This window comes from Nicotiana tabacum, chromosome 24 (genome assembly GCF_000715075.1).
Source record: "Nicotiana tabacum cultivar K326 chromosome 24, ASM71507v2, whole genome shotgun sequence".
Lineage (NCBI taxonomy): Eukaryota > Viridiplantae > Streptophyta > Magnoliopsida > Solanales > Solanaceae > Nicotiana > Nicotiana tabacum.
The window spans coordinates 40,574,534-40,646,227 of NC_134103.1; the positions used below are offsets into that span (position 1 = coordinate 40,574,534).

Below are 71,694 nucleotides of genomic sequence, written 5' to 3' on the forward strand. Positions count from 1 at the left end.
TAAGGCCCCGAAACATTTCACCCAAAACCCGGGGGTTCGGACTTTTTGGGTTGAACAGTGCGTTGGGGAGTTGAAGAAAATTTTTGGAAGTACAGGGCATTTCCGCAAATCTACCGCAGACTGAAGCAGAAATCTGGGCAAATTTTCGGACCATTATGCAGTCCAGTGTGCGGTCGCATAATCATTTCGCAGGCCGCACAACCCATCGCAGATCCAGCATGAAAATTTTCGGAGGGGAGTTCTGCGGCGCATTATGTGACCGCAGAATTGGTCTGCTGACCGCACACTGGTCGCAGAGTGAGGCAGAAGTACCCAGTTCCGGAGGGCCATTATGCGGTCCATTTTGCGGACCGCAGAAGCGTTATGCGGTCGCATATGCAACCGCAGATCTGTGTCGGGCTTCATTTTTCTAATTTTTTTTACCCGACCCTATTTTGATTAAAAGCCCTTGGGGATCGTTTTGAAGGTAAAAACCTGTCATTTTAGAGAGAAGAGGGGGGTATTCTATAGAGAGAGAAGTAAGACCCAAGTGTTTTGTTCATCAACATCTTGTCCAAGCTTTGAAATTCAACAAGAAATCTCACAAGATTTTCATCCAAGAGGTAAGATTCTAACCCTAGTCTTCAATTTCGAGTATAGGTAGAAGATATGTAATCGGGAGTATGATTCTTGGGTGTGGGAGTTGTTCATTATGCATGCATGTACTATCTAGGGTTGTGTGATGACTGTTGAGCTCAATTGGGTAGAATTTGGGTAGTGAAATAGAGGAATCCAACATAGGAGGACCTTGAACTCACAATACCCACCTAGTGTTTGATAAAATGCTCAAATAAGCTGGAACCACGAGCTCCCTCCTAATTTGTGTTCAATTTTGTTATGTCTCTAAATAGATCGAAGTTGCTACGATTTTCAAAACTGTGTAGTGAATTAAGGAAAGCTCAAAGCGAGGTATGAAGGCTAAACTCTTTTTTTGGTATTGGAATTCACGTGTTCTTACAAAACTCCATCGTGTGAAGTTCGAATATATAACGCTATTGATGTGGGGTATTCAAACTAGTAGAATTGATTTTCGATTGGCATAACGAGTCAGAAGCCTCGTGTATTAATGATTCTCTATTTTTGACTTAATTATGTTATACCCCTTTGGGGAAGAAGATCTTGTATGAAATCAATGTGTTTAAACACTTATTTCTCATATGATGAAACCTTATGAACCGACTCTTTCTAAAGCCAAAGATGCCAAATGGTTGATTTGAAAGGGAACTCTTTTGTATCAACTATTATCGTTTTGGGAATCCGAAGTGTGGCATTGTGAATACACCTCCACCCGCATACATTGGGGTGAGGCGACAGTACCGCTTTGTGTAGAATTGTGGTATTGTGAATACACCTCCACCTGCATACATTGGGGTGAGGCGGCAGGGCCGTTTTGTGTAGAGTTTGTGGTATTGTGAATACACCTCCACCCGCATACATTGGGGTGAGGCGGCAGGGCCTCTTTGTGTAAAGGTAGTTCTAGAGGATCCCCGACTTAAAAATTTATAAATGTTATTGAAAGATCTTAATAAATTTTCTATGGCTTTAACGGCTAACTAAGCCTTTTATTGTTACCATGATTCATCATATTCATGTTATATTTCAATGCCCTTGCATAGGTGTTTGATTTTCATACTAGTACTATTCGACATATACTAACATCCCTGTTTTTGGGGGCGTTGCATCTTTAATGGATGCAGGTGGTTCCACAGCGGAGGGCATTGACCAGTGATAGCGGTACACTCTCTTTTCGGTTGGCTTGGTGAACCCTACTTCATTTCGTGGTCGTGCATCTTTTGTTGTATGTGTATTATGTTTTGAGGTATAGCCGGGGCCTTATTGTCGGCACTATCATTGGACTCTTTTGTATCTATTAGAGGCTTCGTAGATATGGTGTGGGTTGTGTATTTGTAATGGAAAGGTCAAGATAGTATTGTCGTATGTGTATTACATATTCCACTTCAACTATGAAAGTGTAAGTATTTTGATACTTTATAAATGAAGTAACAAATAGTGATGGAATTGGTGTCGTTCATGAACTCTCTTGGTGTTGATTAATGAAGTTTACCTTCTCTTTATTTATGGGTGAGTTGGGTAGAAGGAAATCTAGCAGGCTTGCTCGGCCGGGTTATCTCGGTTGAACGCCGATCGCGCTCCCCGAGGTCGAGGCGTGATAGTGACAATGGCCCGCAGTTCATAGGTGCGAAAGTCACTGACATTTTACAAAGCTGGCAGATTAAATGAATCACTTCCGCACCTTATCACCCAGTGGCTAACGGGCAAGCTAAGTTGACAAATAAGGTTATCATCAACAACTTAAAAACGCGATTAGAAGAATCAAAAGGCAAATGGCCAAAAGTGCTTCCAGGTGTGCTATGGGCTTACCGAACAACGTCAAAGACTAGTACGGAGGAAACAGCATTTTTACTTGTGTGTTGAACAGAGGCTCTAATTCCAGTGGAGATAAGTGAACCAAGCACGAGGTACACACATACTACTGAGGCAACAAATGAGGAAGAGCTACGAGTAAATTTAGATTTGATAGAAGAAAGGGGGGAAGCAGCATTAATTCAGATGGCTGCTCAAAAACAGATGATTGAACGATACTACAGCAGGAAGGCCAACCTGAGGTACTTCAAAAATGGGGACTTCGTCCTCAAAAAGATATTTTGGTCAACAAAAGCAGCAATCGCAGGAAAGTTGAGTCCAAATTGGGAAGGCCCGTATAGGGTTAGAGGCATTGCTGGAAAAGGAACGTACGAGTTAGAAACCATGGATGGCAAGGTGTTACTAACACATTAGAATGCAGTCCATTTGAAGAAGTATTACTTCTAAAAGAGTTTAATACCCACGCTCAGGTGTCATGCAAGTTCGATTTTATTTTGTTCATTTGAATTTTACTAAACATTTTATATGATAGGCAAAAAGTTGGCATGTACCAAATGATGATATTAGACTTTAAAGGCACACGAAATACTAAATTATTCTCGGGCTAGATTACAACATTTTTGATGGATAAAGGGTTATGCAGTCATCATCTAAAAGATTATCTCCGAGTCCCGTATGTATTTTCCTTTTCAGGAAAAGGACCAAAAGTAAGGAGTTGATCCAGTGTTGGAGATCTCATGCTTCAATGCTCTTACACTGGGAGGACTATGCATATAGAAGGATACACAAGGAAAGAAGATGTATACCAAGGGCATAGTTCAGCCAGAATCAAAACCTTGAAGAAACCCTTGAAGAATATATTTCAAAGGCGTTAAAACTCGCAAAAAGGATGCAAAATATCATTCCATGAGATTCTAGGTTAAGGCCATAAATTTAGTCATGAGAAGATATACCCTCGAATTTGTAAACCTACTACAAAGAATGCAGTTATGAAAATATTGTACGAATTTACTTATTTGAAAGTTCAAATAATAAAACTTCCTCAAATTTATTCATGTGTTGTATTTACTTCATTTTTTATATTTCTGCACCAATATGAAGATGAAACGTCATCTTTATCAGTATTATTAATATAAAAGATCCCTCTTTTATAAAAATCTATGCATATTGAAGTCACATTCCACTAAAGCGTTTTAAATATAAGTATAAGCTCAAAAAATCAAAGAGCATAAAGCATAATATACAGCAAAAAGATATTTATATCATCATCCCAAAAGCAGGGGCAGAAAAGCTTCCAAAAGTTATCCAAACAATAAGAGGATTCCAACAAAAACCAAAAACAAACAATTCCAACAAAAGAAAAAAAGGGTAAGAACTAGGGAGCATCATCCAGGGGAGAAGAAGGATTAACTTGAGAAGATGAAGGTTGAACATCGGCTTCACCAGGAGTAAGTCCATCACCATCACCCTTGGAACTTTCATCCTCGGGTGTATAGAAGCTTTGACGCTGCTGAGTCTATTCAATTGTTTCCTTGGCCTTTGCAATTTCAGCATCAAGGTCAAAACCCTCCTGGCTAGCTTCAGTTAGAGTCTCAAAGCGAGTGTTCAAGAAAGCTCAACTAACATCAAGTGTCAATTTGTCTTCAAGGGCTTCTTAATCTTTCTCCCATTGCTCGATCTCAGCTTTCAACTCTTCTTTTTCTGATTCTAAAGCTTCATAAGCTGCCTGAATAAGAGAACTCTTAAGGAACTGAACCTTGTCTGTAGAGGCATTGAGGTCTTCTTGAGCCTGGGTAAGCATTTGTACCAGATCACTCGCGTACACCTCTTTTTCATTAAGGAGTTCTTTCAAACTCCTTATCTCTTCAGTTGCCTTGGAGTGTTGTTCTGCAAAGTAGGATTCCAATATGTTCTTGCCTTTCTCAACTTTATTGGAGGAAGCTTTTAAAACCGCTAGTTCAGCGGAGATCATGCTCAGTTGTTGTTCCAAAGCTCCTTTCTCCTCAGCGAGAACGTCTTTCTCCAGTTGAAGGCCTTCAAATTGTTCTTCCAATTATCAGCATCGGTGCGCAAATCAACCACCTATTGATCTATCTAAGAAATCCTTCTCATAAGCTCTTTACCTGTCAAATTAATCTATAAAATGATAAAATAAGGGGAGTTATGACGAGAATGAAGGAAAGAAAAATAAGTGAGTAAAGATATACCTTAAGGGAAGAGTGAATGATGTCATTCATCAAGGTCAAAGAACTGTGACCCTCTAGCTTCTCTCTTTCCATGGGTCCTAGCAATGGTTTTAGCCACACAATAGCTTGACTAGACTTTTTCAATAGATTTCCACCATCAGGGACTTCAATCAAAACACTTTTCATACCCCCCTGCCGCTGGAAGGCTCAACTTCCTCACGAGGGGGCAACAGCGGGGGCAACCATTTAGGTAATTGTATGCAAAGAAACAGGGGGATTAACAGTAGGTGTAACTGACGACATTAGAAGAGAGTCAAGTGACGGCTCTTCAGAAATAGACCCGAATTCCTCTCCACCCTCAAAGCCTTGGGCAAATAATCTTTCAACATGACTTGAGGGAGGGTTATGAAGGTTACCAACATCTTCATCAGAGATATACAAAGAGACATTCTCTGGCTCATCGACAAGACTAAAAGGAATTGAACTTGAAGGAGGAACTTGAGAGATATGGGTTTCATCCTCCGAAACCACGTGCCTTCTGATATGCGATTTCCTCACCAAGGAACCTTCTTCGGTATCCTCTTCATATTCAGACCCACGGGCTTCAGTAGTTTTCCTCATGGAGGAAGATACGCTCAAAATATGTTCTTGTGTAGATCTTACATAAAGCCTCGCAGAGGGAAGAGAAGCGGGGATGATGCCACAAATGGAAAACCCTAATAAAAAGGGGAGGAAAAAAAGTTATATACACTAAACGAAAATAATAAGCAAAGAGGAAGGAAACCACGGGGAAAAAAGGTACCACGAGTCTTCACTTTCCATCCGAATTTCTGTGAAAGAAATTTCCAAGATCTTTTGTCCATGGAAGCATCAGTCAATATTTTTTCTATCCAAACACGAAAGTTGTGAATTTCTTAAAAAACTTCCATGGTTGCTGAAAAATGGAACATACGTTCATGTAAAGAAAATCAAGACATCCAGAAAAGTAAAGAAAAAGAAAGAAACACTTACGTGCAAAGTTCTATTTTTCAGGGAAAGGCATGTTTTCATCACCCACTAATCCACGAGTAGGGGCAGCAACAAATCGAGTATACCAGCCACGGTCGTGGTCATCCTCGGGGCTTACTAAAACCTTTTTACTTCTAGACACGAGAGAAAAGGCACCTTCACAAAATAGTTTTGGAGAATAAAGGTGAAGCAAGTGACGGAAGGTAAAAGGGGCGGAAACCAAATCCGATAAGTAGCGAAGGCAAGCAACTGCCCTCCATACGATAGGACCGATTTGACCAAGGCAAACATTGAAATAGCGACAAAACTCAATAATCAATGGGTCAATGGAAGGTTTAAACCCTAAAGTGAAAGAATAGGTGTAAACAAAAGAAAAGCCAATATGATAAGAGGTGATTCTCTGATTGGCACCAGGAATCAAAATTGGAAAATCTGGTTTCCAATGGCATTCACGTCGAACTAAAGAAAGAAGTCCTGGAGTGATCAAACTTGGGTAATGTTCAGCAGGGTTAAGAGATGCTATAGAAGAAACTTTCTTTTTCATAGCTTCACGGTCTGATACGAAAGAGAACTCTTGAGGGACAATCTCAGAAATTGTAGGCTCACGCATGGGTTCGTTCTGATCCCTCCCCTTAGAAGAAGATCTAGGGTTTAAGGGAGCTTTAGCCCTAGAAGAAGATGGTTTGACAGTACTACTTTGGGGAGTAGAACTACGAGTAGATAATGAACCTAGACTAGAGAGTCTACCACCTCTCCTACTCCTAAAAGGTGCAGTAAAAGGAGCAAGTTCATCAACAATCACTACTTTACGAGTATCTAGTGTTGAAGAAGATATCATTAACAAAGGAAGATACAGAAAAAAGATGAGGAAATATGAAGAAAAGTTAAGGAGATGAATGCAAAGAGAAGAAAGAGATTTTCAAAATCAATCATGAAGAAGTATTTAAAAGGAAAGGCAAAAGTCATCAGGGGTAATCATTATGAACTATCATCATGGAACTGTCACTTCGTGACTAATGCAGCTGCAGAAAAATCCTAAAAAAGTGCTGAAAATCGCAGAACCAATCATGGTGTGACACGAGTCTTGGGCATTAAATGGACGTTACGTATGTCGCATCGGTTCTGAAAAAGGCATTATGATACTCGAGAAATGGCGGCAAGGAATTCCCGCTATAAATACTTACCACTTCCCGAATATTCAGTTGAAAATATTTAGAAAGTGGGAGGATTATTTGTATTGGTGAAAAAAGGCATGACACGTGGACCATCAACAAGGTGACAGGCGGCATTTCCAATTAGACGAGTTAAAGAATTCAAGAAGGCACGGGAGAAACACTCCCAAAATTTCTCTGGGAAAGGAACCGGATCTAACAGCTGGAAAAGAAGAAATAGGAGTGAAATGAATAAAGACCATCAAAGAGGAAAGATGCAAGAACATGTTATAAATAAGGAAGGGAAATTGATATTAATCGTGGTTACAGGAAATTGATAGTCATAAATGCTTCAATTACAATTATATATGATAACGGATAATCAAGGTAATTAACGTCATTAACAAGCCCGAATTAAGTAAGAAAACCGTTATAATTATATATTCCTATATAAGGACCTAATCCTCATTGGTAATGATCATCTGATTTTTATTGAATATATGTGATTATTCTTTACTTTATTCACAAGGTTCTAACCGCAATTCTGGGAGAGATTATTAATCTGCTTAAAATTTTCTTTCCTTGTCCATTATTTCTATTATTTGTCTTACTCCTCAAATTATTGAGAAAGTGAAGTAAATTTTGGTTATCAATAACCCGATTTCTTCTTGATATTGATTTTAATCGAGAAATCTATTTTTGGGTTAAACAAAAATATGAGTTGTGGTATTGTCTATCGTAAAAATAACATAATTTTGTTGACATGTAAAGCTGTTTATCTTCATGTATAACTCTAAATTACCTGAGATGATAGGTGTATTGACGACATGGAGAGACATTTAGATCAATCTATTCTCAAAGTTGCCTCATGGTTTCGAGTCTCATTTGCAGCAATCGTCATTGAGTTTGGCCGATGACATGGGAAGGCTTCCAATATTTCATGCAGCTTGATTGAAATAAATTGATTCAAATCACTTGCATAACCTCTTTGTTATGTATTATTTCTGCATGCGTGTATAGGTTTATCATCTACTTTAAGCTAAGAGAGTTTGCACAGTCCATGCCAAAAAATGAAAAAGCATCTTGATGTTACCTGTTATTATCAATCTCGAGCTATGATATAGAAGACTATATCTCCTCACTGAATCTACATTACCTATCAATTCTATGCAATATTCACTTAAAGTTCCCACTTTCCTTTTCTTCTTTTTTTCTTTTTCCCTTTAGAAGCTGATAGAGTAGTAATGAGGATTCAGTATTTCTCCCTTAGCAGACTTCATCCTCTCATTAATCCAATAAGTTATATACAATTAACTCCAACCATGGAGGTAATCCTGTCTTTATAATTTTTTAAATTATTCATATTTGTTGGAAAAACTGAGAGAAACGTGCAGTAGCCTTAATTTACAAATTTTATTCATGAATTCATCTGTTAGGTGATGCACCTAATAATCATAAAATTTATTGAAATCTAATTATAAAGATGTAGTTGTGTTAGTTCTTGCTTTTCTTCATTATTTTATGTGGTCATTCTAGTTGTCTCCATTTGTTTACTTTCTCCAAGCAGCTTCTCTATATAATCCCTACAATTTTCGTGTTGACTTATTCCGTAGCATTTGTATTAAGAACAATCTCGGAAAAATTATCTCATCTCTGGCTAAGGTATGTTGTAAGATATAAAATGGACTTGAACCAATAAATGGTAGTATAAAGTATGACTATCTCAATCCAATGTGGCAAAGAGTGCTCTTCTTATTTCTTTAAGGCTGTTCTTATTATTTTACCTTTATTTCCTTAAGATTGCAGTCTTGAACCAATGAAACGTAGATAAAATATGAATATCTCGACGGGACTGCTGCAATACAAAATTTCATACTTTAATATGTTGTGATGAAAATGGTAGAGATAACTGAATGAACTATTTTTTGAACATTTTCCTTGATTGTAAATACTTGAGTTGTGGGTATTCTGTTGTATGGTTATGTGGAAAGGATTTATTCCAGCATTGTCATCTGATTCAGTATCCTGTATTTCATCATGGTTACATATTAATACTTAATATCCTTAGCGTAACTGATAAAGTTGTTGCCATGTGACCAGGAGGTCACGAGTTCGAGCCGTGGAAACAACCTCTTACAGAAATATAGGATAAGACTGCGTATGATAGACCCTTATGGCCCGGCCCTTTCCCAAACCCCGCGCAGAGCGGTAGATTAGTGCACTGAGCCGCTCTTTTTTTACATATTAACATGAAAGGCCTGGATGGTATTTTGGACCAATTTATGTTAGAACAGGTTGTGCATTATATGGCTATGATCCATATGTGATTGCTGGCCTAGGTGATGCTGCTCCAGTTGTGGTGGTTCAAGAAAGTCTAAGTTCAAGAACACTTACCTTTTCTCAAGAAAAATAAAGTACAAGTCCAAGAAGAAATGTGCCAAGGGTTTACTCTGCTATCCATTCCAGTTGAATGCCTTCGCACTAGAAAATATATCGCTCCAACAGTAAGTGAACTGAAGTCATTTGGTATAATATTAATGAAAATTTTCTAATTCTAATCTCATGTTTGTTTTTGCAGCTTAACAACTTTGGAAGCATTTGGTTCGTGGCTCTCTTCCTTGCAATCATAGTCACTAGTTTGCTTGAGATGCAATAGAGTAGACTATGCAATGAGGCCTGGTGGCGTAATGAGCAATCTGATACTTTAGTTGTTTAGTTCAAATAATGCAACTTTATCTTTTATGCTGCTTATACATTTATATTATTGATTACTACTTGCTTTAGTTTGTGTAGATTTGAATGAAAAATATTATGTTTTTATGAACTAATCGTAATATATTTTATTTGCATTTGCCAATTCTAGATAGTTTTAGCATTATGGCAGTATAATGCACCTTTCATATGCTGCTACTAAATGGGTTGTAATATGGTCAAATTTTCATGACATTTGCCATGACATAATATCCATTATAACAAAATTTGTGGATCATGACATTTGCCATGACATAATATCCATTATTAGGCCAAGGATTTCGTGCTATAAATAGAGGAGTTTCTCCTCATTTGCAAACACACCAATTCAAGAGCTTTTCATTTTTGTCTTTCTTTCTCCTCTTTTATTTCATTATAGAGTATTTTGTAAGAGAGTGAATGTTGGGAAACACTTGTGTGAACCCTTTCTTTGGAGTGATATTGTGAGGTTATTCTCTTGGGGTATTTGAGACTAATTAGAGTATTTGCTCTAATTTTTTACTCTCTTTTGTACTCTTGTTGGTATAGTGAAATTTCTCCTCTCCGCTTGTGGACGTAGGTCACCTTGACCAAACCACGTTAAATTTGTGTGTACTTTATCTTCTTTAATTGCCGTTATTATCAACTTGCATTGTCTTTGTTATTGTCATTATAATGTTGTTTGGCTAAATTTCGCACTACCCGGTAACCCGATCCTAACAAATTGGTATCAGAGCCAGATCTAACCGGGTTAGTTTAAATAGCCAAAATGACTCTAACAAGGTCTTATGTTGAGAAATTTGACTGAAGTGCAAACTTCGGAATGTGGCAATTAAAGATGGAAGCTATCCTAATTTAGGATGGCTTAGATTTGGCACTGCAAGGAAAGGAGAAGATGCCGGATAAAATGACAAATGAAGAGTTTGCCGTCATAGACAAAAAGGCAAAAACAAGTATTATTTTAAATCTTTCAAATGAGGTTTTGCGTGAAGTTGCAGCAGAAAGCTCAGCCAGGGGCATATGGGAAAAGCTTAAAACCCTATATATGAAAAGAACAGTAGAAAATAGGTTTTACCTAAAGCAAAAATTCTACACTTTTCGTATGGCTAAAGGTACCTCTATACTTACTCATCTTGATACTTTTGATTCTCTAATTATGGATTTAAGTAACATAGATGCTGAAATCAAAGATGAGGATTAAGCTTTGTTATTGCTTGTTTCCTTACTCCAGTCGTTTAAATATATAAGAGATACTATGCTTTATGGAAAGGATAATATCTCTTATAAAGATATCAAATCTATTATGAAATCAAAAGAATAAATAAATAGAGATATTACTGGAAAAACTAGTGGGAACCAAGGGGAAGGCTTATTCATAAGAGGTAGATCCAATAAGAAAGATTCAAGTAGTGAGAAACCTAAATCAAGGTCAAAATCCAGATACAGAAATGTTATGTGCAAATATTGTCATAAGAAAGGTCACATTATTTCTGAATGCTTTAAATTAAAAAACAAAGAAAAGCATACAGAAAAGAAAAATGAGCACAAAAATACTGACACTGCCGAAGCAAGTGTAGCTGCTGATGAGACTGAGGGAACTATTTTTTTAGAAACTAATAATAGTTTCAAATCTAACAATGAGTGGATTTTAGATTCGGGTTGTTCTTATCATATCTGTCCCAATCGGGATTTATTTACCATATATGAATCTATTGGAGGTGAAGTTGTCTTGATGGGCAACAATGCTGCCTGCAAATTTATTGGAAAAGGTACAGTCCGAATCAAAATGCACGACGGTGTGGTGAGAACTCTCACCGATATTAGACATGTTCCTGACTTGAAGAAAAATCTCATCTCTTTGGGCACTCTAGAATCTCTTGGGTGCAAGTACACATGTGAAGGTGGAGTTCTAAAAATTTCTCATGGTGCTCTTGTGATCATAAAAGCACGCAGATCTGGTACGTTGTATACTCTTTTGGGATCTACTATTACAGGTGTTGCTGCAGTTTCAATATCAGATAAATCAGATTCTGACATCACCAAATTGTTGCATATGCGATTGGGGCATATGAGTGAAAAAGGTCTTTCCATCCTTAGCAAAAGAGGTCTCTTATGTGGCCAAAGTACCGAAAATATGGAGTTCTGTGAACATTGTGTGTTCGAAAAACAGAAAAGAGTCAGCTTCAAATCTCCAGCGATTCATAGAACAAAAGGTACTTTGGATTACATTCATTCAGATCTTTGGGGTCCTTCACGTACCCCATCAAAAGGTAGTGCCAGGTATATATTAACTTTCATTGATGATTATTCAAGAAAGGTTTGGGTTTATTTCCTGAAATAATAAAAGTGATGTTTTCTTAAATTTCAAACAATGGAAAGTTTTGATTGAGAAGAAAACATGAAAACAGGTTAAGCAGCTTAGAACAGATAATGGCTTGGAATTTTGTAATGATGAATTCAACGAATTTTGCAAGAATGAAGGAATTGCTCGACATCGTTCTGTGAGAATGACACCTCAACAAAATGGTGTGGCAAAAAGGATGAATAGAACTCTTTTGGAAAGGGCTCATTGCATGATTTCAAATGATGGGTTGACAAACGCCTTTTGGGCAGAAGCTATCTCTACAGCTTGTTATTTTGTCAACCTAGCTCCTTCTGCACCTTTGAACTTTAAGACTCCAGAGAAAGTGTGGTCAGGTACTCCTGCTAATTATTCTGATTTAAAGATATTTGGTTGCCTTGCATACATACATGTAAATGATGAAAAATTAGAGTCAAGGGCTAAAAAGTGTATTTTCTTTGGGTATGCATCTGGGGTGAAAGGATACCAACTATGGTATCTTGATCCCATGGAACCAAAATTTATAATTAGCAGAGATGTAACTTTTGATGAATCCTCTATGTTACATTATAGAAAAGAGTCTTCTAGTTCTTGTGATACAGATAAAGGAAAGTGTATACAGAACCAGGTGGAGATTGAGATTGGCATTCCTTCTGAGCCAAGCTCATCAACTTTGGAGCAAAATACAGTTGAAACTCCTGAAGTTGAGGCAGAAGCTAAAATTCCTGAAGTTGAGACTCCTGAAGTTGAACCAGAAGAAAAGGAGTATTCTATAGCCAAATATAGACCAAGAAGAGAAGGTAAACAACCATTAAGGTTTGGAGATTATGTTGCATTTGCTTTTTCAGTTGCACAGGAAACTGAAGAAATTGGAGAACCATCAAAATATTTAGAAGCAGTTTCTGGTGCTGACTCAGCCAAGTGGCTGATCGCAATGAATGAAGAAACTGAGTCTCTCCACAAGAATAGTACTTGGTCTCTTGTGAAATCGCCATCAGGAAAAAGAATTGTTGGTTGCAAATGGGTCTTCAAGAAAAAGGATGGCATTCCAGGGGTTGAAGATGCGAGGTATAAGGCACAATTAGTTGCAAAGGGCTATAGTCAGATACAAGGAGTTGATTTTAATGATATTTTCTCACGTGTTGTTAAACATAGCTCTATTTGTGTCTTGCTTGCCTTCGTTACCATGTATGATTTGGAATTAGAATAACTTGATGTTAAGACAACTTTCTTACATGGCGAACTTGAGGAACAAATATACATGCATCAACCCGAAGGATTTGAAATTGAAGGAAAAGAAGATCATGTTTACTTGTTGAAGAAACCCTTGTACGGATTAAAGCAGTCTCCAAGACAATGGTATAAAAGGTTTGATTCCTTTATGTTGGGTCATGGTTATTCGAGGAGCATGTATGATAGTTGTGTTTACTTCCGGAAGTTAAATGATGGTTCATTTGTGTACCTATTATTATATGTTGATGACATGCTCATTGCTGCTAAAGATTTAACAGAAATTCACAATTTAAAAAGTCTGCTGAAAAGTAAATTTGAGATGAAAGATTTGGGAGCAGCTAAGAAAATCCTTGGCATAGAGATCAAAAGAGATCGAAAAGCCAACAGGCTATTTCTGACCCAGAAGAAGTACTTGGAGAAAGCCTTGGAGATGTTTGGTATGAAAGATGCTAAACTAGTTAGTACCCCTCTTGCTGCTCATTTTAAGTTATCAGCTGCTCAGTCCCAGCAGTCAGAGGAAGAAGAGAGGTACATGGCACAAGTTCCTTATTCCAATGTAGTTGGCAGTATTATGTATGCAATGGTTTGTACACGTCCAGACATTTCACAAGCAGTGAGCGTGGTAAGCCGGTATATGGCTTGCCCTGGTAAAGCACATTGGCATGCTGTGAAATGGATTCTCAGATACTTGCGAGGTACTTCAAACACATGTTTGGAGTTTGGGAGAAATACTAACACTTTGGTTGGTTTTGTAGACTTAGATTATGCAGGTGATCTTGATAAAAGAAGATCACTGACAGGTTATGTATTTTGCATCGGTGGTTGCGCTATTAGTTGGAAATCTACATTACAACATGTAGTAGCTTTATCTACTACCGAATTAGAATATATGAAAGTGACCGAGGCGATCAAAAAAGCTTTATGGTTGAAGGGTCTATTTGCGGAACTCAGTTTACACCAAGGTGGTATTACCATTTTCTGTGATAGTCAAAGTGTCATTCACTTGACTAAAGATCAAATGTATCATGAGAGAACAAAGCACATTGATATAAAGTATCATTTCATCCGAGAAACCATTGCTGAAAGAAAAGTCTCTGTTCAGAAGATCAACACTAGAGACAATCCTGCTGACATGTTCACAAAACCTCTTCCAGTGTCCAAGTTCAAGCTTTGCCTAAACTTGATTGGCATTTATGAAGAATGATTTTGCCCATTGGGGGTTTTGCGGAGAAGGTGGAGCAAATTTACTATATATAAGCCGAAATTAGGCCAAGGTGGAGATTTGTAATATGGCCAAATTTTCATGATATTTTCTATGACATAATATCCATTATAACAAAATTTGTGGATCGTGACATTCGCCATGACATAATATCCATTATTAGGCCAAGGATTTCTTCCTATAAATAGAGGAGTTTCTCCTCATTTGCAAATACACCAATTCAAGAGCTTTTCACTCTTGTCTTTCTTTCTCCTCCTTTATTTTATTATAGAGTATTTTGTAAGAGAGTGGGTGTTGGGAAATACTTGTGTGAACCCTTTCTTTGGAGTGATCTTGTGAGGTTATTCTCTTGGGGTATTTGGGATTAATTAGAGTATTTACTCTAATTTTGTACTCTCTTTTGTACTCTTGTTGCTATAGTGAAATTATTTCTCTCCGCTTGTGGACGTAGGTCACCTTGACCGAACCACGTTAAATTTGTGTCTACTTTATCTTCTTTAATTGCCGTTATTATCAACTTGTATTGTCTTTGTTATTGTCATTATAATGTTGTTTGGCTAAATTTCGCACTATCCGATAACCCGATCCTAACATGGGTATTTTTACTGACAATTAAATTAGATTTATCAGCAATAAAAATGGATGTTAAAAGTGAAAATTTGTCCATTTTTGTAACGGATATAGCAGCAATTGTAATTGTGGCTAAATAATTGCCATTAAAGCTTGTGACTTTTAGCGGTAATTTGATTAAATTTATCGGCAATAAAATGGATGCTAAAGGTGCAATTTAAGCAATTTTCGGAATGGATTTAACTGCCATTATAATTGCCACTAAACAATTGTTGAATCAATTGCCACTAAACAATTGTCATATAATTTCCACGGCAAAGACCTTTAGCGGCAATAAAAACTACGGCATTTTGTTGAATCACCGCTGCAGGCTTTAGCGACCCCATGTACACCGGCCAAAAATTAATGGCTGGTAGATGTTTTAGTGGTAATTTCTATTGCCACTAAAGGCTTTCTTTATTGCCGTTAAAGACCATTTTTGTTGTAGTTATATACACATTGTGGCACGAGGTCTTTGTCGTGCGGGTATAGTATATGTTGTGGCACGAGATGTTTATCGTGCGAAGGTGATTGATAATATGGGTACGAAGTGCAATATATGTGCGATTCTAATAAATGACTTGTTGTTAGAATTGAATCTTTGCTGGTATGAAGTTGTTATCACTTGTTTTGACGAGATTACAGTAATTGCAATTTGTATAGTTTCAGTTGTTAGCTATTGGTATATATTGCACAGGTTTTGTTTAGTGAGTGACTTGACTTGAAACTAGTCATTACTCCATGGAGGTTAGTCTTGATACTTACTGGGTATCGACTGTGGTGTACTCATACTATGCTTCTGCACATTCTTTATACAAATCCAGGTTCTTCAGATCGGGCTGACTTTTAGGTGACGTGCGAGCGCTGGTTGGAGACTTCAAGGTATCCTTGTTGTCCCGTTCGCAGGTCGCAGAGCCACCATTTTTACTTTATTCTCTACTATTTATGTATTCCAAATAGTATTGTACCATTTGAGACTTGTTATGTATTCAAGTAAAGTTTATGACTCAGTATTACCGGGTTTTGAGAAATTGCTTATTGTATCCATGTTTGGCAGACTTATTATATTTCTAGTTTTTATCGGGTTTATAGCAATTGTAATCTAATTGGCGTCGTTATGTGATAGGCTTACCTAGTCTTAGGAATTAGGTGTCATCACGATCCCTACGACGGAATTTTGGGTCGTGACATTTTGGCATCCTAAAAGCTTAACCAAGCAGGCTTAGTTCTTAGCTGAAATTATGCTCCAAAAAATTCTCCCAGTTATTATTTTAAATCATTTTTAAAAGCTACAAATTGCATCTTGTTTTTAGGTACCTAATAGGAAATAATATTTACTATTATTCACATACATATATATTTATCACATATTAAAATGTATTTGCATGTTTATTTGAAAAATATATATTTAAATTTTTTATAATATTAACTTTCATGAAATAAAAAATATCTAATTGTGTAGTTATACCTAGGTATGCAATGAAACATAACACTTCAGATTACGTTGTAATTACAAACATATCGTTAGAAGATGGAATCATGTCAATGCTATATTAAAGAATATAATGATTGAAGAGCTATGACTAAGGTGTAATCTTAACTAAATCAAGTCATTGCTATCTTAAAAAATATAATGTTTGAAGAGCTGTCACTTAGGTGTACTCTTAGCTGAATCATATCATCGCTATCTTAAAGAAAATAGCAAGAAGGGTTATGGCTCAACTGCTTCGCTATTTCACCATATTGCCTAAGGAATATTCACAGCAAGAGCTTAAAATTATAGAAAGAATTATAGAGATCAAGGAGTTTTACCAACGGTTCAAAATACAACAGGGATATTGACCCCCAATACTATATTAGAAATTTATTTACCTATATTCTCTATGTTTTGTAATTTTTAATAAGTATTTAGGTTTTTCTTACAAATTGTATACATTGCTCCTTAAAAGGCTCACACCCCATTATTAGTCCTTCAATTAATGGATTCAATTATATTCTTTCCTTTTTTTTCCCTCTCCTCGGCTCTCTCCTTTTCTTTTTACATCAAAATCATCAAAATCCCCTAATCTACGCCCAGAATCTCTATCTTCTCTTTTTCCACCATTGCATACAGGTTTATATTATTAAAAAATCGTCAATTGCATCGTTCTTCTGCTGGGAGACTGGACAACACTGAAAATGAAGAAATATTCACGAATTGTATGATAATTGTATGATAACTGTATCATAATTGTATCAGATACATCAATGTCTAAAACATAATTGTATCATACTTGTATCACAATTGTATTTAACTTGTATATGGTACATTAATACCCAAAATAATATCTGATACAATACTAATAAATTAATATATAATTATTATATATTTGTGATACAAACTGTGAAATTCATCACGAACTCACCACTGCTCGTAATAATATACAATGAATATACAATTATCATATATTTGTAATACAATTTCTTCAACAATTATGATACATATACAATTATAATACAATCGCGATATATTTCTAAAAAAATAAGTATGAAGTAAATAAATGTATTATTTCCAGATATATACGTCTATTTCTAGATATATTTACTTGGGGAGTTTATTGATAGTTTTTATTAGTGTTATTCCTACGAAAGTTGATCCCTGCATTGAGAAGTTAAATTCGACTGCAGATAACCATCCTCTGTTTTTTGATTCAAACCTAGTCTCTGTGCATGATTCTAAAACATTTGAATGCAACAACAGCGTCCTTGACACAGCTGAAGAGAAGCCTAACATGAAAGGAAGTCAGAACGGGATATTAAGTCATTCGAACGGTTTCGAGGAGGAAGATTCTTTAGGTTTTCCAACAAAAGACTTTAAGAATACAAATGTCCATGACAATAGCGAAGACCCTTTGGCATGCGACAGAGAAGATGGGAATGAATTCTGGAAAGTTCCTGAACTTGATGACTCTATATTTTTTGATACCAACAATGAAATTAAGGTTTCAAGTGTGAGGGACGATCAAAATGGAGACATGTCGAAAGTAATCACTGACAAGAGAGGTGGAAATCCTTTTGCCTGTGACTTTCCCTTAAGTAACACAAATGAAATTGATGCTGCAAGTATGACGAATGATCAAAATGGAGGCTTGTCGAATATCATTCATGGCAAGAGGGGTGGAAATCCATTTGAATGTGATACAAAAGATCGAGATCAGCCATGGAATATTCCAGAATATGAGTGCTCCATGATTGTTGATTTCCTTGATCACAAAGAAAATAAAACCATAGACTCTGATTCGCCTTTTACCTCTCACTCAGAGTTGTTTGAGAATAACACAAATTTATATAGCGATAAAGGTGTCACTGATCATGATCTGCCTGAATTGACAGTTTGCTACAGAGAGAGTAACTTTAACATTGTTAAAGATATATGCATAGATGAAGGTGTACCTGCAGTGGATAAAGTTCTAATTGAAAGCTGGAAAGATGATCAACCTAGCACGTCCGTTTCTGTTGGTGCTGATGAAGACCAGCAGAGTAACACAAGGGAAAGTGTCGATGAGGGGTCACTCACTTCATCTGTATCGAAAGATTCATCTGTCGAAGACGCCAAGAATGTCGTTGCGAGTCATGATATAGAACAAGAGCAGGCTACTGGAGTACTCGTTCCAAATGGTTTCAATCCCTCCGCAGAAGATAAAGCCAACAAAAATGCTGATAAGGATTCTTATCTGGAGGATTTGATGATGATTTTTGGTTCAAAATGTACTGCAAATGGAAAAGTTACTAATGCAACAGAAAAGACATCATCTGCTAATAATGTGGTTCGTACGGAGGAATCCAACCTTAATTCCCAAAAAGCTAAATCTGATGGTGATCAATCTGCACTGCAACCTGATCAGGTTTGTTCCTATTAGCTTTACAGGTGTGTTCTTTGGCCACATTCTTTTGGTTGGTAATGTTTAAAGATTTAGTTTATTGAACTGCAGATGCCTTTGGAGCAAGCAACTTTGAAAAGCCAGACTGCAGTCTCTGCGTCTGATGAGATGGACAACAACGGTCCAACTTCCAACTTATTCCACAATAGCAAGAAGGAAACTGGAGCTAGTATTTTCGACTTCAACTCGACCAAGCCAGACTCCACAATAAGCAAGGAAAAAGATGTCGAAAACTTGCCTGAAGATTCTCTCATGTCAAAGGTCATCGTCGTTCACAAGGATGGGAATTCTGATGATCTTTCAGCTGATACAATTATGATCTTCGTCTTTTTCAAGTTTCAATCACAACTCTAAACTAAAAATTTAATATTATTGTATTATAATTGATTAGTATTGTTTCAGGTAAATTTTGGGTATTGATGTATCATATACGGTCAGATACAATAAAGATTTTAGAAAGAAAGAAAGCAAGATTCAAAACGTACCCACGGCTTGATTATAGAGCAATATTTTGAATTTTATCTACACTGTATCAATAAGTTGGAAATGGGGGTAACTGTCGTATAACTGACATGCTAAAATTAAGGAATCTTGAATTTTTTTTTCTTTTTTTATGGTTTTGTATATAACTTGTAAATATAGATATACAAAGTAATTAATAAGGAACCTAAATAAATGTAGTAAATAAGTTTCTATTATAGTATAGCTAGGTAAAAATCCCAATGCTACAATGACACTCGATGTCACAATAACAACTATGTCTCAGTCCTAAACAAATTGAGTTCGGCGATACAAATTCTCATTTCTTCCATTTATCCTCATTTCTCGCCAATTCATGATGACACTCGATGCAACCGTGGAAAAATTGAACTACAACACTTTGGGCATAAAAGAAAGAATTTAAGTTACAACACTTTTGGCATAAAAGAAGGAATTTAAGTATAACTGGAGCTATTGCATGTCCAGGGCGCGATATTATGGTTTTAACAGATTAACTGGAAGTTATCTGTGATGTTCCAATGAAATTTGTTAATCAAAGGACACTAGAAGGGGCCATGGCAAATGCAAATCATAGGAAACTTGGATATGTCATGTTTTCTAGGCATGTACATTCAGTGTGGCGGCAAACGGGCGGGACGGGTCGGATATGGACGGGTTGAAAATGGATAATACAAAATGGATAGATTATCCGATCCGACTCATATTTAATAGAGATAAAAAACGGGCTAACCGATGGATAATATGGATTTCTTGAATATGATCACTTTCGGGGAATTCCTAATCTTCCAAACTTGAGGAACCCCCAATTTAAGACTTTACAAATGTAAAAGTTAAACCCATTAGTTATCCATTTTCTAAGTTGGATAATATGGTTTTTATCCATATTTGACCCGTTTTTAAAAAGTTCATTATCCAACCCATTTTTAATGGATAATATGGGTGGATAAATATTTTCTTTTATCCATTTTGTCACCACTAGTGGTGGCAAATGGACGGGTTGGATCGAATTTGGGCGGGTTAAAAATGGGTTGGACCTCAACCCACCCATATTTCATGCGGGTCAAAAACGGGTTGGGTCTCAAATGGGTGGGTTGAATATGAGTTAACTCATATTATATAAGTGTAATATTTTTTCAAGTGCAATTTATAATTTTTCTTTTGCTCAAATTATTTAGTGACATAATCTTTACTAGGATAATATATACTCTTTTTCATTAAATTTATTTAAATTTGACTATCATATTATAAACTTAAGTTACTTTTCCACAAAATATGACGGTTTTCATTTTAGGAAGAAAATGTGCTTAATGCACTTCAAGCAATAATCACTAATAATAAATGACTCTATGTATTTTCGACCTTGTTCATATATTATCTGCAATCCAATATAAAACTAAACAAATTCAAAATATATATAATAATAATAACAATAGTAATAATAATAAGAAGAGAAAAAATACAAATTCTTAGGATGTTTTGGTAGGAAGGAAAATATTTTCAATAGAAAATGTTTTCTTGAAAAATGAGTGATTTTATCACTTATTTTTTCTCGTTTGGTTGGTGAGTGAAAAAAATTTCAGAAAATATTTTCTAGTATTTGGTTAGAGAGTAAAAAATATTTTTAGGAAAATAATTTTTTAGTGTTGCTTTACTTTTTCACGCAAGACAATGTTGAAATTTGTGCTTCATAATTAAAAAGAAAATACTTTTTTTGGTTGAAAAAGAAAGTACTCATTTTAGTACTTTTTTTGTTGAAATGAAAGAAAATACTTTTTATATTATGAAAAGAAAATACTAATTTTGTTGAAATAAAAAAGAAAGTACGCTATCTACAACATGAAAAGAATGTACTCTTAATAATATTTTTATTTAGGATGGGGAGTAGGGGTGGGGGTATGGTGGGGGGTTTTTGTGGGGGGTGGACGGGGGTTGGGTGGGGATTGGGATGGTAGGGGTGGGTGGGGTAGGGTGGTTTGGGAGGTGGGGTGGGTGGAAACTATACAAATTTGCTTCTATTTCTTAAAAGTTTTTTTGATATTCAAGTATACATCTAGAAAGAACAAGAATGCTAAACATAGTAAACAATACTTACAATGTTTAGAAGGAAAAGAAAGAAAAGAAAATAATACTCACACAGTCAAGTATAGTGAGAAGAAACTTAGGAAGGAAGGGGAGTTGGAATACCTTAATAGGATTTTCAGTTTAAAAAAATGATATCATGTATTTTGAATGAGCAAAAGTTGGAAGATAACCCACTAGGCTAACTCATATTTTACCCATATTTCTATGGGTTAAAGCCCAAATTTTACCCAACTTAAATATCACTCATCCAACCCACTAAAATATGGGCTTATTTTGCCAACACTAGACTCACCACTACACCAGACCATAAAATGGTTCGTTTAAAGTCGGATATTTCCACGTTGTTATTTGACCTATCAATTGACGGTTCCGCTTTAGTGTTTACGGTTGTAAAGCTTATTTTGAATTGTTTGTATGTTATTTGTCCCAAAGGACTGATCATAATGATCCCTTCCGTGACAATAATGATTCCTTCTATTCACCATTCAACAAATTAAAAGCAAAGGTTCTTGATCCATAACGCGATCCAAACTTTTTATAAATAAAGCAACTCAAGTAACTCAACGACTTTTTTACAAGCAAATATTATTGAGCTATCATCTTTCGAGGACCTTGACATATAAAAATGAAATTCCCACCACTATCTATCACAATAAAGGCCAATAAATATTGGTAACATCAATTGTTTATCCAATGCTCGAAGCGAAGCTGCTTTAAACAAAGTTAAAACATGAATATTTGGCCATACAAGCAGTTGGAAGTTGGGAATCTGCCTTGAAAAAATATTTGATACGAAACTAATCATAAGCATTTTATGATACAAGCAAATGAACACCATCACATATAACAGAGTCAATTACAATTAACAACAAAATTGGCCCAGGAATTTTCCTTAAAACCCAGTCTGAAAACGAACAGTTGCGTTCCACGAAGCAGCTCAAAATTTTAGAACTTGTGGGTTACCTGAGGCCTGCTGCTAACGAACTCAATTGGCTGGAAACACCATCTCAGCTTGACCTTTTATATTAGTCGTAACTCGTACTCACCAGCCATCGTAATATATCTCACCCATGGAAGAGCCTGATAGCCACTTTTCTCAATAATCTTCAAGTACCGAACCTAGCATGCATTGAACAATCCATATCGTTACAATGTTAAGAACAAACCATATCAGATTAAAGCACAGATACAAACAAAATTATACTTGCCATGTAAAAGAGACTCTCCAAACACTGAACAAAGGAGATAAGTCATAGAAGGCAAGATATTTTATGGATGACATTTCAATCACTAAACAGCAGAGCCAGATTAGATCTTAAAAAGTTCGACCACTGGAGATTGTTACTTCCAGTTCTCTGGAAGGCATGTGGGGAACGCTAAGTGCTTAATTGGAATCCACATATTAGTCAGTACCGTCGGAGCCATATCTTATAAACTTGTCTCCATTTAAATTATTATTATTTAGGTGGTGAATTGCACTATTACAGCCTATACCTGTACCGGAAAAACATACCACGATTACCCATAGGTAATTAGACTGTAGTATATGAAGTTACTGTACATGAAGAGATTACAGTCAGCTATCTATCGCCCCATCTTCCAGGACAAAACCCTCGTCCTGCCTCTCTTTTCTTATTGCAGTCTGTCAAGCACCACCAGTAGCAACTAGCGAGGAAAATAACTTGAAGTAGTATAACTAAATGGACAGCTTTGTTTTATGTTTTGGCAGTTCTTCTAAATTTCTTCCAATATGCCTCTACAGCAGAACTCAACCATCCGCATCAACACATTGTCCCCTATATGCCTTGACATGTACAATAACCCCTATTTCCGAATACCATTTGAAGTGTCAACCCCTAAAGTAATTGCCAGTTCTAAATCCTAATGTATGTAGAGTTAACAGCTCTATCCGAGAGTAATAGTGGTGGCTCAATATGATAGACTAAGCAAGGTTATCAGCATGGGCCTAGAGATTACAGAGATCAAGGAGAAAAAAGACTTGGAAGTCTACGACTTAAGTACAGCCAATGCTTTTAAGGGCTTTCTGAAACTTAAGTACAACTAATGTCTTTAAGCCCTTACCTGTATGCCAGAAACTGTAAAATAAGGTATTTCAAATTTCACACGTATGGGAGCTTTTCTCTCAGGAGCTGATTCTTCTGCTGTAATACTGGGAAGAGTAAACTCTGCTCTCAACATATATTCCTGAAAAAGAAATGAAAATACGTATAGGAAAGCCCAACGAGAGAACAAAGAGAAAAGTAAAACTATGAGGTTAATATTCAACTATGATCAAGTCTATACTAACCTTACCACCTGGAAAAGATTTTATTTTCCAAATCAATGCATCTTTTTCAGGTGCATAAGTAGATGACCCCATTGATGTTCGGACATTTGGATTTGTAGCATCCGTTGCCACGGGTAACTCAATTTCAACATTAGTTGCAGTACTGAAATTATTGAAGAAACTCATAACTAGACATGGAAAGCTTTGTTATAACATAATGCATGTCATCCATAGTACAGAGTAATGATGCATCTAATCAGTTGAATATTTCACACGTATACTTGATACACATACCTTCGTTCCTTGAACTGGCTCCGAGCTTTAACCACAATTTCCATACGGCTCCTAGAATGTCTTTCCACTTGAGCTTCTACCCATATGAGAGGCTTAACCTGAGAACAAGTACCACCAAGGTTTAAACTATTTTGCTTAAGGACTTCCACAAGTGAACTAAAAGTTTTAGAGATGCAGTAAGCTCGTGATTTACCTGAGTACCGAGTCTGTAGGTCATAAGATCAAAAGCTCCATCTGGAGGTATGAATGATATAGTGCGATCATTTTCAAATCGGGCCAAGCGAACACACCTATATTACAAGCAAAATTAGTAGAATAGAAAGAGAAGGGCAATAAGAGAGATAAAAGGGTATAAAAGGGTTACTATCATGTTGACACTGTTCAAAAATGCTGACTGGAGTAACTGTCGGATCCTCCAAAAGTATTGCATTTTTGAAGGATCCGACACGGGTGTGGCATATTTTAGAGAGTCCGAGCAACATATGTTACTATCAGAAACTGGTCAGGACATTTGATCAAATTCATTTGACTAATTGTATGGGAGGTCCAGGTTTGCTGATTCAAAAACCGTATGCGAACCTCTTCCCAAAAAAAAGGACCTTTTACTACTTAACTACTTAATTCCTTTTCCCGAACCCCCATGCCCCGTTATTTTCGAAAAGCCCGATATACAAGTAAATCAATTACCAATCCATACAATTCCGTTTGACAGGAGAGACCAGTAAATCATAACACCACAAAAAGAAATAACTGAACAATTTCATACTGATGAAACTTGATATCATCTAGATCAATGGCCTTCCCCTTCGTAGTTCGTCCTTGTGCTTCCAGCAACATTCTATCATTAAGACCAAGCTTACACTCAGGCATACCACTGCAAGAAAGAAACAGTAAGGCTTACATTCCAGATAACAGTCGCTCTATATACAGTAGGATAAAACCAACAAGTCAAACTCAACGAGACTGAGGAGCATGACTTTCAAGTAGTGGAACTAAGTGCTTTTTGTATCAACACAGAAAAAATCCCAGACATTCAACTCTACCTTAAAAAGTTCCAGACATTCAAATAGGAGATAAGGTAGTTACACTACAAGCCTACAACTGATGCAGAACAAAGAGCTGACTAGATCACTGGAAACTGAAAGATATCAAGGGAAGAGCAAACAACAACTCACTCCAACAACTAGACCCCACACATTAAATCAAAAGGTTTGGAGAAGGGACTCGCATTCAAATATGATTACAATTGGGACGAATCATAATCAGTTTGGAACATCTTTGAAGGCGATAGAAAATACCCTTAGAGGTTGAAGGCCTTGTATTAGCTTCTAAAAGGTTAAGTAAACAAATTGGAAAAAGGACAAGAGACGGTTGCACAAGTGGTAAGCACCCATCCACCTCCAATCTTGAGGTTGCGGGTTCGAGTCACCAAGGGAGTAAAGTGGGGAGCTCCTGGGGAGGGGTAATAAAAAAAAAGACAAATTGGAAGAGGGAACTAATTTCAACTTTCACTTGAGTACTTGAAAGATTTAACTAGTAAACTAGGAGTATCAAAACTAGCCCTTACATGGTGCAACCCACCAATCAAGAAGTTAAGCGCCGGATTTGTATGCTTATTAGGACATGTCAATTATAGACTCCACACATGGTGCCTGTAACGACCCGACCGGTCGTTTTGCTTTCTAGATCCCTGTTCCCCTAAATAAGACTCCCCGTATATGCTTTTACTGTTTTATGACTTGCGGGTTCCCCTAAATAAGACTCCCCGTATATGCTTTTACTGTTTTATGACTTGCGGGGATGGTTAGTTCGGTATTTGGAAGAGTTCGGGTCGAAATCGAAACACTCGGTTCCTTAGTTTGGCTTTAAAGAGCTAAGTTTGACTTTGGTCAATATTTTTAGTTAACGACCTCGGAACCGGGATTTGACGGTTACAATAGGTTCGTATGGAGATTTTGGACTTGGGAGTATGTTCGAATCGGGTTTTGGATGACCCGGAAGCGTTTTGGCGCTTAATGTTGAAAGTTGGCTTATTGAAGGTTTATAAGTTCTTTAAATTTGGTTTGGAGTAGGTTTTGGTGTTATCGAGGTCAGTTTGTGATTCCGAGCCTGAGAATAGTTCCGTATGGTGATTTAAGACTTGCACGCAAAATTTGGTGCCATTCCGAGTAGTTTAAGTATGAATCGGCGCGTTCGGAGTGAGTTGGAAGAATTTGAAGTTCATAAGTTGATCCTATTGGTTTTGGGTTGCGTTTCCTAGTTTTAATGTTGTTTTCCGCGTTCCGAGGGTGCGAGCGAGTCCGTTTTATGTTTACAAACTTGTTGGTATGTTTGGACGGGGCCTCGGATGCCATTCGGACGATGCACGGAAGTCGTTTGGCTTTGGGTGATCAACTGAAGCATCCAGCTTCTGGTGCAATCGCACCTGCGGAGGGCCAACCGCAGGTGCGAGCTCGCAGAAGCGAGCCAGCGGCCGCAGAAACGGCCCAGCATAGGCAGCCCAGAAATCGCAGATGCGGACGAGGTAGGCGCAGATGCGCGACCGCAGAAGCAGTCAAGGGACCGCAGAAGCGAGAAAGGACGCAGGTGCGGCTCGAGCGCCGCAAGAGCGGGCTCGCAGATGCAGATTTTGGCCAGCCAAGAGAGGACCGCATCTGCGATGAAACTTCCGCAGATGCGGCCCTTGGACCGCAGATGCGAAAGTCCTGGAGGTACTGAGGTCCATTTATTTCGGACTTAGCTCATTTTGGTTCATTTATTTCGGACTTAGCTCATTTTTGTTCATTTATTTCACTTCTTGACACCCCTTGCTTCAATGTGGCTCCGCCACTGGTATCTATTATTTACTTCTTGAATTAAGAATTGAAACATTTGCTTAATATGTTATTTTTATTGAGTTTTTGGTCATTTATCTATGCCTATTTAATTACTTTTATTTATGTGTTAAATTGCGCTTCACATGAAAAAGAAAAGCGCTTCGGTGAAGCGAGGCCTCCTCGCTTTTTTCCGCTTCTCGCTCTCCAAAACACTGGGTTGTTTATAAAGTATCCTCTCTTCTTGTGGAGCGGGCCAAACTTGCATCTATGGTTCGTGCCGCTCGACTCTCGGCAGTATACACATTATTCTGGATCAGGCCGTACGACCTCGGCATCGTGCGTGATAACACTCGAAGTGTAATTATATATTTGATATCTTTTCCTGGCTTTGAGAGGCTAAAATTATATAAGACAGAAATTTATTTGGGACTTACCATGCGTGAAAGAATTATTTACTTTCTGCCAGTGTTATAAATAGCGCTCGCCTCAGCGCTAATAGCGTGAGGCGAGGCGAGGCGAGACAGTGTCGCCACAGAGCCTCTGTTGCGTTGCGTTTCGAAATAGCGCTCGCCTCTGCCTGCGTGGCGAGAGGCGACAGTGTCGCGAGAAGCGAACATAGCGTCGCCTTTTGTTTTTTTTAAAAAAAAAAAGAAAAAAAGCAAAGACTCAACAAAAAGGGTCGTGATTAGGGCTTGACAACATATCTTCTTCATCTTGAACAAAACAACAGAGCTTCTTTGACGTTCTGAACTCGCGAGCCATCGTCTGCCATCGTCTTCTTCTTTCAGAAGCTTGAGGTTCCAGCCATTGAAAGTCCAGGTATGCTTCTTCTCCTTTCTTCTTTCTTCTTTCTTCTTTCTTCTTTCTTCTTCTTTCTATTTTTTTTCCTCTGTTTTTTGTCGAAAAGAACAGAAACAGAGGTCTGTTTTCTGCTATATTTTTCGAGCAAAATACAGAGGTTTCTTCTTCTCTTAACAGAAAGAGAGGTCTGTTTTTGTGCTCTATTTGTTTTGGTTCTGTTTTGGCAAAATAACAAAGGTTGTTTTGAAGCTCTGTTTTTGCAAAATAACAGAGGTGGTTTCGAAGCCCTATTTTTGCAAAATAACAGAGGTTGTTTCTTCTCTTAACAAACTTTCTGTTTCTTTCGGGCCCCGTTTTGTTTGCTTTTTGTTTTTCAATTATTGACTTATAGTCTTATAGAGTAGAATTAATTGCATATTGACTTGATAATTTTTTTTTCAATAAAACAGCGTTGGAATGACGTCATCCGATAGTAATAAACGAAATGATATAGCTTGGAATTATGCTATACAAGGCTCATCAAGATCCGCAATTAAATGTGTGTTTTGTGAAAAAACATATAATAGTGGGATAACTCGTCACAAGCAACATTTGATAGGTGGATTTAAAAATGTAGTACAATGTCCCCTTTGTCCGCCCGAGGTTAGGGAGGAAGTAAAAGCGTTTGTTGATAAGAAAAATGTGACAAGAACTCAAATGAATTTTGAAGCATCGGTGAATCTAATTGATGAAGATGATGAAATGGATGAAGATGGTGAAATGAGACCTCCCCCCCCCCCCAAAAAACTCATAAGATATCTTCAAATAGTTCTAGTGGGTCATCCACGACGGCACGTACAGTGACAAAAGGTCCTCTCAATCTTTATTTCTCGGCAAAACAACAAGAAAAGGGAAAAGGTGAAGAAGGTCTAGGTTTAGAAGCCAAGAAGATTTTGAGAGACCGCGCCGTAAGTGCCTTTGCAGCATGGATGTATGATGCAGGGCTTCCTTTCAACTGTGTTAACTACAAAACTTTTGATAAATTCATTGAAGTTGTAGGACAATATGGCCCAGGAATGAAGCCTCCTAGCTATCATGAAGTTAGAGTAACTCATCTTAAAAAAGAGGTGAAGAAGATAGACCAAATTATTGAGGAGCATAAAGTGGAATGGAACAAGTTTGGATGTTCCATTATGATGGATAAATGGACAGCACGGAATGGAAAAATGATCATAAATGTGTTGGTGAACTCTCCAAGAGGGAGTGTTTTTCTTGAATCTCACGATGCTAGCAACTCTTCTACGGATGGAAGCAAAATGTACAGCTTGTTTAGAAAGACTATTGATAAAATTGGAAAGGAAAATGTTGTACAAATTGTTACAGATAATGCTAGTGAGAATGTTAGTGCGGGTAGGATGATGGAAGCTATGTATCCACACATTTATTGGACTCCATGTGCTGCCCATTGTATCAACTTGATGTTTGGTGACATATTCAAGGAAAACCCATATGCTTCAGGTAACTTTAATATAGCTATTTATACTTATGTCCTATCCTATTAAGTATTAACTATAAAATTGTTATTGTTACTTTTACAGTTTTCACTAAGGCCGTCAGGGTATATTCTTACATCAGTCAGAGGCCGTTGTTGTTGAATTTGATGAGGAAATTCACAAATGAAAGAAATTTGGTGAGACCGGCCAAAACTAGATTTGCAACGGCTTTCTTAACTTTGCATAGTTTTTACTTGCAAAAGAAAAAATTGAGAAAGCTAGTTCTTTCAAATGAATGTAAAAAATAATAGATATGCAAAGGAAGTTGCGGGAAAAGAAACTGCCAAAGTTCTTATTTCTCCATCATTCTGGAATGACGTCGTTCGGACTCTTAAAGTTGGTGGTCCTTTGATTAGGGTACTTCGTATGGTGGATGGGGAGAGAAAACCACCAATGGGCTATCTTTATAAGGCTATGGATAGAGCCAAAGAGACTATTGCAGCGTCATTTGAGGGAGATGCTAGAAAATATGAGAAAGTTTTTGAGATAATTGATATCAGGTGGGAGAATCAACTCCATCGACCTTTGCATGCAGCAGGCCATCTTCTGAACCCGGGATTATTTTACAAGAACACTAGAGATGAAACTTTGGCTTCAGAGGTGTGGATTGGATACCATGCATGTCTTGAGAAGTTGGTCCCTAATTCAGCGACGATAGATCAAATAGGGGAGGAGTTTGGTAGGTACTCACAAGCAGAGGGCCTATTTGGTTTACAAGCGGCCATTAGAGCCAGAGACATAAGGTCGCCAGGTAACTAACTTTAATATAGATATCCTTATAACTTTAAATTAATTTATTTGATTTATACTTATTAACTTTTAAAATATTTTTCTATAGTTGAATGGTGGAAGCAATTTGGACATCAAACTCCAAACTTGCAAAGGTTTGCCATCAAAGTACTAAGCCTAACTTGTAGTGTATCTGGATGCGAGAGAAATTGGAGCGTATTTGAGCATGTAAGAAGTAGATTTATTGTATTAATATATTTTATATTGTATTATTATTAGTATCGATTAATTAATCTAAACAACTTATGCGCAGATTCACTCCAAGAAAAGGAATAGGCTTGAGCTATCGCGTCTCAATGATCTAGTGTATATTAAATACAATAGAACATTGAGGCGACGTTATGAAGCTCGCGATACCATTGATCCAATTTTGTTGGACAACATTGACGAGGCAAATGAATGGTTAACTGGAGCCCCCCAAAATCATGAAGATGAACAAGTGTATGAAGGAGATGATCTTGATTGGGGTACTGTTTCTATGGCGGTTGGAGTTGAGGAGAATATCTATAGTCTTAGAGGGAGTTCTTCAAGTTACAAGGGAAAGGGAGTAGCAAGTTCAAGCCGGTCCCTAATTGATGAAAACTCCGAGGATGAAGAAGATGATAGCCAATATAATGCTAACATTCATGAAGTTGTAGAATTTGAAAATCTTGAAGAAGAATAGACGTTGCTTGTTTTAGACTATTAGACTTTAGTTTATGAATCTACTATGAGTCTATGACTATCTATTGAGTCTTTAATTTTTGAATGATATATTTATTAATATATTATTGTTATTGAGTTTTTAGTTATATGTATATAATATTTTATGTTTTTGTATAAATTGTCGCTTCACATCAAAAAGGCGAGCGCTTCGCTACGCGCCTCTTGCCTCAGTGAAGCGGGCCCTCATCGCTATTTGACGCCGCACGCTATCCAAAACACTGCTTTCTGCTTGTTATTGGGTTATTATTATTATTTACATAATTCATGCTTATTCAGAATTCTGTATTTCTTTACTGTTGGCCCATAGTAAGTGTCGATGCCGACCCCTCGTCACTACTTCTTCGAGGTTAGACTTGATACTTACTGGGTACATGTTTTTATGTACTCACGCTACACTTATGCACTAACCGTGCAGGATCTGAGGCAGGTGCATCTGGCGGTCAAACCGGCGCACATCCCCGATACCCTGAGGCCTAGCGGTGAGCTGCTTCCTGAGCCGTTGTGCAGCACCTAGAGCCTTTCTTTTGTACTTATTTTCTGTCTGTGTTATTTCGACAGTAGTTAGAGTTTTGTATATTCTACTAGTGCTCATACACTTGTGACACCAGGTCTTGGCACACACTCTAGTAGACTTTATGGTTTTGGAGTATTTATATGTCTATAATTGCACTCAGTTGTTTTCGTTTTATTTATTAAACTTCCTACTTCTTAAATCTCTTAATAAATGAAATTTAATTACTTGGAAACCTATTAAAAGGAGTAATCACGTAGTTATTTTCATTGTTGGCTTGCCTAGCGGCGACGTTGGGCGCCATCACGGCCTATAGGAGAATTTGGGTCGTGACAGTGCCCCACAGATATCTTCGGATGGAAAGGAGGCATGATAGCAAGCGCAACACAGGTTGATTGCTGCTATGGGTGTGTCTCTGAATATTCATTAATCATGTATAATTCTATTCCGCCTTGTAAACTTGATCAAGGGTGTCAAATGGGTGGGTTGGGCTACATATTGGCAGGTTAAAATAAGTTGAATTAATAAATGGGTTGGGTTTAACCCGTCAAAATAGGCATGTCAATTTGGGCTAAACAATGGATCACAACCCAACCTGCCAACTCAAAGGCTTTTCTCACTGTTTGTTTGTTCTTCTATAATTTGTTTAAATACCAACTCGAATTAATAAAAGTTTTTTCTTTATTTAGCATGACTACTTCAAAGTTCAAAGAAAATAACATACCAAACTCGAAAAACTCATTTTTCTATGTTTTGATAAGTTTTCTTATGAATCAATTTGGGCTCCATATGCAACCGAAATTGTTCAAAGCTTTTAGATTGGCTAGCTTGGGCTATGCCCAAAATAACCACCACTAAGCAAATGTCCTGCCCAATCCGCCCAAGTCTAGATGGGTTGGATGGGTTATTCTTTCATGATTAAATTTGACATCCCTAACCTTCATCCACACCTCTGTGAGACAGTGACCATTAAAGCAGTGAACTTCTCGAACTAAGTAGAGGGTCCTCAGAATTTCTATTTAGTGCCCATCCCCTAGGCTACTCTAATCTTACATAGTTGTAAGATTAGAACAAAGAAGACCCAATCCCAGGAGGCCATGTTAAAATCCAACATGCACCTAGAAATGAGTATGCAATGAAGCATTAACAAAGCTAACTTTGCCGGGAAGATTTTAGCAATTCTAACTTATAATTGAGCGCTTGCAGATTATGATGGTCAAATTAGCTCGTATAGCAAGCAATTCTATTGGTGACAGACATTTTCTGGGTGAGATGTATAAAGAATTGATGACATTCCGAGAAAAAATATACTTGGCAAGCACTTTATAGCTACATTCAGTGAAAAGAAGAACCAAGGTTGTGTGTTAAACTTTAATCTTTACATTACTAGCACAAAATGAGGTAAAAGTCAAACTGCTTTATCACCTATATACATAATTTTAGCATTTACCACCTAATGAACACTAGGATTCATACATTGACATGTCAGATTACCTGTAGAGGTAGGAACGTGCAATGCATGATTCAAAAATCTAGTGAATTATGTTTCTGATATACTATCTCACGCTAACTAAAGAATGTAATTTCATGCAGTTGGATTTCTTAGAATCTTAACTTAACTAAAGGGATAGGAGGAAAAGTAAAAAACCCAAATAAAGGTAAATATTTATTATTATTTTTCTTATGAGGCATGAGCCAGATAGTAGGTTCAGTAAAAATGGGAAGAATATCCAAACCTCAAGTATGTCCTCATCTTCAGTGCACCAACAACATCTGACCTCACTATTTGCCCGTTGCTGTTTACAAGTATATTAACACTCTCTACGACATCCAAAAACACCTGAAAGAACAGCAAACTTCCATGTAGCCCACTGAAGAAAGGAATTCCTCTTAAATAAACATGTAAACCTACTTCATTTTTCTTATAGCGTATCCCTTCACTGCGCCAGGAGACAGCATTTGTAACTGCCATTGGAGGCCTCTGTGTAACCTCCATCCTATATGCATCAGTTTTGATAAACTCACTGAGAATCTTTGCTTCAGTGTATTGAGGATAACCAAAGTCCATCATTTCGTCAAGTAGCTCATACTGCAAAAGGCAACATCAGCTCAGTCAAAATTAGCCAACATGATGATAATTTCCTATCGAACTTTTGATCTTAAAGACACGTGAAAATTCCCCATACCACAACAACAAAATTATCGCGAAGCGATTCCTCTTCTAACTCTTCAAAGTAATGCTTGAATACCTGCCAAAAAGGTAAAAGAAAAAATGATAACTCTTCCCAAGTTCCAACTAAGAAAACAATTACCCCCTCTGCTTCGTTTTACACTGTATTGTTACTATTATGAGGAGTCAAACAGAAATTTTCTTCCATTTTAAGAATATTTTTAACGATAAAATACTCTGATGTATACCATATTTTATATAGGAGTAGTTCATAATATGTAAATTTTACTTTAAAAATTAAAGGAATTGATGTCCAAATAGAGACCGAAAATTGAATGGGTTGACCCTACTTCAAAGTCCGCCGTTCTTTTGTAACTGAGGGAGTACATGATTTCGGATTAACACAGTTAGAGGACACATCCTCAAATATCTACATTAGAACTTACGTCTACAACACGGTGTAGAAACAGAAGGAGACTAGCCGCATTACAGTTCTGTCTCGATGCAGTCATGAGATACACATTGTTATGCTGTATAAACATGTAGGTCACGCCATTATCATATGCGACAGGATCCTGAGGATCACCCTGCAATGGATCAAATCACATAAACAATCAAATTACACAGCAAACCATAAACTTCTCAAGCTGCAATTATAAGTCAAAAACAATTCAACAATAATAATGAATCAAATATAAGTCCTTGAACCTATGCTTGCACAAAACTGCTTTAGATTTGAAGCTCTAAATTTCAAAGAAGTAAAATCATCAAAAGAAATTCTAACCTCCTTCTCTAATCTATTAAGCTTAATTGCATAATTTCAAAATCAAGCTATCAACTTTCACTCCCCTGAAGTCAAATAAAACTCCAATTTCAGATGAAGCCATTTATAAACGCATCAATTATGAAATCTTGAACAGAAATGTTACCTCTTTTTCAATGAGCTTGGTGAAGAAGCGTTCGGCCTGAACGGATGAGACGTCGCCGCGGTAGTCACGCCAGACGAGAACCCGGCCTTTGATGTCGAGGAGGAACAGCGCAGAGGCCGCCCCTGCCATGTGATTCTACTACTACGGATTGGTTCCGATCAAAATCGACGGATCGGAAAAGCTGTCGGAGATAACCTTTTTCCGGTGGAGATCTACTGGTGTTAAGAGTTAAAACGGTCAATTATTAGCTCCGCACTGATCCATTTTTGTAACATGAAAATTTTCATGTGAAGGATGGGTTTTGAGATTGAAATTGACTTCCGATCAAGTTTGTTGTCATGTGCTACTTGTGCAATCATATTTGGGCCGTATCGGGTAATATTGTCCAACTGATAACAAGTCGGGTGCACAAAATAGTGGTTTTTAGGACCCATATTTAAAGAATAGCCAAAATTTGTGAAATTTTTTAAAAATTTAGGGTGTGTTTGATATGAAGCTAGAAAATGTTTTCATGGAAAATAAGTGGTTTTATCACTTATTTTTCTTATTTGGTTGATGAGTTATTTGGTTGGTGAGTGAAAAATATTTTCTATTGCTTGGTTAGAGAGTACAAAATATGTTTTAGGAAAATATTTTTTTATGCTACTCTCCTCACCCCATTTCTCCAAGTCCCCATATTTTCTTGCCCCCTATGTTTCCTTGCTCCCCCCTCCAAATAACTAACGTTTTCAGAACTCTATTTTCTTCAAGAATTTAATTATTCTTCTAAAAATACACACAAACCTAAAGGAACTAATGTATTGCTTTACTTTTTTTATGCAAAACAACGTTGAAATTTATGCTCCATAACTATAAAAAAATTACTCTTTTTTTGGTTGAAAAAGAAAGTACTCTTTCTACAACATGAAATATAAAGTAATCATTTTATTGAAATAATAAAAAAAAACGTTTTCTACATCATGAAAAGAAAATACTCATTTTATTGAAATTAAAAAAATACTTTTTCTACATCATAAAAATAAATTACTTTTTTTTTGTTGAAATGAAAGAAAATACTTTTTCTACATCACGAAAAGAAAGTACTTTTTTTGTTATAAAAAAATATTTTTTTATATCATGAAAAGAAAATACTCATTTGTTGAAATGAAAAAAAATCTATCTATAACATGAAAAGAAAGTATTATTAATAATATTTTTATTTAGGGCGAGGATGGGATCGGGGAGAGTTCTTGACCAGTTGAAAAAAAGGTTAGCTAACTTTTGGTGAGGCGGTGGAAATAAATTTCAGTAGAAATGCACCAGATAGCCACTTGTGATAGCACCATATAAAGCATGGCCAATTTTTAAACACTATTCAAAACTAAGTTGTTTTGTAACAAATAAATAAAATTCGGACAAAAATATCGCTAACTTTAACACGAGAAATTTCAGATCATCAGGCCTAAAGTTAAGCTCTGCCAAAGGCAACACCAGACACAAAAATCTAAAGTTGAAAGCTCTAAACTTAAAACCACAACTTCGGATCTTCGGGAGAAAACCTATGTACATCAAAATTAACGCAACCACATACCAAAAGTTATATGTCCTGGTCTCCTACTCCTAGCAACTAGAAAAAAGAGAAGAAAAATATGTTGTTAGATAGGTTAGAAAGGACCCCCTTATTTTGAGGGGTGAGATCATTAGTCCAACCAAAATTAAATAACTACCTAAAGACTTAACAATGGTAGCCTCAAGTTCTTCCCTCTCAAAAGTTTATAGGCTTATAAATGCCAAATATTTGTTATCAACAACCACCATGCTTTAGAAAGATGGCAGCGAAGGCGAGAATTTTTGCAGGTCTTTTTCTTATTTGCACGATCCTCCCTTCTCTGTCCTCAGCATTTGCAGATCATCTTCCTGAAGTTTTCCTAGCGAACGATTCTGATAAAAATGATGTGCCAATCCAAGTTAATAATGTTGCTCATGTCAGCGACGACGATGATGATGCAATTTTTGATCTAGATGGTAGTAAAAAGGGGAAAAAACTGAAAAGGGCATTGAAGAAAAGGGCACAAAAACAGCATGATCTGTGGGAAAAAATTCTTGATCATGACATCATTGAAGAAAGCCAACCTGAAGAAGATGCTGCACCTGTAACTCCAACACCTGTGCCTGTCAATCCAACCCCAACACCCGTACCTGTTGATCCAACACCTAATCCTGTGCCTATTAATCCAACGCCTAATCCCGTGACCGTTAATCCAACACCTACGAATGTGCCTGCAGGATATCCAGGAGCAACTCTACCACCTGTGACAATAGGATATGGGGGTGCACCTCAAACACCTAATCCATCAGCCACACAAACACCTGTGCCTGTACAGCCAGCTCCAGGGCAAGAACATCCAACACCAGAAGAAATTAAAGAGATACGTAAACATGCCGGATTGAAAGTGGGATTTTACGATGAAACTTGCCCAAAAGTTGAGAAGATTATTAAGGATGGCATGATCAGGGCTTTTGGGAATGATTCCAGCATTGCTGCTCCGATTCCCCGCCTTCTATTGCATGATTGCTTTGTCAATGTAAGACTTCAATCCTTACCTCAATATGTAGATTCTATGATGATGTTCTCAGGATATTCAGTAAGAAACATATATGGTAAACCTCTGAAATTCTTCAATAGTTTCAGATCTTTTGGATTGCATTTGATATGTAGCTGCTCATTTAATGAATTCAAAATGACTGAATCGATCTTTATTTTGGTGGTTAAGATACTTTGGGTCAGTTTCATTATGTGGAAACTTTGGAGAGAAAATGAACTTGATCAGCTGATCCTACACTTCCCACGTTTTGCAATGAATAGGGGCAGAGCTACATGGTCTGAAGGGATTTCAATTGAATTCCCATCATTGAAAATTAAACCGCAAATTGGGTAAAACAAATTGTTCTTTTATACATATAAATTGTTAAACCCTCTTGACATAAGGAAAACTTCTAATAAAGTGGAAAGATGGTTCAAGAACTGCATTCGGCCACAGGTTGGAATCCGGGGTGTGGCATTCTCGCATTTTCTTAATCCCCTTAGTAGAATTTTTGGCTCCACAACTGGCAATGAAGGCAAATTTTACTATTCTTGCAAAACTTAAAGGAAAATGGAACAAGCCCAAACTATCTTCAACACATTTGCAAATTTTACTCTATTGACCAAATATTTCAGCTTCCCTTTTCGTCCACTTTCTTTCGCAGGAAACAGGCTTTCCTGTGCTTTCTTGATAACCAAAAATAACATTAAAGTCTAATGAAAGTTCATTTATCTAATGTATAGGGATGTGATGCATCACTATTCCTAGACCAGACACCAAGTGGGGCAAGGGTAGAGAAGCTCGCCAACTCCAATGGACCAACAGTTAGGGGATTTGATCTCATTGACGAGATCAAGGCTGAGCTTGAGGCAGAATGTCCCGGTGTAGTCTCGTGCACAGATCTTTTGGCATATTTATCAAGGGATGCCTTTGTTGTATCCGGTGTCCCTCACTACGACGTGCCTGGTGGACGTCGTGATGGAATGGAATCCCTTGAAGCAAATGTTCCCGGCAACCTCCCACTTCCTGATAATACAGTGGATATGTTGATTGACCTCTTTAAAAGGAAAGGCCTGAATGAAGAGGATTTGGTGGTTTTAATTGGTGCCCACTCCATTGGAGTAGCCCATTGTTTCAGCTTCCTTTACAGATTGGATAATCCTCAGAAGGCGGCCATGGTAGATCCAAGGCTCGCTGGAGTTATGAGATTCACATGTACCAACCAAATGAATACTTTGGCTTTTGATACCACCACACAGTACAAGATGGATTCTATTTACTACAAGCAGCTGACTGAAAAGAGAGGACTACTTGAATCAGATGTGCTTTTGAGTGAAGATCCCAGAACAAAGGACTATATCCAGAAGTTTGGTCATGACCAATCAGGATGGTTCAATAAGTTGGGCAAGGCCATGAACAAGTTGGCTTCAATACAAGTGCTCACTGGTGACCAGGGGCAGATCAGGAAACAGTGCAGGGCTGTTAACTGAAAAACTGGATATAAGGCTCTCCATCAAAACAGAACTGGTTCCTCTCTTTTTTGTTTTAACCAACTTTTACTTAGTAGCTCATAGGACTAATATAACAAACATACAAATGGTGCATGGGAGATGAGACTTGCTCATCTACAACAAATTAAACAATACGTGCAAAGCAAGTCCTTATCTAAAATGAGATCACAATTTTGTACTTCCCAGTTCTACGTAAGATAGCTAATGTAATTGCTTCAACAGACAATGCACGGAAAAAAATTCTCTTGTACAACTGCTTGCTTGTTTTGATGTGTTCTGTGAGCAAATTGGGAAAGAAAATGAAAAAAACCTCCCATGTTTGAAGAATTAATAGGTAATCAGCTATGATTTTTTTTTGCATCAGCTCTGGTGCAGCTACAGCACTGTATTATCTCCCAATTCACGGATGACTTCCTCAACTTTGACCAGCATATCTATCAATATCAGCAATTCAGCAAATTAGTACTCTAAACCAGTCAAATCAGCATCTGCATGTAGCTGCTTTTTTTAACAGTGAGTGATTTTTTTACAACTCGTACATATTACTTAGCAACGCTTTATTTTACCATGGTTTGAATAGTAATCAACTTCAAGAACAGTGACTTTAAGGCTTTTCCATCCATTAAAAGGAAAAAGTAAATAAATTTTAAAAACAAAAAAAGAAGGTATTTTCAAGTAATGTGCATGCTCCATCGACCAAAACCTAGAAAAGGGGCATTAGTATTTAAAGACATACCTTGGAATGAAGAATCTTCTAGATATTTCTGCAAGACAATAAGCAGGTGGATCATACAAATGGAACACAGTTATGAGCCGTCCAGCCATTTAAAAAATTTCAGCGAAGCAGAATGTTAGTTGATCTCTATAAAAGATATAGACAGAAACAATACCGCAATTTGGTCTTTAAGGTCAACCTCCTTCGTCGTACTCGACTGTGCAGCAACTGCATTCAGTTAACAATTATTTTCGGTGTTTAGTTTTGAATCAAAAAGTGGGGAACTTCATGAAAAGTCGACTGATGAGAACCACCTTGATCAACTTCAGGGCCGCAGTTCATCAAGAAGGACGTGAAACTGGGAGGAAAAGCTGAAAGAATCTCCTCAGCTTCGCGATTTAGTCTCATTTCCTCTGTATGTGAACCTTGAGAAAATCCAGGTGCCCAGGTCACTGGCATATGATGGGAACTAGAGTCACCTGAAGCTGTATATATCCATCCTTCATTGTCCCTGACAAAATCAAACCTTATGTAAATTGTACTTTAATATCCTAATTGGCTAAACTCACGGGAGGATGTGTCAAAGCAACTGCAGTAATCAGTATATGTCACCTTTGTGAAGCTCCACCGAAAGGAATAAACTCAGATTGAGAAGATATCACTGAATCAAATTCAAGACACGGAAGAGCAGGAGGACTTGCACTGTCCAACTTTCCCTAAGAATTTTACATACGAAAAGCACGTGAAGGAAGAAAGTTGTATATTGTAAGTGAACTCGTAGAGAGAATCATAGAGAATTATGCACCTTTAAAACATTCATGAAATTCTCTATCTCGTAGATTGTCAAGAACCGCAGGACGAATTTCTGAATCTGCAAAAATAACAGGATAATTGAAGTCCAACATTAGTGGTTTTATCATAGGACCTTTCCACATAGTTCTCTGTATCAGGATTAGCAGAAAAGAAGTCTCAGACCATCATATATTCCACTTTGAGTTCTTTCAGTGTGCCCTTTATATGACAAAGCCTCAATAGAATAATGTCCTAAGTTTGAAAGCTAAAGCAAACATTACGACTAGGAAGCTTGAGTAAATGATTCAACGCGTGTAACAGCTCTGTGAAGTGAACTTCCCATGATATATGCTCTCAGAGGGCCTGTCTATTATCTTAAGTACCAGATGGTACAGAGCTTGGATAAAATGCAGTAGTCAAGTTAGAGAGCCCGAGTCTCAAATGCTTCAAAGTCTTAAAGAAAAGGATGTCATCACTCCCACGTCATAGTATTGAAACTTCAAGTTATGCACCTAAAAGATACTTGTTCAGAACAATTAGCTTACTGCATATAATACACGTGTATCTCCAGAAAACTAGCTACTTCAAGTTTCTTCCATGCAACTTTTCGTTCTTATTTTAACTTCATTTAATGCTCCATTCGCCTCTTTGCATTGGACATTTGGAGCGTGAGGGAGGTTTGCCTGTCCCTAGAGCTACTTTCATTTTAATCTGATTCTTAATCTCGTTACTTCTCTACACAATAGTTTTCCTGGAAAGAAGAAGTTTCAGCTGAAAACAATGGGGGTTTAAAGAGAGCATGAGGTTAATCACACTTATAGCAAATTCATTAATGACTTCACAAAGACTAATTAATGAGCTCACCTGGCCTACAGAATCCCTATAGCTCACAAAGACAGCTCTAGTTCCCCTTGTTGGAAAACCTGACACACATGAGACCTGAGGCCATGAGAACATCAGCCTCGAAACGTAATGCTCTTCCTGCAAGAAGTAAATAATGAAACCAAAAAAGGTCAGAAACACGGAACTATTCTGTTAGCCTCTCCATGCAGAAAACTTGATAACTGTAACATTGTCTAAGAGCTTATGAACCACAGCAAGTGACATCCATTGTTTTGCAGAACTATGAGACAGCTAATAAAAATCAGAACTGATAATGCACAAGACTAATGCTCGTGCGCTTTGCTGTGTAATCTCTTTAAGCTGTGTAAGACAAGTTTATCTAACAAACAAAGGGTAACACAGGTGCCACTATGCTACCAAACAGAGAACTAATACATCAAGAGTACACTGCGTCCCTAGTACTCAACGAAAAAACTGGCATAGGCCCTCCCCTGCAACAGTTTTCTACAGTGCGCTTAAGCTATTCATATTACCTATGGATTTCTCTGTACCCATGACATTTTTACCATCAACTATGTAATTTACCCTCTGGGAAAAGACAGCATTATTGTTTGCCCAGAATGGCACGAAGAAATTGCTTTTATTAAAGCATTGTTGTGTTTATCAACAGAATGAATACCAGTTCTCCAACACAGAAAAAGTGAGATTGCATCAGAAGATCGAGTATCAACAAGTTCAAGCAAAAATTGACTCTAAAACTCAAAGTTACATTTATGTTTAATAAACAATTACTATATCATAAATTTCAGAATACATTTCGACTTCAACTAGATCCTTCAGAAATTCAGCTAACAGAAGTTCAATACAAAAGAAGAAGAAAGAAGACAAAACATAACGGTAAAATGGAAAGAAGCAATAGACCCTTATAATGGCTCTGTGAGCTAGAGCGAGCACAAGGATGAAACCGCGACAAGAAGAGAAAGCATATCATAAGATCGAGTATCAATAAATTCAAACTAAAATTAACTACACTATACAATTGAGAGCTCTCAGTAAACTAAGATTGCATCATAAATTCACAATCAGTGACAACTAACAATCAAATTCAAAAAGTTATGCATTGTCCTTTTTTATTTCAACTCATCCTTGAGCAAGTCAGCAAACAAATATATGAATCCAAAGAGGAAAAACGAAAACAAAACCAAAGCAGTTACATATTATTTTTCAAAAAAGTAAAATAGCGGGAAAACAGAAAGAAGCAGTATCTCTCACGAGGACTCTGTGAGCGCTGTCGAAGATGAGAATCAAAATGACTGAAGTTTCTCCATTGACTTCCAACTGATAGGACTGCCCCCAAGTAGCACAATATACCCACTCACAAACTTTCTTGTATCAGGGCAAGCAACCCAATCTGAATCACAATATGCACTGACAGTGTAGTTAGGATCATTGGATAGAAATATTCCCAAAGTAGGATCTTTCTTCAAGTATCTAAGAACATGTATGGCAGCCTTTAGATGAGGTTCTCTTGGTTCCTGCATGAACTGGCTCAAATGTTGAACACTATAGGCTATGTCCAGTCTAGTATTTGTCAGAAAGTTTAGTTTCCTAACTAGTTTCCTGTAATACCCTGGATCAGACAATAAGGCTCCATCTTCACTCCTCAATTTGATGGTAGAGTCAAGTGGAGAGCTGACAGGAGAGTATGTCAAGCAATCATACTCCTTTAGTAGGTCCATAGTAAATTTTCTCTGGCAAACCAGTACTCCATCAGCCTTATACAACATCTCTAGCCCCAAGAAATAATGTAACTTCCCAAGATCCTTTATCTTGAATTGGTTGTGCAGGAATGCCTTCAATTCTTTGATTTCCTCCAAGTTGGTCCCAGTAATAATCACATCATCCACATATACAGCCACAAAGACTGCTGAGGTCCCCTGTTTCTTGTAGAATAATGAGTAGTCACTAGCTGAATGTTTGAAACCCCTGGAATGCAGGGATTCTGTCAACTTATCATACCATTGTCTGCTTGCCTGTTTTAGACCATATAATGACTTTCTAAGCTTGCATACTAGATTTCCATTAGGTACCATCAGTCCTTTTGGAACTTCTATATACACTTCTTCATGTAGATCCCCATGAAGAAATGCATTGTTAACATCTAGTTGATATAGGTCCCACCCTCTCTTTACTGCAATGCTGATCAGTGTTCTGACTATGGTCATCTTTACCGCCGGTGAAAAAGTCTCTGTATAATCGATTCCTGCTTCTTGTGTGTATCCCTTCACCACTAGCCTTGTTTTGAATCTTTCCACACTTCCATCAGCCTTGTGTTTGATCTTATATACCCATTTACAACCTATAGCTTTCTTTCCTGCAGGCAGTTCAACTAAATCCTAAGTATGGTTAGCATATAAAGCTTCAAATTCCTGTGTCATTGCCATTTGCCATGCAGGATTCATGGATGCCTCCTCATAAGAAGATGGCTCACAATCATGTGAAATGTTTCTAAGCAATTGCTGACTTTCAGAATGCAAGACATTTAGAGAAACATATTATTTACTGTTACAAAATGTTTGAATGATGTGGGAGTGGTGTGAGGTTCAGGTTCTGTATCATGATGTTGGAGAGTTGGTAAAGAATACACATAATCTTTGAGGTGTGCAGGAGTGGTGTGTGTTCTGCCTGATCTTCTAGGTTGTGAGGAATTTGTTTGTGAGGGATTTGGTTGAGATTTATTATGTTCAATGCCTTGAGACTCAATATGTTGTATCTGTGTGGGACTGTGGGTGGTTGAAAAGCAGGGCTATTTTCTGGAGATATGTGTGAGCTTGGCATATTTTGGTTAGATGTTGTTGGATTAGGTGGAGAAAGAGGTGCAGCATTATCTGATACATGCATATTGGTAACAGAAATTGATGCATCCTTATCATAAATGTTACAATTATTTGGAGTGCCAGAGGTAGAATAAGTACAAGATGGATTAGAGTTCATCAGATGCAAAACAGAAGGAAAACTAGAATTTTCAGGTGAAACTGCAAAAGGAAAAATATTTTCATGGAACACTACATCTCTAGATATGTGTATTCTCTTTGTGGCCAAGTCTAGGACCTTATAACCCTTTGTACCAAAAGGATAACCTACAAATACATAGGGTGTGGCTCTTGGTTCAAACTTGTCTCTGTGAGATTTTAGTAAACAAGGATAACATAGGCATCCAAAACTTTTAAGTTGTGAGTATTTGGGCTTTTTGTTATACAGGAGTTCAAAAGGACTTTTGTTATTAAGAATAGTAGATGGAAGCCTAATTATTAGATAGGTGGCTGTTAGAATACACTTCCCCAGTACCTTATAGGCAGTTTGGACTGGTAAAGTAGGGCCCTTGTTCTTTCAAGTAAGTATTTGTGTTTTCTTTCCACCACATCATTTTGTTGTGGTGTGTATGGACAAGTTTTCTGATGCACTATGCCCTTTTCTTGGAAGTATGTTATGATTTCATTGTTGGCAAATTCCAGACCATTATCAGATCTAATGGTTTTGACTGAGGTGCCAAACTGATTTTCAATTATGGATAGAAACCCTTTAATAGCATGAAAAGTGTTGCTTATGCAGCTTAAGAGGTGAGTCCAAGTTGACCTGCTAAAATCATCAACCGTGGTAAGGAAATATTTGTAATTATCATGTGTGGACATATGGTAAGGGCCCCATAGGTCTACATGGAGTAATTCAAAAAATTTGGTGGATGAAGTGGTCCTTTCAGGGAATGGCAACATTGTCTGTCTGGCCTTAAGGCAGATTGAACAAATGAAGGGTTGTTTGGGAGCAAAATTGGCTGGTATAGTAGATATTTTTCTCATTTTTACAAAGGGTATATGACCTAGCCTATTGTGCCACAAGTAGTCAACATTATTTCTAGAAGATGTAGAACATACAAGAGAAGAATTCACACTAAAAGGATCAGTTTTATTGCATGAATGGATAGTATTTACATTGTTCAATGGATAAGATGACTCATTTATAGTTGACAATGAATGAAATAGATGAGATTGATCCTTTTTCTTACTAACATTGTTATCGGGAATGGAAAAGCAGGAATGAGGTAAACTGAAAATTGAAGTAGTAGATGGACTTGAATCTAAACAACTATGACACTTTGAACAGAGAAAATATAATCCACTTCTTGCCTTACCAATCTCCAGAGGCCTCTTCATTAAAGGGGCCTGCATTAGACAAAGATATTTGTTGAAGTTAACTATACAATCAAGGTGCACTGTTAATGAGTGGATTGAAATGAGATTGTGTTTGAAACTAGGTACATACACGACTCGAACTGAAGTTAGTTTAGGACTAAGGAAGGCATCACCAATTTCTGTCACTTTCACCTTATATCCATTAGGTAAGGTCACAAGGAAAGGATAAGGTAGGGTTCTGATGTTAGTGAGAAAAGACTTTCTATATGTCATATGGTTTGAAACTCCACTGTCTAAAATCCATAAGTCATCAATTGAATTTGAACATTTACATGCAGTTGTTACGGCTATCTCTTTATAAGTACAGCAAGTTAGAATACATGCAAAGTTCACAGCTCCACTAGTGATGATGTTTGGATTTTCCCTTGCAGTGTTGACCTTGAAGTTCTCCAGCAAATTCAACAACTGGTTGTATTGTTCCCTCGTCAGGTTCTGAAGGTTTTGGTTGTGATTCCTGTTGTCAGCATCTTCACTATTGTAAGCTTGGATCTCTTCACACTGACCATGAACATTTGCAGCAGATCCTGTGTTTCTACCTTTTGTAAACTTGAAGTCTTGTGGAAATCCATGTATCCTATAGCACTTCTCCCTGGTATGCCCCGACTTTTTGCAATAGTCACAATACAATTTAGATCTATTAGGGGGAAAATTAGGCTTGTATGAGTTCTGTCCTGTAGTGTTGGCTTGTGGAGTGGTAATTGGTTCTGAATCTGTTGTTTCCTGGTCCATTCACATTCAAGGAGGTGAATTCCATGGCTAGGCGACCACTTGGTCTAATTTCTCTCTGTTTTTCCTCCCGAATATGGATGGAAAAGGCCTGTGCAATACTAGGTAGGGGATTCATCATTAGAATACTTCCCCTAACAACTGTGTAGACTTCATTGAGTCCCATTAGGAATTGAATCAATCTTCGATCTTGCTCTGCCTTGTACATATTTGCTTTAGCACCACAGGTGCATTGACAACCACATTGAGCGTGTGCATTTAAGGTATTGAGTTCCTCCCAGAGTATTTTCATTTTTGTGTAATATCCGGTTATGTCTAGGGTTCCTTAATTTAGGTCGTTGATTTCCTTTTGCAATTGGTAAAGTTTTGCCCCATTTGTTTGGTCATACCTGTCCTTAAGCTCTTGCCATAACTCATTTGCATCACTCACGTATTGTAGTCCATCAGCTAAATCCTTTGAGAGTGAGTTCAGAATCCACGACGTCACCATATCATCGCATCGTGCCCATTGATCGTAGGTCGCTTCTCCAGCATTATGTTTCTTACACTTTCCTGTGATGAATCCAATTTTGTTCTTCACAGAGAGAGCTCTGAGAACGCCTCTTCTCCAGGATCTATAACCGGTGCCGTCAAATGTCACCGGTACTAGCACAGTCCCAACACTTTCCGACGGGTGCATGTATAGCGGGTTGGTCGAATCTAAAATTGTAGTAGTATCATTGGTATCTTTGTCTCCAGCCATGAATTGAGGTAGAAAATGACAGGAATTTGAGTCAATTGAGGGTTGAAAATGTGCAAACCAGTGATTTCTAGAAGAAATTACGAATTGAAAAACTTCCGATTTGCGATTTCAAATCGGGTGAACACAACGAAGAAGAAAATGAAATACGGACTAGACGTAGATCGGAGATTGCGAGTTGTGCTCTGATACCATGTCGAAGATGAGAATCAAAATGACTGAAGTTTCTCCATTGACGAACCTCTCTAAGCTTCAGAGAGAAGGTTCTAGATGAGAGAGGAATTGGAGAAATGAATTCTGTATATTTCCCATATGTAAGAGTAAAATGTTAAAATGTCTAATTACAAAACTACCACTATCACTAACTCAACTACTCTATTAGGCCTACACAACTAATATACTCATAAATATAACCATTCTCAATAAGCGCAGTGAAGAAAAGGATGAAACATCGAGAATAAAGAGATCAAATTATAAAATCGAGTATCAACAAATCCAAAGTAAACTAACCTATGAAATCAAAGGCACATCAAATTGAAACAAAAATTTACATCAAAAAAGTCACAAAAAAAAAAAAATAATAACATTCAAATTGTTCATTTTCTAATTCAATTTCACCTTGAAAAAATAGCAAATAAGTGTATCGATCCAGAAGAAATATATAACGAAAGTAAAGCAGTTGTTTCTTTTGTTTTGTTTTGTTTTTTATTTATCTGGAGCATTTAGAATTCGAAATAGTTGTAAAAACAGAGGGATGCAGTAAGCGCTCACGAGGATCATGTGATCACGGATAGCGAGGACGAGGATGAAACCGCGATCAGGATCGGATCTATCAGTGCGGAGTTTGAGAGAAACGAGGGAGGAAGAGGAGATCCATTTGCCGCCTTTACAGTGCTTTCGTCTGGTGGAAGAAAGAGGGATGAGGGACGGATGAGAGGGATGAGGAGAAGCTGGAGGATAGAGGATGAACCGAGCGTATTCAACTTCCCACTGGTTTGTTACGGAGGCGATTGCCATTGACGCCGGCGGCAGCTCCGACTGCTCTGCCGCCGCTGTTGCTGGCAGTGAAAGTAAATGTGATCCCGCCATTTTTCAAAATTCTACTTTGGAGTTGTTTTAGGTGCTTGCGGCATGTACCACGGGTTTTGAGCTTAGATCACGCTAAAAGCAACACTATATAGCAAAAATGGTTGCATATTAGTATTAATTTGAAATTATTATAAAAAGAAAAGATAAAAGGAGAGAAAATATGGATGTGCAATCTTTGTGATTGAGAAATGAGAATATATGCTTTGGTAAAATTCTCGAAAATATAGTAGTAATGTAAATCATTTTAGCTATAAATTCGTATATTTTTCTTGTCCTAAAAATTGCAGAAATCACGTGAGGCAAAACATCTATTTCTTAACTTATATTTTCAAGTAGTTTCTTACTTCTTTTTAAACTAAAATTGATATACGTAGAAACTATACAAGAATTGTTATGATTCATATTTTTTTGTAAATTCTAGATATTCATAGATATTGGCAAAGTCGAAATTAAAAAAAAGTTGTGTGACTTAATAAAAAGAAGTTGTGTGACTTGATAGATTGGCAAAGTCGAAATAAAAAAAAAGTTGTGCGACTTAATAGATGTAATACGTACTTACATATAAAACACGGAACAAAATATTGATTGTATTAAGTATTCTAAACTCTAAAAGCATGTCCAAAATTTCAAAGTTTTAGCATTAAACTTCTAAAAGTGACTTCATCTTGCCTTCAAGAGAATTAGTTCGTTTGACTAATCTACCTTTTAAAGATTTTAAAACTTTTCACAAGACCATTTACATTATCTTGTGATTTTTGACATGTGATTTAACAAGTTACCATACTCTCATCACTAAACTAAAGATTCTATATTTTATATTCTCGATAATTAAATTGAATTAAAAGCAATATATATATATGTTAGAGGCGTTCAACTCCACTTGCTTTGACCATTCAAAGATCAGAAGGATGAAAAACGACATATACTCTATATAAATTCTTAATAGTTCATTTTCTTTGCCATTTCCTCAAAGTTTTAAGATGCGAATTAATGATGCTATTATAGCAAACAACGCAATTGTACTTTGTTTGTAGGATGCAAAAAGAGTAGTAGCTGAAACACTCTAAGAGAATAAGAGGAATAAATAAAAGGTAAGAAATATAAATATAGTCGTGTTTACATCAAATCAGTGAACACGCGACATGTGTTTTATTATCACTTAATCATGATTAGTTTGATATAAATATCGATCGTGAACTCAATGACGGACCAATGTAGGTGCAATTATTAGCACCTAATCTTACGAGGTAGTAATTTTAGATTAAAGTCAGTTGAGTATGCAAAGCAATATTTTTGATACCATGTACAAAGCAATATTCTGGCCAAGATAATGGCTTTTCACAAGAGCTTTACATTATACAACAGACCACAGTACAGAGTCAAGTCGACAAGTACAATAAGGGCTCTTCTAGAGTATGATGTGTAAGCCTACAAGAACTCTTTTAATTTATGTGCTAATACTGAGTACTCGTGATTTAAAAATCTTGAGTCTGCCATGTGAACTACTAGTATTTACCGTAAGCAGAATGTAGTAGGCAATAATGCTAGAGATAAAGTTGGTAAAATATGCCTTAAAGTAAAGGAAAAGGAGAAATTAAGATGTTAACCACTGATCTCATGTCCGAATCCTAGTATAGAGTTACATTTGTTAGGAAGTATTGGGTTTGTGTACGATGGTATGAATGTGAAATGAAGAGATTCCTTTTATAAAGGGATCGTACTTTGTCCCATGCACGAAGAGAAAAAGTTATTTGTTGGGTTTAAATAAAAAGGCACTTCTACTATCTTTTTTAAAAAAAAAGTTGAAAAGAAGTCAAAGTCTCGCACCATCGCTAGCTCGTCTTTGGCTTCAGTCAAACGATTGATTGATTAATTTTTATTGACCAATAAATATTTTCGCAAAGGACTGAGAACCATAAGGTGAGCTTCAAAATACTAGCACAACCTGCTCCCACGGACTAAGGGGGTGTGGGGACAACCATGCTACCACTTTTACCATATATGGCTCTAGACGACCCAAGAGTCCACCACTAGAACCCAACCCTTAAGAGGCTAAAGAAACCAAAGATTTACGCAGTCGTTGTGCTTGCTTTGTGCACCGGCACAGAAGAATTCGAAACTGCTCAGCGTACTAGCCCTATAACGGAGTCAGATCCAACCACACTCTCTTAATATAAAGCGAAGCAGGACCATTGGCCCGATTTAAACAAAAGAAAGCTGAAATAAAATAAAATAAAATAAAATAAACAGAGAAATCGGGCTAAGAACAGTGCCCGCTCCCTTGTATTTGGGGAAGTTGGACGGTCGTTCCGCTCTTTTGGACTTTCTCTATTCTTTTTTTGTTAAAACAAATACAACTAAAAAAGACTGCTAGGATTTTTAGATTGATGGCATATGTATAAGCATTCATTCATCTTCTTCGATCTTCCTTGGAATATCCATCATCTTGGTCTTGACCTTGTTGAGCTCTCCCTGATCGAAAGTTCCTATTTTGCTGTCTCTTTGATCGTCTCCGACTTCCTAAAAAATAAGAGTACTTGGGGTATCTCCTTTTTCGCTTTTCTTTCTTTCATCTTCCTAATTCGTTAGGTAAGCTTCATGCCTGCCTGACTAAGGTAAGGGGGGAAGACCTCATTTCTAGATTCATTTTCTTTTAGGAACATGGCTCGTTCATTCACTTGCTCATGAACTTACAGCTTCGCTAGAAGCGACGAGGGGGGATGAGGAAGCCCAACGACTACATGAGGGGAAGCTTCCATAGAAGCTTTACCCCTTGCTTTATAGAGATAGTTCATGAGAGAGTTATGAGCTGACTAAATGACTAGATTCTCCCACAACTCTAGCTAAGCTAATCGTCTTAGTTTTCTTTAATTAAATCAACAAACTTTGTGATTGATTTAGGGTGGCGATTTTCTGTGAGTTCTGAGATGTGAGCATAGTCATTCGGTCTAGACAAAAGATTAGGGAAGATAAAGAAAGAACGGTAATAGAAGCAAGAAAAGAAAGAAATTATGACTTCACCAACCACTTCGGCCTAATCATCCCACTCACTTAAAAGTCAAAAAAAGGGAAGTTTCTGTCTTAGTTTCACTTTCTTGAACTGGTTATTAGCGCGCAACATGCCCTTGCTTGGTGGGTCGTTAATTAATTAGTTTTAAAAATGATCATGGAAATGTATTGCAGGCTTTTCCTATTCATCAACTCGAACCTCATTCTTTTGTAGTTGATGTTACGAATTAGCCTCACTCTTCAAGGCAACAACTTTGCTCAACATTTTTTGTCGATTGTCAGCTTGTTCAGCTGACCTCAAAGGATTCCTCTCAGCCCTGTAACATCAACTTAGACTTAAGGTTGGCATGCCTCATTCTTGAAGCTACATTCTGTTTCTTAATCGATCTTTCCTACTTCAATAGACCTATACTTTATCGTATCGAAAAAATAAGGAAATTAAATTAATATGATTTCCCGCCAGATTTTGTAATAGTCACCAGGAAAAAGTGAGCAATCACTTTTTGCCTTTTCACTATCCCTTCTTCTTTGCATATATAGTACTTAAACAAAGTAAATGTCAAGTGTAATTTGCTCCGTTCTTTGAGTTCGTCGAAATTCTGTAACTTGAAGTGCTGCTATCACAGAATCGTGCATTTCGCTCTATCTTGAGAGGAATTTATCTAAACTTTGGGCAATAGTAAGGAAATTAAATTTCTTGAGAACATACAATGCAAGTTGTGGGTTTGAAAATTCATTTTGGTTTAACTAACATTCTTTAAAGTTTCCGTTTTCTCAGTTTATTTATTATTCTAGTTTCTTTTTCGAATATGGATAGATAACAAGGAGCACTTTACCTTCCAATACGAGACTTTTCGATACGAATTCAAATTTAATCAGAGCCCATATGAGTATCGGGCACCGAAAGAAAAAAAGAAAGAAAGATATGTAGGTGGCTTATGCACCTAATATAACTTTCATTTTAGGAGAGCAATGTTTTAAAAAATCGATGTTGGAATGTACTTGTGGATAAGCTTTGAGAGTGGGTTGATATCTTGCGAAATAAAAAAGTTTAGACAAATACAAAATGTTATGTTAGAAGGACTATTTTGGTGAACTTGCAACAAGAAGCGTCGATGGTTTGAAATACAAATTAGAATATGCATCAAATAACTTATTGTGAAATCATGATAGATTACATTTACCCCCTACTAATGAGTGGAAGGGTTTTTAAATTTTTGACTTAATAGAATTATTCCCGATCAATATTCCTGTATTTGGTAAATATTAATTCTGCAAAATATAAGTTAACGTAATGAAACAATAATAATGAATTCGAGCCCACTGAATTCACAGTGTTTCCTTAAGGAATTTAATCCCCTCCTAGTACCCAAGGTAATGGATTATTTCCTCCCAGGATAGAACGAATAACACACTGGTGTAGCGGTACTTCAAACCCCAGTGTTTCGGCGAACACAAAGTTCGGTAGCAAATCACACTTACAGTTGCTTTGTTTGAAGTTAAAAAACAATGCAGAACGAAGGAGTATATACTCAGAAAAACGTATGGAAGTTCTGAGAGGAAGGAATGCAATGTATAGCCAATTTGTTGAGTTCTTGTTTGTTGAGTTTTTTTGTTTCTTTCTTCAACATTTGCTGCTCATTTATATAGCAACCAAGAAGGAGTGCAAGACCAAAACGTCCACCCTTCATGGTGGAGCAAGCATTAAGTGTTTGTGGAGCAAGCACTTCATGGTGTGTGGAGCAAGCACTTCATGGTGGGAAGACCATTATCCGGCTGCCAATTATCAATACACGGATTGGAAAATATCCGTTACAAATACGGATAATCTTACGTTAATATTTACTATTAACAAATAAATTTGGTCCAAAAAATTAATCAATCAATCGATCATTTGACCAAATCCAAATCCAAATCCAAATCCGAATCCGAAGCCGAAGCCGAAGCCGAAGCCGAAGCCGTAGCCGTAGCCGAAGCCGAGCCGAGCGAGCGAGCGACGACGACGGCGCGAGGCTTGCTTTCTTCTTAACTCTTTAAGAGCTACAAGAAGAGCAATCATATATATACCCACCAAAAATGTCTTCCACTTCCAATATGGGACAATGTCTTATTGTTAAGAGGGGGAAACTTAAAATTTTACTCAAAATTTCATTTTCCCTCCATTTCCCATTCACCCTCATTTTAAGAATATTACATCTTAAAATAAAACCTCAACAATCCCCCACATGAATGGGGAATGGCTATATCACGGAAGTATGCATGAAAAACTGTGTGATTTACAAGCAAGGATTAATTGCATCTGGATAAGTAGGTTTCCCTTTGAACTTTCCGTAGTAAACTTATGTCGGATATACTCGGTCAATCGGTAGATTTGATATCTTTGAACCGTCGATCTTTGGTGTATACCTAGACAACCATAAGTCACACAATCAACCCTTAACCGTCTTTGGTTCTCATTGTTGTGTTCGTTTCAGCCATGAACACCGCCTGGTTCATAAGTGCGTAGAGAACTGGCCTTACAAAGTTCTCCTTGAAGCGGCTCACACTTCACACTTAAATAGGTGATTCCTAAACGTGTCATCCTGTAGATACACTATTTGATATACCCCGTATCAAATTTAGAAATCATTAAAAAGCCTTAATGCTTTATCCTTGGTACTGAACATTGTCTCATCACGAGAATGGACTAAAATTTTATTTGACAATGTTGAACCGTCATTAATGACTTTGTTTGATCTCTTTGAACCTAGATCTTGGGATCTCCAGTCTTCTAGGTAGAGTTACCGCCACAATGACTTGTTCTCGGCCATAGCCCCATTCCCCTTGATGATTTCTCAACTACCTCTCTAGTTAGGCCTTTTGTAAGTGGATCCGACACATTATCACTTGACTTTACATAGTCAATTGTGATAATTCCTCTAGAGAGTAATTGCCTAACGGTTTTATGTCTTCGTCGTATATGACGAGATTTATCGTTATACATGACGCTCCCAGCCCTTCCAATTGCCGCTTGACTATCACAATGTATGCATATTGATGTCAACGGTTTGGGCCAAAATGGAATGTCTTCCAAGAAATTCCGGAGCCATTCAGCTTCTTCACCGGCTTTATCTAAGGCTATGAATTCAGCCTCCATTGTAGAGCGGGCAATACATGTTTGTTTGGACGACTTCCAAGATACCGCTCCTCCACCAATAGTGAAAACATATCCACTCGTGGACTTAGAATCAGTTGAACCGGTGATCCAATTTGCATCACAGTATCCCTCAATCACCGCAGGGAAATTACTGTAGTGCAATTCAAAGTTCTGGGTATGTTCTAAATATCCCAAAACTCGTTTCATTGCCATCCAATGAGATTGGCCTGGATTGCTCGTATATCGACTCAGTTTACTTATAGCACAAGCTATGTCTGGTCGTGTACAATTCATGATATACATTAAGCATCCCAATACACGAGCATAATCCAATTGTGATATGCTTTGGCCTTTGTTCTTTGCTAATGCAAGATTCACGTCAATTGGAGTCTTTGCAACTTTAAAGCCCAAGTGCTTGAATTTTTCAAGTACTGTCTTAATATAATGAGATTGTGACAATGCCAGACCTTGAGGAGTCTTATTGATCTTAATTCCCAGAATTAAATCAGCAACTCCCAAGTCTTTCATATCAAATTTGCTATTGAACATACGCTTAGTAGCATTTATGTTGGCAATGTCATTACTCATTATCAACATATCATCCACATATAGGCAAACAATGACTATGTGATTTGGAACATTTTTAATGTACACGCATTTATCACATTCATTTATCTTAAAACCATTTGACAACATTGTTTGGTCAAATTTCGCATGCCATTGTTTGGGTGCTTGTTTTAGTCCGTAAAGAGACTTAACAAGTCTACATACCATCTTTTCTTTACCTGGAACCACAAACCCTTCGGGTTGTTCCATGTAAATTTCTTCCTCCAACTCTCCATTTAAGAAGGCCGTCTTAACATCCATTTGATGAATTTCAAGACCATACACTGCAGCTAATGCTACTAACATCCGTATGGACGTAATTCTTGTAACTGGAGAGTATGTATCAAAGTAGTCTAGACCTTCTCGTTGTCTATACCCTTTGACTACGAGCCTTGCCTTGAATTTATCAATAGTGCCATCATCTTTGATTTTTCTCTTAAAAATCTATTTAGAACCCAAAGGTTTATTTCCAGGAGGAAGATCAACCAATTCCCAGGTATGGTTGTTCAATATGGATTCTATTTCACTATTGACTGCCTCTTTCCAAAACAATGATTCCGAAGAAGTCATAGCTTCTTTAAATGTTTGAGGCTCATTCTCCAATAAGAAAGTCACAAAATCTGGTCCAAATGAAGTAGACGTTCTTTGACGTTTACTACGTCTTGGATTCTCCTGATTACATGTACTTTCTTTTGTTTCTTCCCGAGGTCGTTTAGATCCTTCACCAAACGACTCACATTCCTTTTTATACGGATATATATTTTCAAAAAACTCAGCATTATCTGATTCTATAACCGTATTATTATGAATCTCGGGATTTTCTGATTTATGAACCAGAAATCGATATGCTTTACTATTTGTCGCATATCCTATGAAAACACAATCAACGGTTTTCGGTCCTATCTTTACCCTTTTGGGTTTAGGAACTTGCACTTTTGCCAAACACCCCCACACTTTAAAATAATTCAAGTTGGGCTTCCTTCCTTTCCATTGTTCATAAGGAATGGATTGTGTTTTGCTATGGGGCACTCGATTTAATATTCGATTAGCCGTAAGAATGGCTTCCCTCCACAAGTTCTGTGGCAAACCAGAACTTATCAACAACGCATTCATCATCTCCTTTAATGTGCGATTCTTTCTTTCCGCAATCCCATTAGATTGGGGCGTGTAAGGGGCTGTTGTTTGATGAATAATTCCATATTCTAAACATATTTCTTCAAAAGGAGATTCATATTCACCACCCCTATCACTTCTTATCATTTTTACTTTCTTGTTAAGTTGCGTTTCAACTTCATTTTTTGTATTGCCTGAATGCGTCTATTGCTTCATCTTTACTATTCAGTAAGTAAACATAGCAATATCGAGTACCATCGTCAATAAAAGTTATGAAATACTTCTTTCCACCGCGAGATGGTATTGACTTCATGTCACAAATATCTGTGTGAATTAAGTCTAAAGGATTCGAATTCCTTTCAACTGACTTATAAGGATGTTTAACATACTTACATTCCACACATATTTGACATTTTGATTTTTCGCATTCAAACTTGGGCAGTACTTCCAAGTTAATCATTTTCCGCAAGGTTTTATAATTGACATGACCCAAACGCACATGCCATAAATCATTTGACTCAAGTAAGTAAGAAGAAGCTGGAATATTATTATTATTTTCAACAACCATTACATTGAGATTGAAAAGGCCCTCGGTGAGGTAACCTTTTCCCACAAATATTCCATTCTTACTAATTACAACCTTGTTGGATACAAAAACGCACTTAAAACCGTGCTTAACAAGAAGTCCAGTAGAGACTAAATTCTTTCTCATTTCGGGAACATGAAGGACATTGTTCAAAGTCATGACCTTGCCAGAAGTCATTTTTAGAAATACCTTCCCATATCCTTCAACTTTTGCTGTTGAAGCATTTCCCATATAAACTGTCTCTCCGGGTTCAGCAAGAGCATAGGTAGCAAAAGCCTCTCTAACTCCACAAACATGGCGAGTGGCTCCTGAATCAAACCACCACAGTTTAGGATTTCCCACCAAGTTACATTCAGAGAGCATGGCACACAAGTTATCAACATCATCATGGTTTACTACCATGTTTGCTTGACCCCTTTTCTTGTCTTTCTTCGGAGCACGACACTCCGTAGATTTGTGTCCGGATTTCCCACAGTTGTAGCAGTTTCCACTGAACCGCTTCTTGCTTGGGTTGTATTTCGGACCAGAAGCCTTCTTCCTCTTTTTGTTAGCTTCAACAATATTTGCTCCCATTATTGTTGAATTTCCACGGCCTCTCCTTTCAGCAGCTTTATTGTCCTCTTCGATTCTCAACCGAACAATGAGATCTTCAAGGGACATTTCCTTTCGTTTGTGTTTCAAATAATTTTTGAAGTCCTTCCACAACGGAGGCAACTTCTCAATCATTGCTGCTACTTGGAATGCTTCGTTGATTACAAGACCTTCAGCAAGTAGATCATGAATAATCACTTGCAATTCCTGGACTTGAGTAATAACAGACTTGCTATCTATCATTTTGTAGTCCAGAAATTTTGCGGCAACGAATTTCTTCATCCCGGCATCTTCAGTCTTATATTTCTTTTCAAGCGCATTCCACAATTCTTTGGATGTCTCCATGCTACTGTATACATTATACAGATTATCATCCAGTCCGCTAAGAATATAATTCTTGCATAAAAAATCAGAATGCTTCCACGCTTCAATCACGAGAAAGCGTTCATTATCTGGAGTTTTATCCGGCAGATCAGGAACATCTTCCTTGATGAACTTCTGTAAACATAACGTAGTTAAGTAGAAGAACATCTTCTGCTGCCAGCGTTTGAAATCAATCCCGGAAAATTTTCCGGGTTTTTCTGCCGGTGCCAACGCCGGTGTTCGGCTTGTCGTTGCGTTGGCAGTCGCCATCGGAACAACTTGGTTTTCGTTTTCAGTCATCATCTTTTCAGGGAAAAGAATGACACAAACAAACGTTTAATACACGTTTTCAAACTGGAGTAAAAATCACGTAGATTTTAATATCCAACAAAACGCCACGAAGGCTTTACTCTCCAAAACGGGAGTACACAAAACCACAAAGGTTTTAGTTTGCAGAATAATAAGAATAACACAAGTACAGAAATAAATATTAAATTCCTTAAGATTGTTATTCCCGGTCAATATTCCTGTATTTGGTAAATATTAATTCTGCAAAATATAAGTTAACGTAATGAAACAATAATAATGAATTCGAGCCCACTGAATTCACAGTGTTTCCTTAAGGAATTTAATCCCCTCCTAGTACCCAAGGTAATGGATTATTTCCTCCCAGGATAGAACGAATAACACACTGGTGTAGCGGTACTTCAAACCCCAGTGTTTCGGCGAACACAAAGTTCGATAGCAAATCACACTTACAGTTGCTTTGTTTGAAGTTAAAAAACAATGCAGAACGAAGGAGTATATACTCAGAAAAACGTATGGAAGTTCTGAGAGGAAGGAATGCAATGTATAGCCAATTTGTTGAGTTCTTGTTTGTTGAGTTTTTTTGTTTCTTTCTTCAATATTTGCTGCTCATTTATATAGCAACCAAGAAGGAGTGCAAGACCAAAACGTCCACCCTTCATGGTGGAGCAAGCATTAAGTGTTTGTGGAGCAAGCACTTCATGGTGTGTGGAGCAAGCACTTCATGGTGGGAAGACCATTATCCGGCTGCCAATTATCAATACACGGATTGGAAAATATCCGTTACAAATACGGATAATCTTACGTTAATATTTACTATTAACAAATAAATTTGGTCCAAAAAATTAATCAATCAATCGATCATTTGACCAAATCCAAATCCAAATCCGAAGCCGAAGCCGAAGCCGAAGCCGAAGCCGTAGCCGTAGCCGTAGCCGAAGCCGAGCCGAGCGAGCGAGCGACGACGACGGCGCGAGGCTTGCTTTCTTCTTAACTCTTTAAGAGCTACAAGAAGAGCAATCATATATATACCCACCAAAAATGTCTTCCACTTCCAATATGGGACAATGTCTTATTGTTAAGAGGGGAAAACTTAAAATTTTACTCAAAATTTCATTTTCCCTCCATTTCCCATTCACCCTCATTTTAAGAATATTACATCTTAAAATAAAACCTCAACAATCCCCCACATGAATGGGGAATGGCTATATCACGGAAGTATGCATGAAAAACTGTGTGATTTACAAGCAAGGATTAATTGCATCTGGATAAGTAGGTTTCCCTTTGAACTTTCCGTAGTAAACTTATGTCGGATATACTCGGTCAATCGGTAGATTTGATATCTTTGAACCGTCGATCTTTGGTGTATACCTAGACAACCATAAGTCACACAATCAACCCTTAACCGTCTTTGGTTCTCATTGTTGTGTTCGTTTCAGCCATGAACACCGCCTGGTTCATAAGTGCGTAGAGAACTGGCCTTACAAAGTTCTCCTTGAAGCGGCTCACACTTCACACTTAAATAGGTGATTCCTAAACGTGTCATCCTGTAGATACACTATTTGATATACCCCGTATCAAATTTAGAAATCATTAAAAAGCCTTAATGCTTTATCCTTGGTACTGAACATTGTCTCATCACGAGAATGGACTAAAATTTTATTTGACAATGTTGAACCGTCATTAATGACTTTGTTTGATCTCTTTGAACCTAGATCTTGGGATCTCCAGTCTTCTAGGTAGAGTTACCGCCACAATGACTTGTTCTCGGCCATAGCCCCATTCCCCTTGATGATTTCTCAACTACCTCTCTAGTTAGGCCTTTTGTAAGTGGATCCGACACATTATCACTTGACTTTACATAGTCAATTGTGATAATTCCTCTAGAGAGTAATTGCCTAACGGTTTTATGTCTTCGTCGTATATGACGAGATTTATCGTTATACATGACGCTCCCAGCCCTTCCAATTGCCGCTTGACTATCACAATGTATGCATATTGATGTCAACGGTTTGGGCCAAAATGGAATGTCTTCCAAGAAATTCCGGAGCCATTCAGCTTCTTCACCGGCTTTATCTAAGGCTATGAATTCAGCCTCCATTGTAGAGCGGGCAATACATGTTTGTTTGGACGACTTCCAAGATACCGCTCCTCCACCAATAGTGAAAACATATCCACTCGTGGACTTAGAATCAGTTGAACCGGTGATCCAATTTGCATCACAGTATCCCTCAATCACCGCAGGGAAATTACTGTAGTGCAATTCAAAGTTCTGGGTATGTTCTAAATATCCCAAAACTCGTTTCATTGCCATCCAATGAGATTGGCCTGGATTGCTCGTATATCGACTCAGTTTACTTATAGCACAAGCTATGTCTGGTCGTGTACAATTCATGATATACATTAAGCATCCCAATACACGAGCATAATCCAATTGTGATATGCTTTGGCCTTTGTTCTTTGCTAATGCAAGATTCACGTCAATTGGAGTCTTTGCAACTTTAAAGCCCAAGTGCTTGAATTTTTCAAGTACTGTCTTAATATAATGAGATTGTGACAATGCCAGACCTTGAGGAGTCTTATTGATCTTAATTCCCAGAATTAAATCAGCAACTCCCAAGTCTTTCATATCAAATTTGCTATTGAACATACGCTTAGTAGCATTTATGTTGGCAATGTCATTACTCATTATCAACATATCATCCACATATAGGCAAACAATGACTATGTGATTTGGAACATTTTTAATGTACACGCATTTATCACATTCATTTATCTTAAAACCATTTGACAACATTGTTTGGTCAAATTTCGCATGCCATTGTTTGGGTGCTTGTTTTAGTCCGTAAAGAGACTTAACAAGTCTACATACCATCTTTTCTTTACCTGGAACCACAAACCCTTCGGGTTGTTCCATGTAAATTTCTTCCTCCAACTCTCCATTTAAGAAGGCCGTCTTAACATCCATTTGATGAATTTCAAGACCATACACTGCAGCTAATGCTACTAACATCCGTATGGACGTAATTCTTGTAACTGGAGAGTATGTATCAAAGTAGTCTAGACCTTCTCGTTGTCTATACCCTTTGACTACGAGCCTTGCCTTGAATTTATCAATAGTGCCATCATCTTTGATTTTTCTCTTAAAAATCTATTTAGAACCCAAAGGTTTATTTCCAGGAGGAAGATCAACCAATTCCCAGGTATGGTTGTTCAATATGGATTCTATTTCACTATTGACTGCCTCTTTCCAAAACAATGATTCCGAAGAAGTCATAGCTTCTTTAAATGTTTGAGGCTCATTCTCCAATAAGAAAGTCACAAAATCTGGTCCAAATGAAGTAGACGTTCTTTGACGTTTACTACGTCTTGGATTCTCCTGATTACATGTACTTTCTTTTGTTTCTTCCCGAGGTCGTTTAGATCCTTCACCAAACGACTCACATTCCTTTTTATACGGATATATATTTTCAAAAAACTCAGCATTATCTGATTCTATAACCGTATTATTATGAATCTCGGGATTTTCTGATTTATGAACCAGAAATCGATATGCTTTACTATTTGTCGCATATCCTATGAAAACACAATCAACGGTTTTCGGTCCTATCTTTACCCTTTTGGGTTTAGGAACTTGCACTTTTGCCAAACACCCCCACACTTTAAAATAATTCAAGTTGGGCTTCCTTCCTTTCCATTGTTCATAAGGAATGGATTGTGTTTTGCTATGGGGCACTCGATTTAATATTCGATTAGCTGTAAGAATGGCTTCCCCCACAAGTTCTGTGGCAAACCAGAACTTATCAACAACGCATTCATCATCTCCTTTAATGTGCGATTCTTTCTTTCCGCAATCCCATTAGATTGGGGCGTGTAAGGGGCTGTTGTTTGATGAATAATTCCATATTCTAAACATATTTCTTCAAAAGGAGATTCATATTCACCACCCCTATCACTTCTTATCATTTTTACTTTCTTGTTAAGTTGCGTTTCAACTTCATTTTTTGTATTGCCTGAATGCGTCTATTGCTTCATCTTTACTATTCAGTAAGTAAACATAGCAATATCGAGTACCATCGTCAATAAAAGTTATGAAATACTTCTTTCCACCGCGAGATGGTATTGACTTCATGTCACAAATATCTGTGTGAATTAAGTCTAAAGGATTCGAATTCCTTTCAACTGACTTATAAGGATGTTTAACATACTTACATTCCACACATATTTGACATTTTGATTTTTCGCATTCAAACTTGGGCAGTACTTCCAAGTTAATCATTTTCCGCAAGGTTTTATAATTGACATGACCCAAACGCACATGCCATAAATCATTTGACTCAAGTAAGTAAGAAGAAGCTGGAATATTATTATTATTTTCAACAACCATTACATTGAGATTGAAAAGGCCCTCGGTGAGGTAACCTTTTCCCACAAATATTCCATTCTTACTAATTACAACCTTGTTGGATACAAAAACGCACTTAAAACCGTGCTTAACAAGAAGTCCAGTAGAGACTAAATTCTTTCTCATTTCGGGAACATGAAGGACATTGTTCAAAGTCATGACCTTGCCAGAAGTCATTTTTAGAAATACCTTCCCATATCCTTCAACTTTTGCTGTTGAAGCATTTCCCATATAAACTGTCTCTCCGGGTTCAGCAAGAGCATAGGTAGCAAAAGCCTCTCTAACTCCACAAACATGGCGAGTGGCTCCTGAATCAAACCACCACAGTTTAGGATTTCCCACCAAGTTACATTCAGAGAGCATGGCACACAAGTTATCAACATCATCATGGTTTACTACCATGTTTGCTTGACCCCTTTTCTTGTCTTTCTTCGGAGCACGACACTCCGTAGATTTGTGTCCGGATTTCCCACAGTTGTAGCAGTTTCCACTGAACCGCTTCTTGCTTGGGTTGTATTTCGGACCAGAAGCCTTCTTCCTCTTTTTGTTAGCTTCAACAATATTTGCTCCCATTATTGTTGAATTTCCACAGCCTCTCCTTTCAGCAGCTTTATTGTCCTCTTCGATTCTCAACCGAACAATGAGATCTTCAAGGGACATTTCCTTTCGTTTGTGTTTCAAATAATTTTTGAAGTCCTTCCACAACGGAGGCAACTTCTCAATCATTGCTGCTACTTGGAATGCTTCGTTGATTACAAGACCTTCAGCAAGTAGATCATGAATAATCACTTGCAATTCCTGGACTTGAGTAATAACAGACTTGCTATCTATCATTTTGTAGTCCAGAAATTTTGCGGCAACGAATTTCTTCATCCCGGCATCTTCAGTCTTATATTTCTTTTCAAGCGCATTCCACAATTCTTTGGATGTCTCCATGCTACTGTATACATTATACAGATTATCATCCAGTCCGCTAAGAATATAATTCTTGCATAAAAAATCAGAATGCTTCCACGCTTCAATCACGAGAAAGCGTTCATTATCTGGAGTTTTATCCGGCAGATCAGGAACATCTTCCTTGATGAACTTCTGTAAACATAACGTAGTTAAGTAGAAGAACATCTTCTGCTGCCAGCGTTTGAAATCAATCCCGGAAAATTTTCCGGGTTTTTCTGCCGGTGCCAACGCCGGTGTTCGGCTTGTCGTTGCGTTGGCAGTCGCCATCGGAACAGCTTGGTTTTCGTTTTCAGTCATCATCTTTTCAGGGAAAAGAATGACACAAACAAACGTTTAATACACGTTTTCAAACTGGAGTAAAAATCACGTAGATTTTAATATCCAACAAAACGCCACGAAGGCTTTACTCTCCAAAACAGGAGTACACAAAACCACAAAGGTTTTAGTTTGCAGAATAATAAGAATAACACAAGTACAGAAATAAATATTAAATTCCTTAAGATTGTTATTCCCGGTCAATATTCCTGTATTTGGTAAATATTAATTCTGCAAAATATAAGTTAACGTAATGAAACAATAATAATGAATTCGAGCCCACTGAATTCACAGTGTTTCCTTAAGGAATTTAATCCCCTCCTAGTACCCAAGGTAATGGATTATTTCCTCCCAGGATAGAACGAATAACACACTGGTGTAGCGGTACTTCAAACCCCAGTGTTTCGGCGAACACAAAGTTCGGTAGCAAATCACACTTACAGTTGCTTTGTTTGAAGTTAAAAAACAATGCAGAACGAAGGAGTATATACTCAGAAAAACGTATGGAAGTTCTGAGAGGAAGGAATGCAATGTATAGCCAATTTGTTGAGTTCTTGTTTGTTGAGTTTTTTTGTTTCTTTCTTCAATATTTGCTGCTCATTTATATAGCAACCAAGAAGGAGTGCAAGACCAAAACGTCCACCCTTCATGGTGGAGCAAGCATTAAGTGTTTGTGGAGCAAGCACTTCATGGTGTGTGGAGCAAGCACTTCATGGTGGGAAGACCATTATCCGGCTGCCAATTATCAATACACGGATTGGAAAATATCCGTTACAAATACGGATAATCTTACGTTAATATTTACTATTAACAAATAAATTTGGTCCAAAAAATTAATCAATCAATCGATCATTTGACCAAATCCAAATCCAAATCCGAATCCGAAGCCGAAGCCGAAGCCGAAGCCGAAGCCGTAGCCGTAGCCGTAGCCGAAGCCGAGCCGAGCGAGCGAGCGACGACGACGGCGCGAGGCTTGCTTTCTTCTTAACTCTTTAAGAGCTACAAGAAGAGCAATCATATATATACCCACCAAAAATGTCTTCCACTTCCAATATGGGACAATGTCTTATTGTTAAGAGGGGAAAACTTAAAATTTTACTCAAAATTTCATTTTCCCTCCATTTCCCATTCACCCTCATTTTAAGAATATTACATCTTAAAATAAAACCTCAACAATCCCCCACATGAATGGGGAATGGCTATATCACGGAAGTATGCATGAAAAACTGTGTGATTTACAAGCAAGGATTAATTGCATCTGGATAAGTAGGTTTCCCTTTGAACTTTCCGTAGTAAACTTATGTCGGATATACTCGGTCAATCGGTAGATTTGATATCTTTGAACCGTCGATCTTTGGTGTATACCTAGACAACCATAAGTCACACAATCAACCCTTAACCGTCTTTGGTTCTCATTGTTGTGTTCGTTTCAGCCATGAACACCGCCTGGTTCATAAGTGCGTAGAGAACTGGCCTTACAAAGTTCTCCTTGAAGCGGCTCACACTTCACACTTAAATAGGTGATTCCTAAACGTGTCATCCTGTAGATACACTATTTGATATACCCCGTATCAAATTTAGAAATCATTAAAAAGCCTTAATGCTTTATCCTTGGTACTGAACATTGTCTCATCACGAGAATGGACTAAAATTTTATTTGACAATGTTGAACCGTCATTAATGACTTTGTTTGATCTCTTTGAACCTAGATCTTGGGATCTCCAGTCTTCTAGGTAGAGTTACCGCCACAATGACTTGTTCTCGGCCATAGCCCCATTCCCCTTGATGATTTCTCAACTACCTCTCTAGTTAGGCCTTTTGTAAGTGGATCCGACACATTATCACTTGACTTTACATAGTCAATTGTGATAATTCCTCTAGAGAGTAATTGCCTAACGGTTTTATGTCTTCGTCGTATATGACGAGATTTACCGTTATACATGACGCTCCCAGCCCTTCCAATTGCCGCTTGACTATCACAATGTATGCATATTGATGTCAACGGTTTGGGCCAAAATGGAATGTCTTCCAAGAAATTCCGGAGCCATTCAGCTTCTTCACCGGCTTTATCTAAGGCTATGAATTCAGCCTCCATTGTAGAGCGGGCAATACATGTTTGTTTGGACGACTTCCAAGATACCGCTCCTCCACCAATAGTGAAAACATATCCACTCGTGGACTTAGAATCAGTTGAACCGGTGATCCAATTTGCATCACAGTATCCCTCAATCACCGCAGGGAAATTACTGTAGTGCAATTCAAAGTTCTGGGTATGTTCTAAATATCCCAAAACTCGTTTCATTGCCATCCAATGAGATTGGCCTGGATTGCTCGTATATCGACTCAGTTTACTTATAGCACAAGCTATGTCTGGTCGTGTACAATTCATGATATACATTAAGCATCCCAATACACGAGCATAATCCAATTGTGATATGCTTTGGCCTTTGTTCTTTGCTAATGCAAGATTCACGTCAATTGGAGTCTTTGCAACTTTAAAGCCCAAGTGCTTGAATTTTTCAAGTACTGTCTTAATATAATGAGATTGTGACAATGCCAGACCTTGAGGAGTCTTATTGATCTTAATTCCCAGAATTAAATCAGCAACTCCCAAGTCTTTCATATCAAATTTGCTATTGAACATACGCTTAGTAGCATTTATGTTGGCAATGTCATTACTCATTATCAACATATCATCCACATATAGGCAAACAATGACTATGTGATTTGGAACATTTTTAATGTACACGCATTTATCACATTCATTTATCTTAAAACCATTTGACAACATTGTTTGGTCAAATTTCGCATGCCATTGTTTGGGTGCTTGTTTTAGTCCGTAAAGAGACTTAACAAGTCTACATACCATCTTTTCTTTACCTGGAACCACAAACCCTTCGGGTTGTTCCATGTAAATTTCTTCCTCCAACTCTCCATTTAAGAAGGCCGTCTTAACATCCATTTGATGAATTTCAAGACCATACACTGCAGCTAATGCTACTAACATCCGTATGGACGTAATTCTTGTAACTGGAGAGTATGTATCAAAGTAGTCTAGACCTTCTCGTTGTCTATACCCTTTGACTACGAGCCTTGCCTTGAATTTATCAATAGTGCCATCATCTTTGATTTTTCTCTTAAAAATCCATTTAGAACCCAAAGGTTTATTTCCAGGAGGAAGATCAACCAATTCCCAGGTATGGTTGTTCAATATGGATTCTATTTCACTATTGACTGCCTCTTTCCAAAACAATGATTCCGAAGAAGTCATAGCTTCTTTAAATGTTTGAGGCTCATTCTCCAATAAGAAAGTCACAAAATCTGGTCCAAATGAAGTAGACGTTCTTTGACGTTTACTACGTCTTGGATTCTCCTGATTACATGTACTTTCTTTTGTTTCTTCCCGAGGTCGTTTAGATCCTTCACCAAACGACTCACATTCCTTTTTATACGGATATATATTTTCAAAAAACTCAGCATTATCTGATTCTATAACCGTATTATTATGAATCTCGGGATTTTCTGATTTATGAACCAGAAATCGATATGCTTTACTATTTGTCGCATATCCTATGAAAACACAATCAACGGTTTTCGGTCCTATCTTTACCCTTTTGGGTTTAGGAACTTGCACTTTTGCCAAACACCCCCACACTTTAAAATAATTCAAGTTGGGCTTCCTTCCTTTCCATTGTTCATAAGGAATGGATTGTGTTTTGCTATGGGGCACTCGATTTAATATTCGATTAGCCGTAAGAATGGCTTCCCCCACAAGTTCTGTGGCAAACCAGAACTTATCAACAACGCATTCATCATCTCCTTTAATGTGCGATTCTTTCTTTCCGCAATCCCATTAGATTGGGGCGTGTAAGGGGCTGTTGTTTGATGAATAATTCCATATTCTAAACATATTTCTTCAAAAGGAGATTCATATTCACCACCCCTATCACTTCTTATCATTTTTACTTTCTTGTTAAGTTGCGTTTCAACTTCATTTTTTGTATTGCCTGAATGCGTCTATTGCTTCATCTTTACTATTCAGTAAGTAAACATAGCAATATCGAGTACCATCGTCAATAAAAGTTATGAAATACTTCTTTCCACCGCGAGATGGTATTGACTTCATGTCACAAATATCTGTGTGAATTAAGTCTAAAGGATTCGAATTCCTTTCAACTGACTTATAAGGATGTTTAACATACTTACATTCCACACATATTTGACATTTTGATTTTTCGCATTCAAACTTGGGCAGTACTTCCAAGTTAATCATTTTCCGCAAGGTTTTATAATTGACATGACCCAAACGCACATGCCATAAATCATTTGACTCAAGTAAGTAAGAAGAAGCTGGAATATTATTATTATTTTCAACAACCATTACATTGAGATTGAAAAGGCCCTCGGTGAGGTAACCTTTTCCCACAAATATTCCATTCTTACTAATTACAACCTTGTTGGATACAAAAACGCACTTAAAACCGTGCTTAACAAGAAGTCCAGTAGAGACTAAATTCTTTCTCATTTCGGGAACATGAAGGACATTGTTCAAAGTCATGACCTTGCCAGAAGTCATTTTTAGAAATACCTTCCCATATCCTTCAACTTTTGCTGTTGAAGCATTTCCCATATAAACTGTCTCTCCGGGTTCAGCAAGAGCATAGGTAGCAAAAGCCTCTCTAACTCCACAAACATGGCGAGTGGCTCCTGAATCAAACCACCACAGTTTAGGATTTCCCACCAAGTTACATTCAGAGAGCATGGCACACAAGTTATCAACATCATCATGGTTTACTACCATGTTTGCTTGACCCCTTTTCTTGTCTTTCTTCGGAGCACGACACTCCGTAGATTTGTGTCCGGATTTCCCACAGTTGTAGCAGTTTCCACTGAACCGCTTCTTGCTTGGGTTGTATTTCGGACCAGAAGCCTTCTTCCTCTTTTTGTTAGCTTCAACAATATTTGCTCCCATTATTGTTGAATTTCCACAGCCTCTCCTTTCAGCAGCTTTATTGTCCTCTTCGATTCTCAACCGAACAATGAGATCTTCAAGGGACATTTCCTTTCGTTTGTGTTTCAAATAATTTTTGAAGTCCTTCCACAACGGAGGCAACTTCTCAATCATTGCTGCTACTTGGAATGCTTCGTTGATTACAAGACCTTCAGCAAGTAGATCATGAATAATCACTTGCAATTCCTGGACTTGAGTAATAACAGACTTGCTATCTATCATTTTGTAGTCCAGAAATTTTGCGGCAACGAATTTCTTCATCCCGGCATCTTCAGTCTTATATTTCTTTTCAAGCGCATTCCACAATTCTTTGGATGTCTCCATGCTACTGTATACATTATACAGATTATCATCCAGTCCGCTAAGAATATAATTCTTGCATAAAAAATCAGAATGCTTCCACGCTTCAATCACGAGAAAGCGTTCATTATCTGGAGTTTTATCCGGCAGATCAGGAACATCTTCCTTGATGAACTTCTGTAAACATAACGTAGTTAAGTAGAAGAACATCTTCTGCTGCCAGCGTTTGAAATCAATCCCGGAAAATTTTCCGGGTTTTTCTGCCGGTGCCAACGCCGGTGTTCGGCTTGTCGTTGCGTTGGCAGTCGCCATCGGAACAGCTTGGTTTTCGTTTTCAGTCATCATCTTTTCAGGGAAAAGAATGACACAAACAAACGTTTAATACACGTTTTCAAACTGGAGTAAAAATCACGTAGATTTTAATATCCAACAAAACGCCACGAAGGCTTTACTCTCCAAAACAGGAGTACACAAAACCACAAAGGTTTTAGTTTGCAGAATAATAAGAATAACACAAGTACAGAAATAAATATTAAATTCCTTAAGATTGTTATTCCCGGTCAATATTCCTGTATTTGGTAAATATTAATTCTGCAAAATATAAGTTAACGTAATGAAACAATAATAATGAATTCGAGCCCACTGAATTCACAGTGTTTCCTTAAGGAATTTAATCCCCTCCTAGTACCCAAGGTAATGGATTATTTCCTCCCAGGATAGAACGAATAACACACTGGTGTAGCGGTACTTCAAACCCCAGTGTTTCGGCGAACACAAAGTTCGGTAGCAAATCACACTTACAGTTGCTTTGTTTGAAGTTAAAAAACAATGCAGAACGAAGGAGTATATACTCAGAAAAACGTATGGAAGTTCTGAGAGGAAGGAATGCAATGTATAGCCAATTTGTTGAGTTCTTGTTTGTTGAGTTTTTTTGTTTCTTTCTTCAATATTTGCTGCTCATTTATATAGCAACCAAGAAGGAGTGCAAGACCAAAACGTCCACCCTTCATGGTGGAGCAAGCATTAAGTGTTTGTGGAGCAAGCACTTCATGGTGTGTGGAGCAAGCACTTCATGGTGGGAAGACCATTATCCGGCTGCCAATTATCAATACACGGATTGGAAAATATCCGTTACAAATACGGATAATCTTACGTTAATATTTACTATTAACAAATAAATTTGGTCCAAAAAATTAATCAATCAATCGATCATTTGACCAAATCCAAATCCAAATCCGAATCCGAAGCCGAAGCCGAAGCCGAAGCCGAAGCCGTAGCCGTAGCCGTAGCCGAAGCCGAGCCGAGCGAGCGAGCGACGACGACGGCGCGAGGCTTGCTTTCTTCTTAACTCTTTAAGAGCTACAAGAAGAGCAATCATATATATACCCACCAAAAATGTCTTCCACTTCCAATATGGGACAATGTCTTATTGTTAAGAGGGGAAAACTTAAAATTTTACTCAAAATTTCATTTTCCCTCCATTTCCCATTCACCCTCATTTTAAGAATATTACATCTTAAAATAAAACCTCAACAATCCCCCACATGAATGGGGAATGGCTATATCACGGAAGTATGCATGAAAAACTGTGTGATTTACAAGCAAGGATTAATTGCATCTGGATAAGTAGGTTTCCCTTTGAACTTTCCGTAGTAAACTTATGTCGGATATACTCGGTCAATCGGTAGATTTGATATCTTTGAACCGTCGATCTTTGGTGTATACCTAGACAACCATAAGTCACACAATCAACCCTTAACCGTCTTTGGTTCTCATTGTTGTGTTCGTTTCAGCCATGAACACCGCCTGGTTCATAAGTGCGTAGAGAACTGGCCTTACAAAGTTCTCCTTGAAGCGGCTCACACTTCACACTTAAATAGGTGATTCCTAAACGTGTCATCCTGTAGATACACTATTTGATATACCCCGTATCAAATTTAGAAATCATTAAAAAGCCTTAATGCTTTATCCTTGGTACTGAACATTGTCTCATCACGAGAATGGACTAAAATTTTATTTGACAATGTTGAACCGTCATTAATGACTTTGTTTGATCTCTTTGAACCTAGATCTTGGGATCTCCAGTCTTCTAGGTAGAGTTACCGCCACAATGACTTGTTCTCGGCCATAGCCCCATTCCCCTTGATGATTTCTCAACTACCTCTCTAGTTAGGCCTTTTGTAAGTGGATCCGACACATTATCACTTGACTTTACATAGTCAATTGTGATAATTCCTCTAGAGAGTAATTGCCTAACGGTTTTATGTCTTCGTCGTATATGACGAGATTTACCGTTATACATGACGCTCCCAGCCCTTCCAATTGCCGCTTGACTATCACAATGTATGCATATTGATGTCAACGGTTTGGGCCAAAATGGAATGTCTTCCAAGAAATTCCGGAGCCATTCAGCTTCTTCACCGGCTTTATCTAAGGCTATGAATTCAGCCTCCATTGTAGAGCGGGCAATACATGTTTGTTTGGACGACTTCCAAGATACCGCTCCTCCACCAATAGTGAAAACATATCCACTCGTGGACTTAGAATCAGTTGAACCGGTGATCCAATTTGCATCACAGTATCCCTCAATCACCGCAGGGAAATTACTGTAGTGCAATTCAAAGTTCTGGGTATGTTCTAAATATCCCAAAACTCGTTTCATTGCCATCCAATGAGATTGGCCTGGATTGCTCGTATATCGACTCAGTTTACTTATAGCACAAGCTATGTCTGGTCGTGTACAATTCATGATATACATTAAGCATCCCAATACACGAGCATAATCCAATTGTGATATGCTTTGGCCTTTGTTCTTTGCTAATGCAAGATTCACGTCAATTGGAGTCTTTGCAACTTTAAAGCCCAAGTGCTTGAATTTTTCAAGTACTGTCTTAATATAATGAGATTGTGACAATGCCAGACCTTGAGGAGTCTTATTGATCTTAATTCCCAGAATTAAATCAGCAACTCCCAAGTCTTTCATATCAAATTTGCTATTGAACATACGCTTAGTAGCATTTATGTTGGCAATGTCATTACTCATTATCAACATATCATCCACATATAGGCAAACAATGACTATGTGATTTGGAACATTTTTAATGTACACGCATTTATCACATTCATTTATCTTAAAACCATTTGACAACATTGTTTGGTCAAATTTCGCATGCCATTGTTTGGGTGCTTGTTTTAGTCCGTAAAGAGACTTAACAAGTCTACATACCATCTTTTCTTTACCTGGAACCACAAACCCTTCGGGTTGTTCCATGTAAATTTCTTCCTCCAACTCTCCATTTAAGAAGGCCGTCTTAACATCCATTTGATGAATTTCAAGACCATACACTGCAGCTAATGCTACTAACATCCGTATGGACGTAATTCTTGTAACTGGAGAGTATGTATCAAAGTAGTCTAGACCTTCTCGTTGTCTATACCCTTTGACTACGAGCCTTGCCTTGAATTTATCAATAGTGCCATCATCTTTGATTTTTCTCTTAAAAATCCATTTAGAACCCAAAGGTTT

General features: G+C 37.5%; 5 protein-coding genes across 7 annotated transcripts; 3 read left to right on the top strand and 2 right to left on the bottom strand.

The window, feature by feature from the left end:
- Positions 1–17,429: 17,429 nt before the first annotated feature.
- LOC107774469 (uncharacterized) lies at positions 17,430–19,178 on the top strand. Its single transcript, XM_016594003.2, has 2 exons — positions 17,430–18,788; positions 18,876–19,178. Exons 1-2 carry the CDS (start codon positions 17,445–17,447, stop codon positions 19,176–19,178), a joined length of 1,647 nt encoding a protein of 548 aa, XP_016449489.2. The 5' UTR covers positions 17,430–17,444.
- Positions 19,179–22,092: 2,914 nt separating this feature from the next.
- On the bottom strand, positions 22,093–34,573 carry LOC107816812 (AP-1 complex subunit mu-2). Its single transcript, XM_016642557.2, has 11 exons — positions 34,242–34,573; positions 33,759–33,899; positions 33,329–33,391; positions 33,055–33,231; positions 32,879–32,982; positions 24,755–24,862; positions 24,182–24,278; positions 23,989–24,086; positions 23,716–23,857; positions 23,490–23,612; positions 22,093–22,526 (listed from the first exon to the last, which is right to left on the bottom strand). Exons 1-11 carry the CDS (start codon positions 34,368–34,370, stop codon positions 22,428–22,430), a joined length of 1,281 nt encoding a protein of 426 aa, XP_016498043.1. The 5' UTR covers positions 34,371–34,573; the 3' UTR covers positions 22,093–22,427.
- LOC107816813 (uncharacterized) lies at positions 29,227–30,666 on the top strand. The gene is made up of 3 exons (XM_075247139.1): positions 29,227–29,888; positions 29,976–30,094; positions 30,180–30,666. The coding sequence occupies exons 1-3, from the start codon at positions 29,369–29,371 to the stop codon at positions 30,588–30,590; spliced, it is 1,050 nt and encodes a 349-aa protein (XP_075103240.1). The 5' UTR covers positions 29,227–29,368; the 3' UTR covers positions 30,591–30,666.
- A 1,312-nt stretch (positions 34,574–35,885) lies between the features above and the next one.
- On the top strand, positions 35,886–38,569 carry LOC107816811 (peroxidase 57-like). The gene is made up of 2 exons (XM_075248332.1): positions 35,886–36,805; positions 37,549–38,569. Exons 1-2 carry the CDS (start codon positions 36,008–36,010, stop codon positions 38,293–38,295), a joined length of 1,545 nt encoding a protein of 514 aa, XP_075104433.1. The 5' UTR covers positions 35,886–36,007; the 3' UTR covers positions 38,296–38,569.
- Positions 38,570–38,629: 60 nt separating this feature from the next.
- On the bottom strand, positions 38,630–47,576 carry LOC107816814 (protein POOR HOMOLOGOUS SYNAPSIS 1). Of its 3 annotated transcripts, XM_075248331.1 has the most exons (8): positions 47,153–47,576; positions 40,688–40,804; positions 39,837–39,902; positions 39,644–39,747; positions 39,346–39,542; positions 39,207–39,268; positions 39,053–39,080; positions 38,630–38,750 (listed from the first exon to the last, which is right to left on the bottom strand). In XM_075248331.1, exons 1-8 carry the CDS (start codon positions 47,468–47,470, stop codon positions 38,692–38,694), a joined length of 951 nt encoding a protein of 316 aa, XP_075104432.1. In that variant the 5' UTR covers positions 47,471–47,576; the 3' UTR covers positions 38,630–38,691. The 3 variants fall into 2 exon arrangements, 1 of the variants encoding a protein (XP_075104432.1); XR_012706803.1 differs by lacking the exons at positions 38,630–38,750; positions 39,053–39,080; positions 39,207–39,268; ... (1 more) ...; positions 39,644–39,747; positions 47,153–47,576 and adding an exon at positions 41,939–46,701 and having other exon boundaries at positions 39,879–39,902.
- Positions 47,577–71,694: the final 24,118 nt, after the last annotated feature.

Excerpts from the sequence above, each read along its gene's own strand:
- LOC107816814 (XM_075248331.1), bottom strand. The coding sequence starts at position 47,470 with ATGGCGGGATCACATTTACTTTCACTGCCAGCAACAGCGGCGGCAGAG. Across the intron at positions 40,805-47,152 it reads TCCGTGATCACATGATCCTC|GAAGAGCATTACGTTTCGAG; the intron begins GTGAGCGCTTAC and ends TACTTCTTGCAG. Across the intron at positions 39,269-39,345 it reads CGGCCCTGAAGTTGATCAAG|TGAATGCAGTTGCTGCACAG; the intron begins GTGGTTCTCATC and ends ATAATTGTTAAC.
- LOC107816811 (XM_075248332.1), top strand. The coding sequence starts at position 36,008 with ATGCCAAATATTTGTTATCAACAACCACCATGCTTTAGAAAGATGGCA. Across the intron at positions 36,806-37,548 it reads TGCATGATTGCTTTGTCAAT|GGATGTGATGCATCACTATT; the intron begins GTAAGACTTCAA and ends TCTAATGTATAG.
- LOC107774469 (XM_016594003.2), top strand. The coding sequence starts at position 17,445 with ATGTATTATTTCCAGATATATACGTCTATTTCTAGATATATTTACTTG. Across the intron at positions 18,789-18,875 it reads CTGCACTGCAACCTGATCAG|ATGCCTTTGGAGCAAGCAAC; the intron begins GTTTGTTCCTAT and ends ATTGAACTGCAG.
- LOC107816812 (XM_016642557.2), bottom strand. The coding sequence starts at position 34,370 with ATGGCAGGGGCGGCCTCTGCGCTGTTCCTCCTCGACATCAAAGGCCGG. Across the intron at positions 33,232-33,328 it reads GCGATAATTTTGTTGTTGTG|TATGAGCTACTTGACGAAAT; the intron begins GTATGGGGAATT and ends TGCCTTTTGCAG. Across the intron at positions 24,087-24,181 it reads CCTACAGACTCGGTACTCAG|GTTAAGCCTCTCATATGGGT; the intron begins GTAAATCACGAG and ends ACTTGTTCTCAG.
- LOC107816813 (XM_075247139.1), top strand. The coding sequence starts at position 29,369 with ATGAATGTAAAAAATAATAGATATGCAAAGGAAGTTGCGGGAAAAGAA. Across the intron at positions 29,889-29,975 it reads CAGAGACATAAGGTCGCCAG|TTGAATGGTGGAAGCAATTT; the intron begins GTAACTAACTTT and ends ATTTTTCTATAG. Across the intron at positions 30,095-30,179 it reads ATTGGAGCGTATTTGAGCAT|ATTCACTCCAAGAAAAGGAA; the intron begins GTAAGAAGTAGA and ends ACTTATGCGCAG.